At 48.4% G+C, this 56,136-nt stretch overlaps 2 protein-coding genes across 3 annotated transcripts; one reads left to right on the top strand and one right to left on the bottom strand.

Moving 5' to 3' along the window:
- Nucleotides 1-2,014: 2,014 nt before the first annotated feature.
- CCNI2 (cyclin I family member 2) lies at nt 2,015-11,447 on the top strand. The gene is made up of 7 exons (XM_050905644.1): nt 2,015-2,065; nt 3,284-3,433; nt 4,807-4,941; nt 5,703-5,777; nt 7,000-7,140; nt 8,178-8,408; nt 9,223-11,447. The coding sequence occupies exons 2-7, from the start codon at nt 3,320-3,322 to the stop codon at nt 9,628-9,630; spliced, it is 1,104 nt and encodes a 367-aa protein (XP_050761601.1). The 5' UTR covers nt 2,015-2,065; nt 3,284-3,319; the 3' UTR covers nt 9,631-11,447.
- Nucleotides 11,448-15,804: 4,357 nt separating this feature from the next.
- On the bottom strand, nt 15,805-55,744 carry SEPTIN8 (septin 8). 2 transcript variants are annotated; one of them, XM_050905642.1, is made up of 10 exons: nt 55,644-55,744; nt 38,218-38,332; nt 34,183-34,378; nt 33,304-33,490; nt 27,382-27,543; nt 25,819-25,915; nt 25,297-25,465; nt 24,907-25,039; nt 23,952-24,142; nt 15,805-15,963 (listed from the first exon to the last, which is right to left on the bottom strand). In XM_050905642.1, the coding sequence occupies exons 1-10, from the start codon at nt 55,671-55,673 to the stop codon at nt 15,909-15,911; spliced, it is 1,335 nt and encodes a 444-aa protein (XP_050761599.1). In that variant the 5' UTR covers nt 55,674-55,744; the 3' UTR covers nt 15,805-15,908. The 2 variants fall into 2 exon arrangements, with proteins under 2 accessions (XP_050761599.1, XP_050761600.1); XM_050905643.1 differs by lacking the exon at nt 15,805-15,963 and adding an exon at nt 17,988-20,995.
- Nucleotides 55,745-56,136: the final 392 nt, after the last annotated feature.

Here is a 56,136-nt window from a genome sequence, read left to right on the forward strand (position 1 = left end):
GGGGGCGGGCGGGGCGTCGCCATGGGAACGGCGGGGGCGGGCCGCCGCGGGTGTCACTGCGGCTTGATGGCGCCGCCCGGGGCGGGCGGCTTTGCCCGGTGGCCCCGGGTCCCGGGGCTCCGCGACAGGGCTCCGGGGGGCTCCGGTTCTAGGCCTGACGAGGGGCTGACAAGGCTCTAGGGGGCTGACAAGGCTGTGGGGATTCTGACAGGGCTCTGGGCCTGACGAGGCTCTGAGGGGACTGACAGGGCTCCGGTGGCTCTGACAGGGCTCCCGTGGCTCTGACAGGGCTCCAGAGAGTCTGACAGGGCTCTAGAGGGTTTGACAGGGCTCCAATGGCTCTGACAGGGCTCTGGTGGGTCTGACAGGGCTCCGGGGCTCTGACAGGGCTGCAGCCCCAGCCTGTTCTCCACATCAGCAGAAAATCCATCTCCTCCTTTTCCTGATCCCTGATCTGCCTCTCACTCCTCCCCCAGGTATTTCTGCACACCCAAATCCTTCTGTTGGCAGGGCGTTGTTCCAGTCCCACTCCTCCCCGCGCTGCCTTTGCTCTGGACACCGTAGGCCTGGGATCGCAGAGCAAAGCCAGGAATAACCAGCATCAAGCACGGAAACAAACTGAGGGCTGTAAGTCAGTTGCGCTGTGGTTTTGCCAGAGGGCTGCAGGCAGGAGCAGGAATGTGGACAGGATTGATCTGGGACTTCCAGAAGGGTTTCTGATCTCACCCACCAAACTCACTGGTGTATCGCAGGGCCGGGAACACGCCGGTAATGACAGGACGGGGCTGTTCCCTCACCGCCAGCTGAGCGTCACCAGGTGAGTCAGGAAGCTCGAGGACAAGGTGTTCAGCAAACACAGTCACTTTGCTATTTATCCATTGCCACGGTGTTACTCAGAGCTGTGCTGTATGCAAAGATTTGTAGACTAATAGAGTAATTTAGCACCAAAAAAATGTATAACCCAAAGGGCTAGTGAAGAGAATAGGGAGTCGCGTGTGGGCAGACAAAGCTGAGGAACAGGAAAAGGTTTAACATAAAATTTTGGAACCAGCTCCCCACAGAAAATGCCGCGTGACAAAAGCAAAGGGAACCGGGAGCCAAGAAGAAAGCTGAGGAGAGCGGTCGCGAGAGGTGGAGAGACCCTGGTTGGAAGCAAACACGGGGTGAAACACGGCTGCTGGCAGAGCCACCCTGCCCTGAGAGGGGACAGGGGTGCATATGCTCCATGAAACACACAAAAAAAGGATCCTTCCCAGTGTCTGGAAGGAAAACAGCTCCTGGCAGGTGTTGGGGATGGTGTGGATGCAGCAAAAGGGTATTTTGGGCAGGGCCATGCCAAAGAGAAGGGGCAGTGCATTTGTCAAGGCCATAACCAATGCTGGGAAAGGGGGTAGGGGCGGATTTGGGGGCTACGCTGAAGGTTACCATGTTTTTCACCGTGGCAGAACTTCATCCTGATCCCGGGAAGGCGCGGCTTTGCCTGACACAATGATCTCCGTGCAGGTGAGACAACAACGTTCACCTGGGAAGTGCCAAGCGGTTCGGACCGGGAGAGCGGTGATCCGGTGATCCAGCGGAGCCATTCCCCGTCAGATCAAGGTGCCAGCGGGACAAGGCCACGCTTCCCCAGGACTAAGGCCGCTCGCCCCCGAGGAGGCTGGGGTCAGAGACCCACCGAAGGAGCTGTGCCGAAAAGGACGTCCTCACCCACCAGACAGCTGGGGTGTTGTTACCGCGGTGGCTTTATTACCCCAGAAGTTACCGGCTGAGAGGTTCAGCACCGCCTGTGGGCACTCAAGGGCGGCCGAAAACACCTCACGGATCCGCCGTGCGTCCCACCCCGCCTGCCCGTCACCCTCCGCCGGGCGGGCCGGGGCGGGCCCTGCAGCGCAGCCGCGGATGGCAGCGGGCGGTGCGGCCCGGCCCGTCCTGTCCCGCCCGCCCGAGCCCCGCCGCGCTGCTCTCCGGTGGCAGCGGGTCGCACCGAGCGCCCACCCGCCCGCCGCCTCCATGCCCGGCCGGACCCGGACCAGCACCCCCGGCGCGGCCCAGCCCAGCCGGGCGGGTAAGGACGGCGCCGTGGTTCTTCCCGGTGGGGCTCGGGGGGGGGGGGGGGTCTCCTCCCGGGGCCGGGGCTCCCCGCCGCCCCCGGTGGCTGTGCGGGACTGGAAGGGCAGTCCGGGAGCTGGTGGTGCGAGAACTGCTCGGTGTCGTTCTCAGGGACAGTCGCGTTCAAATTAGCCGGAGGGTGAGCTTTTAATTAATTCTTTTTTTTTTTTTTTTCACCTAGCTACAAAAGGATAAACTTTTCTGTGCAAACTTTTCTGTGCATCAGACTGATAAATCTTTTTCCAGCTCTCCCTCTGCTGAAATGGTCCAGGCAGTCAGGTTTAGATGCTCTGACATCCGGTGGCAGCAAAAGCCAACTGCTTTCAGTGAAACACACACCTCACAGAGTTTCAGCTTTAGAAATGTAGAACAGTTGCCAGAGGATTCATGTCACTCTGGGGTTTTTAATGGAGCTGTAGAGATAATGGTGTGAGCTTCCAGAAAACACTGATGAGGAAGCCCACACCCACCACTCTTTACAAAGGAAAGCAGAAATTTTATATCTAGTAACATCTTTTTTCTGCTGTTAAAGAGACACCAAAATGTAAGCACTGAAACACTGTTTCAGGCTGAGATGTTCTCACTGCTTGGTTCTTACGTGATATTATTCAGAGATGTTTATTCCATGTAAATACGTGCTTAGTCTGGAGAGTGGTATTTCCAAAGTGTTGCTGTTGTTGCATGCCTTCAACAGCAACAGAGAAAGATTAGACTGCTTTAAGGAAAACTGTTAACTGAGAATTAATAAACCTCCTAAGAACAGTCATCTTTGAGCTTTTGTACGGAAACAATAGACCTCTATTTGCCAGAAATTTGAAATCAGGTGATAACGGGTTGCAACTTAATAGCTCTGCAAATGGAGAGCTGAATGTGTGAAACGAGGTGAACGGAGTAATACATACTGCTCGACCCAAGGTTACTCAAGCAAAACTTTTCACAGCCCGGGAGGAAAAAAGCTCGGCTGCGCTGTTGTTTAGCCATCTGACATGTTTTCTTTCATCATGAGCTTCCCCTCAGGGAAAATGGATGACAGGATTGCTCCCTCTGCAAACAAACAAGTCATATGGCTGCTCCCGACTTAGTTCTCAGCATTGGAAAGGCATCACAAGAGGAAATCATACTTAGTACGAGGAGCTGGGATGTTGCTTCATAATTCTTTTCTTGGTTTTGACAGCGGCTCCCATCAGGGAAACTGGCTCAAAGAGTTGCCATGAAGTGCCCTGGACCTCCAGAGAGCGCAAGACTTGCCTTCTTCCTGGACAATGCCTTAGCCAGAGAGGCTAGGATTTGGAAAGTGCCAGTTTTCCAGAATCTCACCCTGAAGGTATTCTCCCCTGTCCTCTTCGGAGGTCCCTAAGGGGCTCTGCAGAAATGCAGTGCTGGTCCTGCCATCTAATCCACCTGAATGCAAAAGTCATCCCACATGGACTGAGCTTAAGGACTGGAGGGGGAGGACAGTCTGTATTTGTCCCATCTTACATCTTATTAATGCCCTATGTAAACCAGGTGCTTTGCATTTTGTTTTGACTCAAGCAGTTTTGAGAAATGTGGCGGAGCAGGTAAGAGCAGACAATCGATGGTAAAGCCATAAATATGTCACGTTAGAGTTAATTGTGCTCGACACCATCTTTGAGTCCCATCTATTCAGATGGGAGAAGAGGGAATTCACTGAGGCCTAACAGAAACTCAGCCCCATTCCCAGCTGCTAAAACGAGTCAGTCTGCTGCCTTAGGAAGCTACAACACTTAATGGCCTCTGTGTACAACGGAAACAGGTACGCTCGGCTGCTTCTGTAAAGTACATCAGATCCATGGAAGAATGCACACAAGTGCCCTGCCAGCCTTGTCTCTTTTTTGCAGTAGTGTAGAAATGCTATTTTTTACCAAGTATTTTTACTACCAAATAAAGCAAAATAGTGAAACAGATAATGTGATGAGTAACATTAAATGAATTGGTGGTAAATGTTGCCTGTTCTGTGTAGCTGCTCGGCCCTGTCAGTTCTCCTACAATAATGTTCAAATATGTGCCAAGGGTCATGTGTGGCATTGTAATGGCAGCCAGAGTAAAGTCCTCCTTCTCACCTGAACGCATCTTCAAATAAGATACAAGAAAGAAAAAACTGAGTACGTTTTGCCTTGTGCCTTGGGGGAGTCATAAACCTGGCTCCTATGGTCCCAACAGTAATCAAATTCAAGGGCTGTTAAAAAAAAAAAAAACATGTTGCAGAGTAAATCAAAACCTGCTCCTGACTCCGGTTTCTCTCTCCCTCCCTGTCGAGGCTGTCTGAATGAAACACTTGCTGCATCGGAGGCTTCAGTTTTCTCAGGAGGGGGAAATAATGAGCACACTCAGCACCTTGTTTGTAAGAGCTCAGTTCGGTGGTTTATACGCACTGTGCAAGGGGAGGGCTGGCTGCTTCCCCATTCAGTACTCCAGTACAATCCAGTACCAGGCCCTTGTAAGCACAGCTGGAGCCTGACTGGATGGGCAACACAAATGAGCGCTTTAAACTGCTCCGAAATTGGCCCTTGCCCTCGCTCTGTAGACACAGCCGACAATTTTCTTCATTTCAAGCCTCCAGACGTCTGAAATGTTAATTAGAGCACTTAGAATGATTTGAGTCTTCCTTTGGAGATATGTTAACAAAATCATCAAAGCACTAACTGTATTTTTCTTCTAACTTTTTCTTCCCCTCAGGGCACAGATATCTCTCTGTTGTGTTACAAGAAGGCGGTTCTCTGGATTGCAGAAATAAGCTCTCAGTTCCAGTTTCACCCTGAAACATTTGGCTTAGCTACCAGCATCTTTAACCGGTTATTGGCATCAGTAAAGGTAGAGAATCTCTGTCAGCTTCTTCCTGGCGAGATTACTGATTGGGGCTGTAAGGAGTATGTAATCAGTTTATACAGAAAGCAGGTACTATGTTTGGCAGCAGATTTAGGGAGCAGTCAGGGTCTTTGCTGGGGAAGGCTTTTAAGCATACATATATATGAACTCGAGTGTTTGATGAGGTTCCACTGATTTACAGTCCTCGGTAGAAGTGTTTGTGTGAAGTGTAGTCCAAATGCTGTGATAAGTACAAAGAACTCATTATCATCTGGTTGTCTCTGCTAAACAGAAAACATTTGCATTATCACTTTTAATATTTTAGTTTTGAAACCACTATTTTTAACCAAACCGTGGGGCCAACTTTTTCTGCCATTGAAGCAACAGCAAAGTTATGAGTTGAACTGAGCCTTGCAGCTTTTAATTCTATTTAGATCGATACTGGCATTTGACAAAAGCATATTAATTCATCTCTCAGCTGAGAAGAGGAGTAACATTGCATTGTAAATACAGTGGTATTGCATAGTCTAAAAATTGTGGGATACATGAATAAAAATTGCACCAAGAAGAGGAATTATTTTGTTTCACTTTGGATTTCCTTGCTCTGTTTCCAGTTTCAAATGAATCTTTCTGCAGCTAAACTAATTCAGAAGCAACTGTAACTTAAATGAAAGTTTGAAACTTGTGCATCTGTCATAGAATGACAATTATTTCCCCCAAGACTGTTATCTTCTTTACTCAGTGTTTTCTCCTTCTTCTCCCTTCAGGCCCAGTTAAAGTATCTTCAGTGCATAGCAATTTCCTGCCTTGTCCTTGCAGCAAAAACCAATGAAGAAGATGAGGTCTGTACGTTTAATTTTAAACACACTAAACTCATCTCTTGTGTTCGAGTTGTTCGTGTTTCCAGGTCGTTCAACAACTTGCGCATAATGAGGGAAGTGTTAACATGTTTACCCTAAGTAGTCCTTAAGGGGTGGCAGTAACACATTCAGTCCTGTTTCATCATTGTTTGGAAGAACTGTGACCTTTACGGATGAAGGACTTGTGTTTGCTTATGTAATGGACGTGTTTCCCTCCTCCTGCCCTCAAACCTCTCTCCTCTCTTCAGAATCCACGGCTTGCGGTAAAGCTTAGTCGGGGGGGGGGGGGCAGTCAAGATGCACACGTGCAGCTTTGCGCGCACAGCATCAGAGTGCTGTAATTGTGTTGCGATAGGTCCTGGGAGGGGAAGGTAGGCGAGACAGAGCAGAGGTTCTTCAGAGGAAGCTTAAAATAGATGAGTTTGCGTGGAGTCGAAACTGGTTTCTGAACCTGGTGAGGAAATGACTCAGGTCTGCACCTCAAGGTGAGCATGTAAAATGAGCAACTACCCACGTAAGTGTGAGATTACACAGGATAATCTCTCATGGCAGAAGTGCACTGATGGACTTCTTCAGACGTTTACAGACATGAGCCAAAAGCATTCCACATTGCATTTCTCCTCTTTCCTTCATTCCGTTTTGAAAAAGAACGGGAAACCTAGGAGCTGGAGTCAGACATGCATGTCTCTTCGAACCACCTCTGCTGTAGTGAAGTGCTCTTCACAGCCTTTCTTAGGATGTGTGACACTGAGGTTATTCTTCTTTTCCTCTCAGCTAAAAAGGAGAAGCTGAGTCAATGACCACAGGAAACAAGGCAACCACAGAAGGCCCTGTAAAACAGGCCCACAGGAAGCCTCCTCCTTGTCAGAGGAGCAAAACTAATGAGACTGGTAGCAGGGAACGTGCATCACCGATGCAGCGTTAAGGAGGCTCACAGTGACCCGGGAGGGGAACGGCATCGTTCTTGCCGCGGGCTGGGTTCGTAGCCAGCTGCCCTGGGGCGAGCATGGGCCAGTCTTCATTGAGGATGGGAGTTATCTAGGGAAGTGGTCTCCTGAACAAACATTCTGCTTAGCACTTTGGGATGTGTATAAACTTGTCAGATCCCTTCACAATACAGAGAAACACACACAGTGCTGTGTAGGACGTTGGCTTTATTGTTTTTAATTTTTTTTTTTTTAAATTTTTTTTTTTTTTTTTACAGGTAATACCATCGGTGAAGATGCTCGCAGTGCAGAGTGGTTGTAAACGCTCTCCAGCTGAGATCTTGAGAATGGAAAGAATTATACTAGATAAGCTTCATTGGGATCTTTACACAGCAACACCAATGGATTTCTTAAACATTGTAAGCACTAAGTTTTGCAGATTTTTTTTTTTCCTTAAAGAAACAGCTCTTTATCAAATAAGACTAGAAAACACAGATGCGCACACATACACACACCCACACATCCTTCCCAAGAGGCTTTGCAAACTACCTGTTCTTAGCTATCTGCAAGTCTTTTGAAGAATGTTACAGTGATTTTATTTATTTATTTATTTTTAAAATTTTCTACTATTTAAAACCTTCCATTTTGCTCAAAAAATTTACTCCCATCTTTAAAGGACAATTAAAATGGACGTTAAAAAGATTCTCATAATGCACAGCTATACACCATTTTTATTTTTTTAAATACACACTGCAAAAATATTTCTAACTATTTCCATTCTATTAATACTGTACATAGAAAGCTGTCAGAGTTTTGCTACATTTCACACACAGGTTTTTTTCTTAAACCATTTTCCTTTTCATCCCACTAATTATTCACCCTTGTTTTAGGCAATGAGACTACCCCAATCTGGCACTTAGTTCACACTGCAGTTACTAAACATTTGATAGAAACAATTAAACTTTGTCTTCGAGAAACGATCATGTGCTAGTAAGGCAAAAATCATGTGATACAAACACATCCTGGATCCCTTTTTTAAGGTTATGTGCAAATATTAAGCCATCTTAGGCTGCTGATTGTGAAAACTGCCTTTCTTAGGTGCTTGTTTCCTCAGTAAATTCAGAGTGCAGTCATTATTATTGGTTTTACTCTTATTCATATCTGCTGGCCTGAACTGAATCTCCTGGATAGCAATCTGGATAACGTAGAAACTTCAGAAATTGTTAGGAAACACAGACCTTGTACATTCATTATAAGCTCAAAAAAACAATTCAACGGTTGGCAAGTACAAACACAAAACACAAAAAAAAGGGGGGGGGGGAACCCTTTAGGTTTCCTGATAAGAGATGAAATTAGTCTGTACTTCTGGTTGATAACATAGGAAAACATACAAAGTTCACTGACCTCTGCTTTTTTTTTTTTTTTAATACATATATATACTTTATCTTCTCTCCAGTTCCATGCCATGGTGATGTCCAACTGGCCCCATCTACTACATGGGCTGCCTCAGATGAATCCTTCCCGCCACGTTGCATTCTTGACCAAACAGCTACAGCACTGTATGGCGTGCCACCAACTATTGCAGTTTAAGGGCTCCACATTGGCTTTGGTGATCATCACCTTAGAGCTGGAGAGGCTGACTCCTGACTGGTTTCCTGTTATTACTGATCTGCTAAAAAAAGCACAGGTAGGAATCAAAATGGCCTTTGGTCACGGATCTTGAGGCCAGGACACCGATACATTGCATGTATTTACAACTAACATTGCACTTTAGCAGCCTTCTGAGAAGCGCGTGTCCACGTTCTGCCTTTGCTGCAGACCTTGCTAGTGCCAACAAAAGAGGGAATAAAACTGCAGTTAAGGGCTGGGACTGGGGAGAGCGCCTTCCCTTGAGCAGGGAAGGGAGGTTTCCAAATTGCTTGGCCACAGATAACCCCCTGCCTCCTGAGCAAGGAGATCTTCTCCCACAGTGGGTGTCTGAGAGCACCTAAAAACCTCCCCGCTCTGTCCCCAGCCTCCCAGTGAACGCTGCGAAAAATCTAAGTACAGTTACATTGCTTTTAAAATATAATCAGCTTGGCTTCTAATGAAACACATTAAAGGCAAGATCTATTTTTTTTTTTAAAGCTTTTCTCCAGTTTCATAAAACGCACGACTTCTAAGAGAATATGCCTAGAAGGCTGAAGACCCAGGCTGTCAGCTTACCGTCGACCCATTTTGTGGTCTTGAATTTGTCTGAAATAACCTAGCCTCCTGCTGTCCTGACTGTTGGCGCCTCCTAAAAAGAGAGAGCGCTTGCCCACCTTTTGTGTAGTGGTTCAGGAGCTCCTGGTTAAGTGTTTTGCATCAGGGCCAACATGCATATTGCCGATACGCATCTATTGAGGCATCTAGTACAGCCTGTCCCTGCCCTCCCCCTAATTACAGACTTACAGCAGCAGTGGCCAGAAGAGAGAGTAATCTATCATGAACTTACAAAAAATCTGCATCTTTCCTTACAGGTTAACAGCGCTGAATTCATCCACTGCAAAGAGCTCGTGGATCAAGAGCTAATGCGCTTGCAGCCATCCAACGCTGTTTATATTTTCTATCCCATCAGTCAAGCCATCCAAGGCCATCCCAAGGCCAGGCTACCCTACCACGACCCTTCTGGATTGAAGAATTCCCATCCGGTGAGGTCGAGGGTCGCTGTAAGCCAGCCAGTTTTAGCGCCTTTCACGCCTACTACGGCCCAAATTCCTGATGACACCATGGAGACAGATGAATACTACGATGGATTCAGACACCTGTACAGTGAGGATGGGGGAGCGAGTGGTGGGAGGGTGAACGCGGGTGGCTCGTGCCCTCAGCTGAGGCCTGGAGAAGGCAGCTCCCCGTGTCCTCCCCTACAGCCGCCTGAAAGGGACTAGTGGAGAGTTACTGCCTGGAAGCAGCACCTGCAGAACCAGTAGGTCCCAGTGAACAGAACAGGCGACACAACAGAGCAAAAGTGCTGCTGTGTTTTTCAGAAAGATTTTTGTCATTATCCTCTATTTTTTTTATGTCCTTCCTAAGCGGTGTGTGCTACCCCTCAGTTCTTAACATCACGTAAATACAGAAGGCTGGGGAGAGGAGGGACTTGGTCACAATCCTACAACTCAGGGATCAAGTTGGCAGAAAGCTACAAACTGCACCAGGGAGAAGCAAATGTCTCCGAGTTTGCTTTTAAAATAGCTGTGATGAAGTGTGACAGATTGAGCCTTTCATCCAGCTCACTCCATTGTTCTCTTATTAGAGCTAATCTGACTTGCCCCATGGGAGAGTGAACAGGAGCTGCTTTCAAGGAAGGGGGAGCTCCCACTGCTGGCTCCGTAAGCGTAGTTCTCAGATGGAACCAAGGTTTTGATTTAGTAGTGAGAAGGCTGAGAATCAAACCTCCAGTTTTTCTTAAGGCCTTACCCTGGAATGCAGGGGTCCGAGGTCTGTGCTCCTTCCTGGTTAAGCCATTAAAGACCCAGTCCCAGTTCCTACGAGCTGTGGGAAATCGCTTCTTGTCCACAGTCACCGTTGCCTTGGGCCCTCACCAACCAGCACGTGCCATTCAGGGTTTTTTTAATTTATTCTGTTTTACCAGACTGGACAATACAAAATGCCTTTAATTAATTTCCCCCCATCACCACCACTTTAGTTTTTATTAACTAACTGCTATTCTCCATAGCAAAGCACTTTTACGAACTACAAAGGTCAGTTTAAACCTCTGTTGCACTTTGAAAAAAACAGCCTTACACATTCTTTTAAAATAAGTGTTTTCTTAGGTTTTTTGGTTTTGTTTTAAACAATAGGCCCAGCATTTTCAGGTGATTGTTATCCTAGTTTGAAGGTACAATCCAGACGGTACTGGATGAATAACACCACCACGCCTGCAAGTCCTGTCACAGAACAGGAAAGGGTTTCACAGGGACGGGCCCAGGCTAAATGCTGAGCAAGTGTCTCACGTAACGACACAGGATAAAGAATGATAAAGGTGAGACAGGAGCGAGGAGACCCTCCTGCTGCGTAACAGCAGCACTCATCAGTGCCGGAAGAAAGTTTCTGGCCGCCTTCCCCTTGCTCATCATCTTACCTTGTAATAGAGGAATTCCTGAACGTCGAACTGTGCAGGACTGATGTCCTGAGCAGCTCTGTTAACAGATAACGCTTTCTAAAGCATTCCATTTGCCACAACTGGCACTGAGAACAGAGCGAGCTTTGTACGTGTGCAGGGAGAAAGCCGTGCTTTGCTTTTTAAACCACAAAGAAAGCGGTGCCTAAGTGTTCCAGAAAGAAACATTTAGTGTCAGAGACTTAGTGCAAATGGCACGTGGGAGCAGATGGGACTTGAACCAGCAGTGAAGCCGAAGGAGGTCCCATGAGGCAAGTCAAAGCTACCGCAACTGTGAATGCTGTGCTGCAGCGGGGAGGCTCTGCCTGGCCGGGGGATGCCGCAGGAGCAGGACTCAGCGCCCGGTTTTAGACCGGACGAGGTTTACGAGGTACCCACGCAGCCGGGGGCCAGGCAGCGGCATGCTTCACATACGTTATTTATTCATCCTGCCTACGTACCACAGGGAAGGTTTTAATTTTGTGGTAGGGCTCTTTCCTCCCCCCAGTACAGCACCTTCCTTTTCTATCACAAGCTGTGACTTGACTGCCTGACTTTTTGAAGGAGGCGAGTTGTCTTTTGTAGTTTTCATTAAATAAAATATAAGCTCGGTCTGCGCGTTCTCGGTGTGCTCCTTGAAGAGTCCAGCCAAAAGCTGATGCCCACGCAGGTCCTTGCAGGAAGCTGGGGTGCGTGTCTGGTTCTGCTTTCCTCCCATCCCTTTGCCCTATCTCAAGCATCTTCACCAGCTGCGTTAACCAGTGGAAATGCCAGCAGAAAAATTCTACACGCAGTAATTAACATGCTGTAACTTTATACCACGACAACCATCGCTCGTGTTTTCTCCCCCGGCTTTGAGCCTAGGTACATAGTTTCTTGCCCATAAGCTGGATGACACATTAAAAGCCATGAACGAACCTGCTTTTCAAAACCTCTGCAGATCTATATGATCAACATTCCAAAGCGTACATTAACAAGGAGGTTAATTCTAAAAGGTGAAGTCAGTGCTGCTGAAAGGCCCCTCAAGGTCCCGTGTTCCCAGTCAGGGTACAAGATGCCATACTGGGACGGGAACAGTACATCTGGAGCCTGCCTGCTCTCCCAGGATATGCTGCTGCTGCTGCTCTCTGGCAGCGCAGGCCCTTTCTGCACACCTATTCCAGTGCTGGAGTTACGAGAAAGGAACTAACCTGGCCTCGGCAGGTTAAATGTGCTGCTTACCTGTGCGTTCCCATCATCGCTGAGAACGGAGCTTCCTGCCCAAAAGAACAAGCTGCAAACTACAGAAGCAGCTGCTGTTGCAACGAGACCGTTCTTGTTACGGAAAGAGCATTTTCGCTGCTGAGCACTGCACAAATTCCCTTCTTACTGGCAGAACGGAGTCTGAGGCTGTCAATACCTTTCCCCTCGCTGCCTGGAGAAGCAGTGAGTAACAGGGCGAACACACCACACATCAGGTGACAGCAGCAACGGGAACAAGCATTTTGCCCCGCCGAGGTTCAGAGACGATGACTCTCTCATTTCTCTGCCTGCCTGTTTGGGTTGTGCATAGCATGCACGCTACAGGCACAGGTTTATTCCACCTGCAGCTAAACTCACCGCTGTGGATCCTGTAACCATTTTGCTACACACCAGTTACCAGCGAGAACGGATTCAGCTGGCAGAGCGAGTGCTGGCACAGGTTTGATGCGTTTAGGGCTAGTTTTGTGAGGACTGTTGTTTGGGGAATATTCAGTCCCTGTAAGACTCCAGAGAACACGTACAGAGTATTTTCAGAGAGCTCTTACGGTGCCTCATCTTGACCTGGTAAGGAAGGCTGCTTCCTCCCTCTCTCTGGGCCGGAGCACAGCACAGCTCCCCGTCCCGGGCTCCAGCCCTCGGCAGCACGTGCGGGTGGATTTGTGTCGGCAGTGGCAGGATCCCTTCCCCTGCAGGAGTCTCGGCCCAGGCGAGGCACACCTCTCAAACCCAGACTCCTTTTGCTGTTGGCCTGACTTCAGGCCAGATTTCCAGATGCCTGAAGCTAACCCCACCTTGTAAACAAAGCTGCAATTACATCTGAAATCCCCTACGGTAATTATCCACGGAATTGTTTTGTCCTTCAAGAAGTTTCCTGGCAGACACCGCTGCTGCGCGCGGATGGTCAGAGTCTGAATCGGAACCAAAACATAAACCAAACTAAATCACCTACAGAAACAGCGAAGCGATTCGGAGTCACCCCTGGCCGCCGCCACATCTCCCATTCGTAAACCACCACCAAAAGGAAACGTGTCACAGCTAAAGCAAGTCACCCAGGAACCGCTACATGTGAAGATGAAGCTGCTTTACTGCGGACCAGCATTCACCAGAGCGTTTCCGATAATAAACCTGACTCGGTATCGCTACTGACGGTGGGCAGGCGATGACCTAGAAGAAGAGTTCATTTACACAGTTGCACAAATAAAGAAACTTCTGTGGTCAGAGAATTGATCAAGATACAAGAAAACAGCAGAGGGAAGAGTAGTACAATAGTGGTTTTGCCGTATGACAGGTTTCTGACAAAATTTGCTGGTACGTCAAAGAAACGCCCAGAAGCAATGAACAGCAGCCAGCACCGGGATCACGGAAAGACCTTCCAGAGCACCCAGCAGGCTACCTCGAGACATCACCGAACCAAGTGCCTTCAGCCAGGTATAAAGCCTTTACAGCTCATTTGTGGGGTTCCCTCTATGCAGTTTTGGTTTGGTTTTTTTTCCTAATTGGCTTTAGTGTTTTAAATGCAATTGGAGCAGTACTTACAGTTCAATTCTTTAAGAACGCAGAAAAGTGCACTTGGATCAAGTGATGCATTAACTCCTGGCAGGTCTCAGCAGCTCCCTCTCGTTCTTCCTCAGCAAGGCGTGCAACTTGAATCCCACTGGTGACCAAACTATGGTCATGGCAAACAGAACTTAATCAAATCTTCTGAGCAATTTGTTTTTTAAAAAAAAAAAAAAAAAAAAGCTTTTATTCCCAATTCACCTATCCAGACGGGAATCTAACTTGACAATAGCTCCAAACCGGATTAAAGCTTTGCCAAAGGAATTACATTGGTTTGCCTCAAAAGAGAAGACAGGCAAGTTTAAAACAGTCATCAGAGAAGCGGCAAAGGGTGTTTCACTGCTCAGCTCAGCCTGATGGTCACACACGGCTTCAGCTTTCCTCCTGTTTGGTGCAGGGCACAACAGACGTGAAGACAGACAGAGCCGTCCTAAGTGGACTTCCAGCTCTGAATCCCCGGCCGCTGAGAGACAGCCTGGTCAGACCCCGGCTGCTTCTCACCCCGTCCCACTGCCACTCAAGCACGTGGCGCCTCGCCCCTGCCCGCTGCGGCAGCGGGCGCAGGCAGGGATGAGCACCGTGGGATGAACACGCTTGTCACGGGGCTTAGTCCCTGCTGCCTGCAAGTGGCAGGAGTCTCCAGAACCTCCCCGTGTGCCCAGTGTGGTTATTTTCAGGCCACGTACCTGTTACACGCTGAGATTTATTTCCGAGTTCTAACTTACGCCAAGGGCATCCAGAGGCTTCCGTGACTGTCACGTACAACGCAGCCTGGGGACAGGAGCTCAGGGCCTGCGGCAGTCAGCGCCTCTACACCATCCTCTCCGTCTCAACAAACTCTTGGGTGGTGATGGAGACCCAACCAGCTCAGCGGGAGCCTCCTCCGGCTCCTCTCACACACCCTGCTCTGCGCAGCCACAGCGGGTCCCGCTCCGGTCACACCGCCCAGCAACGAGGCAGGGGTACGGGGTGCGAGCTGCCTTCAAACCTCCTACCAAGGACTGGTTTTCTGCCGGTCCTACAGCCCCAGCCCCACAGCACTGGGGCAAGCAGCAGCTTGGAGAAGGGGAGGGAGGCTGCTGGCAGCAGCCGCCCCAGACGTACGGGGCTGCGCAGGGGACAGCACACTTTGAACACAGATATACGGGGTCACGGGGTTAACAGAGGGAAACTGGAATAACAGTGAGGGTTGTGAATTTGGACCCAGCACTTTGTTGTTCCAGTGACTATAACTAGGGTACAAAACATGTTTTTAACAGATGTTTGTTAAACAAGTCAGTTTTGTTTTTATTAAACCCAACTTTGGTACAAGCAGGTCATTCCTGAGATTCATTTACAAGGTTGTTTTAAAACGAAGATAAACTGGGGCCTCTCCCTGTTCCTGTGTGAAGTTAGACCGGGGCACAGACATCACACTTTTCTTTTTTTCCCTTTTTTTTTTTTTTTTTTTTTTTAAAACAACTATTTGTGTAAGGGGAAGTCAGTCTGTTACAAACACAGAACTCACAACCAGGAACGCAGAGTCTCCAGCTTCTAAACTGTTTCCCTTCCGTTAACATACAACATTTAGTTGCCCTTTAAAATGGTTCCCTTCTCACCCACCACGTCCTACTAGGATGTGCCGGAGTCCGGACTGGCCAGGCAGGGTTACCTGTCCCCGAAGCAGCGAGCAGGGAGGTGGGCAGGGAGCTCTGGGGAAGGGGTTAAGTTGTGAGGCACGTGTGTGCAGCCCTAGGAAAACTAAACGAATGAAGTTTGGTTATAAAACCTGCAAGTCTACAGAAAAAAAGCTCCACGGAAGAGTTATTGCTAAGAAACGTGAGAATCCAGCTGAAAGGTTAGGGACATTAGGAGGTTCTCCAGTTACAGCCCAAAACCAGACAGAGGAGAGGACGCGCGGAAACCCCATCACAGCGGCAGCTCAAGCAGCAAGCTGGAAGCTCCTCTCGCGCTAACCCAGCTTTGCCCCTCGTCTCTCTGGGAGTTCGGTCAGTGTTAGCTGCTTTGTGCGGGCTCTCGCCCAGAGATTAGCGTTTTGGTTTTAGTGCAAGCCATGCAGCAGCCTTAATTAGCAGTTTATCTTTTGGCAAGTATCTTAGATTTCCAACTTTATCAAGAAACCTGATCAAGCAAACTTTTCCCAATCAAAAGATACGGTGCATCTTAGTCCTTGCTATATAATCTCTTCTGTGCAATATATTGCAAGCTTAAAGGTGAAAGCACCAATTAATTTCTTCTGCATGAGATGTTTTGGCCTTAATAAATCTTCTAATTAACATGTCTTCCTGATGTTATGGAGCACGCACTGGGAAGACTAAAAAAGCTACAGAAAGAACAAAAGAGAATCAGTATTTAAGTTTCAGTTATTTACATTAAGTAAAGACAGCACGAAAGGTCAAAATACAAATCTAACGTAGGCCGCCTGGTAGCGTGTGGGGCTGGGTACAGACATTTGAATTTAAACCATCGCAACTTGGAGAAGCTCTCACGGCTGCCGAGATCTTGTTTGGCACTGGTAATCAGAGGACTGATTATAAATTTTAATGAGGAAAGACTGCTGACAGGGAACATGTGAGAAGTCACGTGCTACGGAGACGCGGGATGGGGAGAGGTGCGGAGCCGACTCCAGCCCGGCCAGGACCGCGGGCGCCACCGACCAGCGCACACAGCCCGAGCCGGCTCTCCCAGCCGGCAGAGCCGGTGGCTTCGCCCTCTCCTTGCCTGGCAGGTCACCTCCCTCGCAGCTGCGCAGCTCTCCCTGCCGAGCAGCCCAGGACGAGGAGACAAGGTCGGGTTTGGGTTGGCTGCTGAACGGAAAGCATCAACGTGTCCTAGGGCCTCGGTCAGCGGGCTTCAGCTCTGGAACTGCAACCCACGGACAGTACCTACCTCACTGCTGAACCGCTTTTGTAACACCGCTTTGCACTTCTCATTCTCTTGGCAAGCATCTCCAGGAGCTTTGCACAAATACTAGGGAATGATCTTAACATTGCTCCTGTGGAAAAATACATGCCAATGCACGTCATCCTGAATCATCAGGTGGCCCATCTTTAAAATGGCCAGCTACTCTACCACCTTAGTTTCCCAAGTAATTCTTATGTACCTGAATGCACTTTCTCTTCTCTGGCCTCCTAGAAGATTTGGCTTTAAAAAGTATTGGGATGGAAAAGGTTGTAAAATGTTTCATACAAATGACGTGGTATCAACTGCTAAGTCCCCGCTAAGGCTTATCCTTCAAAAATTTAACAGGCTCAAGCGACAACTCTAACCCAGGGCAGGCTCAGACTTCCCCCTGCACTTTGTCGGTGATCGCTACAGGCAACATCACACCAGCTCCAACCACCGCTTCTGGTCAGCTCTCTGCGGGTGGATGTACGGTCTCCATACAGCACGGTACCGCAGCGGGGGTAACCATCCCGGCCTTGTAAGAAGGTGGGATGCAAACAGGCAGCACGTAAGGTGACCAGAACTGCCCTCTGCCTTTTAAGCAAGCTGCGTATTAAATGCAAAAAGCAGAGGTCTCGCACGCAAGCCAACTCCTGCAGCAATAGCACAGTCCATCTGCGCATTTCTAAAAAGATTTCAGAAGCAGCCAGGATCACCGACTTGGTTTTGTTCTTGAAACCGGGGCTGCAGAGAAGGCTCCCATCAGAAGCACCGCTTCAGCAAACGCTGTGCGCCAGCCAAACTCCACTTGTTGGTTTTGTCTTAAGTGCAGCATTGACCTCGGTCCAATACCAAATAAAATGCAGAGAGAACCCTAACGTAACTGAATGTAACTTCATACGTAGCAACGGCCCACGGAACAGACACCGAGAGCAGGCCTTCAGGCAAAGCTTCAGCAGCAGGTCTCTCTGAAAAAAGAACCCCAAACTAACGCTGTGCTCTTTTTTTTGGCCTTGATCTAAGTGTATGATGTGCTTCTCCAGACAAAGCATACAGCTTTGGAAGTACCATCAGGAAACCCTCCATCTCTGCTCCCTTTTCATCCTTAACCCTTAAATCACCTCTTTGGGCATCATTACAACAGCAAAACTGCTGGTAAATCTACCTGCTCAGTCACCAGATCCCATGAAGGAGAAGTGCCAACAAGCTTAAAGGCAACTTTTACCCAAATAGGGATGGCATTTGAATTAATATCTTAGAATTTCTCCCCAGATTACAGATGAGGTGCTTTCCGGCATACCGTATGACGTAGAAATTAGCTAATTTTATTTTTGAATGTTCCCAGTAGTCATAAGACATCCTGCGACTGGTAAGCTTTCAATCATTACCCGTTATTATTTCAACAGAGATCCACTAGACAACACAGGAAATCCACCGCTAAATAAACGACACCACAAAAACTGAAAATACATGTGAGATTTAATAAAAGAAAAAAAAGTACAAAGTGAGTGGAAAGAAATGAAAGTCCAAAAAAAAGAAAACACCAAACCAAAAAAACCCCAACCAAACCAACACAAAGCACACCCCAGCACATCGGGAATGACAAAGGGAAGGGATGCAGCCCGTCCGAGAGGCTGCTCCCGCCCCGGGCAGGTCCCCAAGGCACCTCCACGTGCTCCGAGCCAACCGCCCCATCTCCACCCCTGGGGCACCCACCACAGCCAGACGGGAAGCCTACAGAGCTTAGAGCCCCGCAAAATACATTTTAAATTAGAAAGCAGACAACGTACATGATGGTAAATGTTTAAATGATAAAAAGAAAATGGATAGCTTTTCCCATTAATACCAACCTTTTACAGATAAATGTATAAAACAGGTGAAAGATGTGTAACTGAATAGTTTCAGTCATTTCTGAAGGGTTTTTCTTTCTCTTCTTCTAGCCTACAAGATGTAAATCTTCGGACTGGAGTGAGATTAGCATCACCACGTATTTGTAACTTGTTAAATAAAAATAAGATACAGAACTACCCTATATACCACATACTTAAATCTTGTCTCAGCCAAAAGGAAAAATCAAGTACTGGAGGAAAAAAAAAGACTGAGTCCCACTGGGGAGATTATGATGTTGACTGCTCTAAAGAACAAGTAACTACAAGGAAAAGGTATGTCTGTCACAACATAAAGTCAATGTAATATAATAATCATCATCATTAAAATATTGTTACATACATTCTGAACGTCTTCATCAGAAAAAGCTGGAAATTTCTCCACAATGCCCATGGATTTGAAGGTTTTTACTCTTTCATTGTTATCATCATTATTCTTAACTACCTGTTATTCTAGGAGAAAAAGAATTGATCTCTGATGAGCCAGGGCAGGTAGAAATCACTTGCATAGATCTTGCTGGCTGCAGCATGAGATCGGGAGAAAACTATCGACTGGAAAAGCGATGGCGAGGCAGCAGTTTGCATACCCACTATCATCAGTTCCTGTTTTATCCCAGCCTTCGTAGCATTGGCCTCGAGAAGCAAAACAATGAACCAAATCGGGCTGCTGACTCATGCAATTAGCGCACCAGAGTTTCTCTCATTAGCAAAAATCAAAATCCTGCCCCTTATTTGTTACACGATTGGACTGTAGGTGGTGGTGAGCTGGAATTGTCATCTTGCATGTAACAATAGGTTGGGTTTCTTGTACGTTTCTCTGAGAAACACACGTTAACCCTCCTAACATTTGACAGTTACTCTTTAAAATACATCTAACCTGGAGGCACAGCCTTAGAAATTAAACGTTCAGCTTTCAGCAGACTCCTAACAAGCGCGCGTAATTTTTACTCTTTGAAAAATGGCCTGTTCTAAAAGGTACCTGTGAGATCTTCGTGAGGTTCTTTCTTACACGGATCAAGTAACACTGACATGATTTTCAGTATATCCATATAAAAGGCCAATGTCCATATGAAAACAGTTTAACACCTGAGCACGTATTTAGAAAGAGAAGGGGAAAAAAACCCCAAAAGCTGCTTTAATGGGATATGCAAGTTGAAGAACCTCATCTGACAATCCAGCAGAATGTTACCCTCAAACAGACCTGTAACGGCACAGATGCAAGGCCGTGCATCTCCATCTGCAAGTCAAATAAGGAATTTGCTGACAGCTTAAAGACAAGTCTTTAAGAAAAAAAAAAATATCAGAAAAATCCTGTAACATTAATAACTAAATAACAATGCACACACTCACAACTAACACTTAGCCAGCCAGTGTTTTTATAAACTCTAAAGATACTACGTGGGGGTCAATATAAAATATTTGCTTTCTTTTATCCTGTTATCTGATGGATAGACGGAATTGCGTCCAACTATTTTTCCATGACAACATAGCTAGTAAGTCTCTAGTCAGTTATCGTCCTGCCTTATCACAAAATGGTTTGAGTGGAAAAAAATAATATTGATCCTAATTATTCCTCTAAGCTCAGTTGCCCAGGAAGACAAGGCTGTGGTTTCTAGGCATGAGGAGTGTTAAAGGAAGCACCTTCTAAGAGGAATAGAGCCTAGCAGCACAAATATGGTACACAGCTCAAGATCAGGGGATTCTCCTTATTAGGCACATAATAAGTTTAAGGTTAAAGAGTAAAAGTAAAGATGACCACTTAAATAGTTTTTCCACAACAGTAAAACACACTGGTAAATGACAACTGAGAAGTTACACAAATCCTGTAGTTCCACATTATACAACAGACTCTTATGAAAAAATCTTTCTATATAAATGTTCTACTTTAGCAGTAAAGAAAATTCAAAACATTGTCCCATGAATTTCATTAAGCACTCTCTCTCTCTTTTTATATATATATATTAGAAATGATGTAGAAAGTGTTTAGAGTAATTCAGGATTAAAATATATAATTACTGGAATGAGGGTTACTCTGACTAAGATTCCCAGGGCAGAAAGCCTAAGCATTGTGTTCTTCTACCCATGCTAAAAACTTATTCAAATCGAGAATTTTGTTAGAAAAATAAACCTTTCAGCATTCTTCATACCACTCCTCACATTTGTGCATGTACAGGGGAAGGCAGATGAGCCTCAAGCAGTCACCTCAGCCAATTAAAAAAAAAAATAAATCTAGAAAGCAATTATTTAGCTGGTGGGTAAGATGAGTTCAGACAAACAGTTATGGTCACTTTATACACGGCTGCTCAATCACTGGGTTTAGAACAAAAACATCTTACTTCAGGGATTAGTTGACTTTGTTTAACAAAATGTACATGGTAAGGTTACTTCCTTAAAACCTCCTGATAAATTCTGTACAGATAACAGCGAGTCGTTACACTGCAACCACCGAAGATGCTCATTTTCTCTTTCACTTTGGTCCACTCACACAATGTTATGAGAAGGGTCACAGGGTGGGAAACTCAAGCAACTTAACACATGAAAGCACCAAGTCCACTCTTGGCCTGAAAGTCTGTGTGTGATTAACTGAAAGAAACAAAACATAAAAAAAAGCATGAATTAAAGTTATGAAAATTAAACAAAAGCAAAAATGTAGCGAAATATGTTAAAAACAAAAAAGGAAGAGAAGGGCAAACACCGCTCGGGCATCTGAAGACTCGCAGACGAGAGCAACCCCCCGGCACGCTGAGCCCCACGCCAGAGCACAACCTGCTTGGCAGCTGCAAGCGCAAAAGCGAACCTCGGCATAAACACTTTTATTTCCCCTCGACACCTGCAATATTTCCATCTCCATTTTTCACTCATTAAAGCTACTAAAACCACTGTGTTGAAACAGGAGACAATAAAAGGTTCAACTAGCTCTCCTAAAAACTGAAACAAGAAAAAACACCCCCTCCCCAAGCTCACGCTATATTCCCGGTTCCTGCAAGGTCCCAACATCTTGCTCGTAAATCCAGGATACTCCTCCACTCGCATCCCCATCCCCTGGGGCTCTCCCAGCAGCGATGCTCCCCTGGCATCCTCTGGGTCCCGGTTCCTTCGTGCCGCCCCAGGTAAGCACTCGCCCCCGCGCAAGCGGAGCGCAAACCCCCAGCGAATATCACAGGCAGCTCTGTACAGCGCCAGCTCCTCGCTGACCAAAGCCCCGGGCACAGCCTGAACCGTGCACTCTGCCGGAGGGAAAGCTTTGCCGCCGGTCCCCGGGGAAGGACGCTGCCCACCACCAGCTCCCCAAATCCCAGCTGCTTTCCAGTCCGGTTCGGTTGAAAGATCTCGGTAAGAAAGCTGGCAAAGACATTCCTGCTGCTCGCCAGGGAATACACAGATCCTCTTAATGCCCGTGCGGTCTGTGGGGTCAGCATCAAACCGACCGCCCGGGATGCGGCAGTGGGATGGGTTAGGGCTGTGCTCTCTGACACACAGGGTTCACAAGCCCCTCGTCTCCTTTTGATGCCTCCCAGATGAAGAGGGGGTCTGGGAAGACAGGTCACTGGCAAGGCCAAGGGGAGGCACCTTCCTTGGAAATGTTTATTACAAATTTCGTTATCCTGCTTGAGTAGAAGCCCCCAAATACCACATTTTGAACTAGCTCACAGGTTTTGGGGGGGGGGCAGAAATCCCAAACCCCAAAACCCAATCCAAAACCACTTCCTCTCCCTAATTTATTAATTTTATTCCTGGTGAAAGAAAATAAAAATAAAATAAGTCTAGCCGTGCTCCAGAGCTGAAGAGAGCCCCCCTGCCCCAGCACCACGCAGGGATCCCCACCGCACAGAGCACACGCTGTGGGTGCCCCTTAGTCCTTCGTACGCCTCCCGAGCTGCCTTCTCCTGGCCCCGCTTCTGACCGCGGCCGGTTTCTAATCGCCACCCAGAAGAGGAATGGCATCCGGACTCACGTCTGCAGGTGGGCTAAAACCAGTAAAACGCAGGAAACCAGTTTCTATCGCAGACAGACGGAGCAGAGGGGAAGCTGCAGCATTTCCACCTGGCCAGCGCACACAGCACATCACCGCCGGAGCATCCCAGCGACCGGCATCGCTCACACAAGTTAACAGCGTGCGGCTCGGCATGCTCACCTTCTTCAAAGCAGACCTGGGCCTCAGGCTGCCCCGGTATTCAGCCCCTAATTCATGTGTGAGTTTAGCTGGGTTAAACCCTATTTTCAGCAAAATATTTTACAAAGTGTTTTGGACTCTGTGTGTGAGGTGGGACATGCCCAGAGCATGCTGAGAGGTCTGCACAAGAGAGTGCTTTGGTTTTGTTTTAACACCAACACATTTACATTCCAAGGAAATACGTTAAATAATATGCACTGTTATCTTCCATAGGAAGAAACAAATTGCTAGCATGTCAGTACGCAGAATGAGCTTCTCTAGTCCTGCAGTTCACAGCAGAGAAATGACAGAGCACAAGATCTCATCAGCAACATGAAGCCGAACATTGTGCTGTCAAGAACAAACTCGGTTGTTGCTACGCTTGATGGTCTTTTTTTTCTTTTCATCATTAAAAGGCTGAGAAAGCATTGCCACCAGCCTGTTCTGGATCTGACAGAATGCAGTTCAGACTCTTAAGCTCCTTCACACAAGGGGAAGTAACAAAAAACGCTGGAATAACAGAATTACCGGCTTGCATGATGACGCTTCTCATTTTGCTCCCTAGCCAGTATTCCTTGAAGACTAGCTTAAATGGAAGCAGGATTCCACCCCCACCCCCTTTTCTTTTTAAACCTGTTTGCCCCATTCCTGCTCTATCGTTACACAAACAGGCAGCTGAAAGAGCATTATTTACATGCCCTCGCTCCACACTCTTGCTGGCTTCAGCAATGTCAATTAACTTGCAGCAAGCTAAGAATTCTGCCTTTAGGGGAAAAAAGCTTTCTCGTAAGCAGAACTGTGTCTTGGAGCCCTATTTCACATGGAGCCCTAATGAATTTCCAATGCATCTTCACTCTAAGCTGCTGTTTCCTTCTTTACAGCTCTGCCTCTAAAAATAAAGAGCACTCTGCAAAGAGGGCCCCAAGCCTACAGATCAGAGTGAGGTAGCGCATGAGGGGGGACCTCATCTGTAAGACATTACAACTGTGTCAAGCTTGTCCCCACTCCCCTCTGCTGGGGCGAAGATGCAGTTTATTTCTAGTCACCTTCCTGGCTGTCTCCAGGAGCAGACGGCTGGCAGGATCGCTGGAGCTGGCTGCCACAGAGGCCAGGGCAAATCCCGCGGGACACTCAGCCTTTAGAGAATGGCCCCAAATTGCAAATCCCTCCCACCTGCAGTCACCAGGGCTTCCCCAGGGCAGTGCCCGGGCACAGCAGGACCCCGTCTCTCCTCCACTTTAAGCAAAGAGTCAGAAGGGTAGGAATTAGGATTCCAAAATCCCCTTTTCCATTTGCTGTCTAAGCAATTGACCAAACATTAAAGCATCTGAGCAGACACCCAGCTTCCCAGCGGCAGGGGAGAAAGACTCAAGTTCAGTCACTTACTTTTTCTTGTCTTTGTCCTTCTTCAGCGGCTGCTGTGAGGTAGCCTGCAAGGATTGGGACTGCAAGGTTTCCACCGCTACTTTCCGCCTGTTGAAGGCATTCATCTCGTCCTCCAGCTCCCTCCTCTTCTCCTCCACCTTCCTTTTCTCTTCCTGGTGTATCCTTTTTAAGTGCTCAAATTTCTCGTGCAGCTGGTAGGAGACAGACCCTCTGAGCATCGCAGCCAGCACGACCGTCAGGCTGCGCTCCCCCTGCCCCGCTCCCCTGGGAGCCGCAGTCACACCTCCCCGCACGAATCCCCACCACCCGCTGCCCCTGCACCGTGCGAGCCCCTCGGCAGAGCTGACCTCGGGGCAATCACAGCCTCTTCACCAAAAGCAGTGAGGACACAATAAATTCAGCTCTGCCTGACACCACGTATCAAACCAGGAGAAAGCGCGAGCCCTGGGTAAGCGCACCGAGGACCTCAGCTCAGCCTGCAGCCCTCCGAGGGGGCTGCGGACATTGTGAGCTCTTCTGTTCCTCACGAGTTTCGCAGATGGTCCGTCTGTTTCCTCCCCAGTCACGGCAGCTGCCCGTAGCCTCACACCACTGACCCAGGGGACTCCAGCCCAGCTGCCCCCTTTACTCTGCTGTCCAGGGGTGAAGTCTACCTGACGCAGATGCTCACCAAAACGTCCTGCGTTGCCCTTCACTCACCAAGCAGCAGCCAAGTCTCCTACACACTGCACAGGACGGGGAAGACTGTTGTTTCTGAGGCACCTAAACCAGTGATGCTGTTTTGAAATCATTACCCCTTTGAGTGGGGGAAGCGGTGTGTGTGTCTGTTTGTGCTTTGCCTGGTGAGGTCTGCTCAAGAGCTGCATGTGCTTTCCAGGATTCATATGTTGCCCAGACCCAGATCCTATGCTGGCTGTATTTTGGGCTCCTCTCACAGGTTTTTTGGCACACTCACCTCTCTCTCCTTCTCTTTCAGCTCTGCCTCCGTCTCCTTGACTTTGTTAACAAACATTTGTCTCATTTCTTCCTCTTTCTTCTGGAGCTCGCCCAAGAACTCTTTCCTTTTGGTCTCATATGTTTCTTGGAGGCTGGGGAAGAAAGCAAACGAAATCCAGACTCTTTGGACACCAATGAGTTAGGGATGGGGAAATACACGCCTGTCTGCGTTGCTTAAAGACAGACAGGCAGGGAAGGGAATGCCACCAAAGTCAGCTGCAAAGTTCAAACCCAGTGCTACTATTTTCCAGCCCAGCATTGTGGATACCACCTACAAACCTCCCATTTTTTTGGAGTGTCAGTACCAAACTATTGCTCTAAATTGATGCTAGACCTGAAGGCCGCTCACCTGAAGGGCTGGCTGTCTGGATCCGTGTCCTTGAAGCCCATCTCTTCCAGTTTGCACCTCCGGTACAGCTCATAGTGGCGGGTGTGAGTCTGCTCCCGAAGATCCTCCATGTTGACTCGAATCAGCATTTCCCGCAGTTTCACAAAGTCACAGTGACTTTCATTCTCCACTGATGGAAGCAAAGTCAGCAAACCGCACACATGGTGAGGGGAGCACAAATGCACATACAGATTAACTCCAGAGACTCCCCTCCCAAGGACCTCTACCTGTTGTCCCCCACAGGGCACAACACAGCCCCTTCGATGCAGGGATTCCCGTTGACCATTACCACCTGCTGGTAGGAATGGGAATTCAAAGGAAAGACTGGCCAACCCACAACAGGCTGCGCAGGACATTTCTGCACCGTTTAGCACAGGGCACCTTCACGCACACATGCTGGCGGGAGGGCAGAGCTGGAGAGGGTGCCAGCACGTGCACGGGCAAGGGAGGTTTGCAGCGGGTGCCCGGCTCGCAGCACCTTACCTTGCACCACTCCCCACGGGTACTGCCGAGCTCTCACCAGCTTGTTCCCAACCTTCACCTCCTCCGTGCTGCCGACCACAGCGAAGGGCAGATGAGCCTGAAACAGAGGCAAGGTCAGGGACTCAGCGCGTGGGCTAACCCCTCAGAGATCCGCCTGACCATTAGATCCCCCTCACCCAGGCACAGGGTTTACTTCAAAAAGTCCTTCCTCTGAAGCTATCAATCTCCAATACTCAGAGCAGTCTCTACGAGGAACTGGGATATTACGACAAGAGAGCAGCGTAGGGCTATAGCACAGCTTACTAGCAATGCTGGCTGGACTGAGCGAGATGGGGAAATATTGTAGGAACGCCATGATGATTACTGGTCTCCCTCTATCCATTTGTCAGGTTGTTCTCTGTAGTCTTTCCACACGCCAAGAGCGGGGCGCTCCCTGCCTTGCAGAAAGCACAAGCAAAGACATCCGTAAACAGGCCTTGGCACAGCAGTTTGTGTGTGGGCACTGGAAGGGACATGTGCAGGATACAACATGTGCTCATTGCTCTCCAAGCCTGCAAAGCATCAAGCGCAGTAAGGAAACAGGGCACCGTCCTCAAGCATTGCAGGAAAGGAGCCACGGAGCGGGCGCTTCACTAGGATGAGGTTGGCAAAAATCCTTCACATTTAAGGAGAAATGGATCCAGAAGTGTGGAGCTGGTAGAGAGTGGCCAAAAGTATTTGTGGGGTGGGGGGGGAAACAACCAAGCAAGCATGACTCCCGGTTTTCTCCCCAATGCACACAGCTTGCAATTACTTTAAAAATCCTCCAAATTTTTCATGAATTCAGAAAAAAAGAACTATTATAGTGAAAACACATATCTAGTTGACCCAGAAATCAATTGGCTATTAAAATAAAAAAGATTTAAAAAAAAAAGGAGGGGGGTGAAAAAAGACAAAGCATTTAATCCAAAACAACTACACAGGGAAATGTTCGTTTTGATGAAAAAGCTACTTTTTATTTAAAAAATTAACATGGAAACATTTTAGCTGTTTCTACTGCAATAGCTACACTCTGATTTGGGAGACAGGAAATTTGAAGGTGTTTTGCACATGCTTCAGCCAGGTCTGAATTTGATCTTTGAACTTCAAAAAAAGACAAAATAGAGTCTAAGAAGTTTTCTTCTTTATTTTAAATTGGGTTTTCTCTGCTTAGCCTCCTTAAGTCAGAAGGCTAATGTAAATCTTAACTGTAAAATTTTTATTCAAAGTTTCTCCCTCCTCAAATGAAAAGCAGCCTAAAAGCAGACAGAATGAATTTTGAAGAAAGTATTTTTAAAAAACTCAATAAAACAGATTTTAGAGCTGAGCTGAGTTTCTCCAGAGAGCCCACAGATTAAATAAGAGCCACATTTTAATTAAATCTGTATGCAACAGCCTTAGGCGACTGTCAGATCCACAGGTCAACTTTCAAACAGATTTAGTGTCTAGACAATCCCAACGAAACTTGCCCTTCAAATGCATTTCTGTGCAGCAGTTGAATTTGTCACAACTTGTGGTGTCAACGCGACTGGCAGCGTTACTCACGTTCATCACAGAGTTGATCTCAGCGACTGCTTCGTCGTCTGTGGGGAACTGATAGATCTGCACACCATTGCTGACCAGCTCGCTCATTATCTTTATCTTGAACTTGTGCAACTCGCTTTTGGAGATGGTGTCTGCTTTGGCAATAATCGGGATGATGTTCACCTACAGCAGAAGGAAAGAAGGAGAAATAACCAGGTGAGCAGCAGTCGGGCAAGCAGCTCTGTCGGGAGCGTGGGTGCCCGCGGGGTGACCCGGGTCCTACCCCGGGGGCTGCTTTACATTTCATAAAACCACAAAGGTGCTATGTTTTGCATGCGAGCTGCAGCACAAGCCCAGCTGAACACTAGAGGGAAGAGTTTTCCAGGACTAATTTGGCTACAAGACTTCCAGATAAACCAGAGACAAACACCCTGCAATAAATACACAAGCAGATCAAAGCCTCTGCTCTTGCCTATGTATTTTGTTACACACTTAGAGGGAGGCAGAGACAGCGTAACTGTCACATCTCGAGCTATCATCTATCCACTTCTGGCTGTGCTGACAAGCCGTTTTAGAAGACAAGCACAACGATGAAACGCTGCAACAAGCTGATGTGAAGCCTTCCCATGCTTAAGCAGAAAGAGCAGGGACTCCTCAGACGCTTTCACAGTGGCTGCGGATCCTTTCCGAGGATTCCCTGAGCCTCTCCGTGAGGATCACAACTCAGGCATGCTGTGCGGATTACACAGACCACCTGGGAAAGGTGCAGGGTGCCACACAGCAGACAGGAGATCTGTATTCATGCTGTTGTCGCTCAGTTTTGGTTTCGCATCAGCAGTCACCAAGCACAATACCTCGCGCAGCTTCATCAACCCAGGTTTCAAAGCCACTCACAAGCTGCAGGGTGGGGAGGTCCCCCCGTGCCCAGAACCGACCAAGACCGAGAGCAAACGACAGCCACATCCCACATCCTTCAGGAGGGATGTGGCTCGCTACGGCCTCGTGCTTGGGAGAGCTACAGCGGGGCAGGATCTGCCACAGGAACCTCTATTAGATAATGCTGCTATGCCCAGAAAAGCCAAGTGCGATACTGCAAACCGCTGCTTAAACAAAACAACAACAAAACTCGTCTGTCTGAACAGCAGCCAAATTCACAGCAGTAAAACACAAGAATTCAGACAAATGAGGGGAAAGTCTGATTTGCCATCTAACATTTCCCAACAGCCAACGCTTTTTGTCCTACAGAGCAGAAATTCGTAACAGCCATTTGGTCTCCAATGGGTGCTCATTAAAATAAATGACCTTGCTTTCCCAGCTCAAGTTCTCTTTGTAGCTCAGTGTTTTTTCCATACTTCTTGTTTTTTCTCCCCCCTCAGGTTTAGCACTCACTAAATACAAGAGCATTTACTCACTCCAAAAGAAAATCGTCTTAATTTGCTCATTGCAAATGTATCTGAGAGGATAAATCCCTTATTTTTCTCAGCCACTGATCTGGCCTCCTTTACCAAGGACCACAAACCCACACAGAACAAGGTCTGCTGCTCACTCCGCTCCTCAGCGGGTCGATGTCCTCATTACAAAGGTAAAAAGGGCCACGACCGCAGCTGGGTGCCTCGCTGACCTGCTAAGAGCCAAGGAGGCTTGGATCCACCATCTCGCACAGAAGAAAGGTCAGCTCAGGGCTCACGTGCCACCCGCTGAAGAGCAGTATCTGCAAGGGGAAAGGCACTGCCAGGGAGCTGCTGTGTGCAGGGCTTCATGCCCTCCAGCCAGCCAGGCACACGGACAGACCAGCACAAGAGGTGATTTTAGTCCATTTTCAGTTGGCCTAAGCAACTCCCTCCTCTTCTTCCAAACGGTACCAGCTCAGCCCTGCTTACAGCGAGGCAGGAGCGGCCGAGCCTGGAGCTTGGCATGGCTTTCCCTGCAGCAGGAGAAGGCAGGCTCTGTGGTCAGAGCTGCTGCCCCAGCAGTGCTCAAACAAGGTGGAAGCCGAGGTTGGTTCAAGTCCCCTCCAGCCAGGTTCCTTGTGCTTTGAAAAGGCAACTCAGGCAGCACCTGCTGGCACAGAGTTCAAAACCCAAAAGAGTTTTACAAGTCGTCCTATTTCCAGTAATCAATAGCCAACACCAATACTGTGGAGTCCTGGAAATGGCGTTCGGGTGTATCTCCCTCCTTCTCTCTTCTTCCCTTGTGAGTTCCTTAATCTTTTAAATTATTACTGTTTTTATTTTGATTTCATGCATGCCTTGGAAGCCCACAAACTGGAATCCCACCATTAACGAGTGATACCCAGGGCACCATACAATTATCTTGCTGGTTTCCTTTCTCTGATTTTGAGCATTGGCACCCAAAAGCTATCTAAGTCTAGAATGAGCTCTTCCCTTTACAATACAGAGAAAGGACGGAAAAGTTCGGAAAAAAGAAACAAACAAAATATGAAATGCTACTGAACTGTATGTCTAATCCTGCCCTCCTACAGCACCTTCCACACATCCACTTCTATGCAAAGGCCACAGCCTGTGGCACACCGCATTAGTGCCAAATAAAATGATGTACAACTAGCTAGAGAATAAAAGTCACCTCTCCTCTCCTCTACTCACCCAGTAAAAGGGAGTAATCATAGAATAGTTTGGATTGGGAGGGACCTTTAAAGGTCATCTAGTCCAACCCCCCCTGCAATGAGCAGGGACATCTTCAACTAGATCAGAACTGTGCAAGACTTTTACACAAATAATGTTTATGATGGGTTGCAGGCAAAATCCCAGAGCAACATTCTTATATCTCACGGTGGAAGAGCATTATCCTCCATTTAAAGAGGTTAACTACTGGAGTGTCATCCCGCTGAATGTGACAGGCGTGCAGCGTCCCCTTGACTGCCAGTCCACATGCTGGAAGTCTTTGCTGGAGCTGGAATTACAGCCAGAGGAATTCTGTCCTTCAGACAAGACAGTGAACTCACACAGACACATAAAACGCACCTCCTTCTCAAGTCATCCTGACCACAGAGTTATTTCTCATCTCCAAAAATAAAACTTAACAAGAATGTGCTGAAATAAGTCAGTTGGTAGAAAATAATTTTTCTAACATAAGGCGGCTACGTGCATTTTCACCCTGTGAAATACAGCTGGACTCTTCCCCATCTCCAAAATGTTCCTGAATGCAAGTCCCAGTGAAGCCAACAGGCAAACCCTACCTTGGAAACCAAGCAGCGGAGGCACAAACCAGCCTGCAGCATCCCCACCGGCCAGTGACCCGCCTAGGATGTGTCTGCTCACGAAGGGCAAGCAATTAGCCACAGCTCGTAAACAGCACACGCTGGCTGGAAGCCATCCAGGGACAGCAACCAGGGAGCCCCAGGATGCCCATGGCAGCACACAGCTGTGCCGTCACTTTCCAGGGTAGGGCTGTATTTTAAATCAATAAGTCACCTTCTCATCTGATACAGATGCAATTTTATTTATCTTAGTTATGTTATTGACTTATCTCCTCCTTCTCCCAGGTTAAACCCAACGGAAAGTCAACCCCTGCCAGGTCATACGCGCTTCCCACCTACCAACCAGGCAGCCACATTTCATCTAGAATCTAGAACCGGTTCTGAAGATGCTTCTAGCTCTCTGGCTGTAATTAAATACCCCGGACAACAGCTGGCCATGAGCTCAGCCAAACAAATACTGTACTACAGTACAATGGAAGATTTTGTTTCCAAAACAGCTTTACCCAGAAGGGATTTTGTAAATTTTACACTAAAAGCAAGATTCATTATTGAAATCGTCACACAGATTCAAAAGCCTGTGCAACACCTGACGCCATGCCACTGGTGTGCTAAAGCAAAGGCGTAACTGGGCCAGGTTCTTACAAAACCCTCGTTAAACTAGTCTCAGAGGCTGAGCCAGCAGAGCACGCAGCAAAGCATTGCCTCTGATACACCTTTTGCCTCCACGGGCTCCACTCTTCAACCGTAAAACAGTGGCCACCAGCCACGTAAAGCTTCCCAAGAGGAAAGCCAGGTTCAGGTGTGCTCACACGGCTGCAGACGTGAGTCAGTGCACGTCACCTCTCTGCTCAGCCACGGTAACCACTCGCTGTCGCCAGTCTGGAGCAGCTAGAAAGCTGCAGGGGTTTGCCGACACCCCACTTCACTCTGCACACACGCTGGCCCCCAGGCACAAATGGTTCACGTGGACTGGGAAAGGGACACAGCACTGTAACGCACAAATATTTAAGGAGTGCCTGGAAAGCACCTTGAAGTCCTGGGATGACAACGATGCAGAAATGCAACATAAACCCCCAAGACCCAGAAAAGATCAACGGTCTCTACTTGCTTATTCATTTCCATGTGCGTACTTGTGCGAGGCCACCACACCATGAAATCCAAGATGTTCTCACACTGTGGTAAGAAAGGAGATGAGAGCAAAGGGATAAAATGACTTCAGAGAGGACTATTTAAGTGGAAGTTTAGAAACATAAAAAGCTTGCGTGCACACAAAGTTCCCGTCTCTGCACAAGTACAAAGGATTTATTTTGGTACTACCTAAGGACCACATTAAAGGCAGCCACGGGGAGATGTGAAAAGTAGGGAATGCAGAAGGAAAGGAAGAGAAAAGCTTTGTGGGACCACCAGCACCAAGGCGAATCGTGCAAAAGCTTCCCTCCAAACATATTTCTGGGAACATGTAATGCTGGCACTGCGCCAAGAGACAAGAGTTTATTAAGGGAAAGTTTTCAGATTCCTGATGAAGTCAGTGTAACAGCCACCACGGTTACAAACAGCCCACTGCAATGGGAAGCCAGCGCCTGCTCTGGAGTGGGGCCAAGGAAAAGCAGGCCAACAGCCCCGGGTGGCGAGGGCAAACAGCAGGGACTCCACGAGGGGGAACTCTACCCGCCAGGAAAGTCCAATAGAGCTGCACGTGGACAACAGCCAGAGAAGAGAGCGTTCACTAAATGCAATCCAGGGGATCCCCAGTTACTGCAGGGTCCCAGCTGCCTTGCCTGCCCTCTCTGGGGACTGATCAGCATCTGCCATCTGAAAGGAACCACCTTGCTGCTAAAATACTGCTCTGAAAGACAGGAAATTCTTGCAAAGAAAAGAAGAGATGCTCCTGCCACTAGTGACCTTTGAAGCCTCCTGCAGCTCCCTTGTAGCCAGCTGGAACAACCAAAAGTGTGTCAGAAACCTCTGAGCTGCAGGAATATCAGCGGTAGCCAGTTAAGTAACCCACTGCCCCCTAAGGCAGAATAGCTTATGCACAAAGAAACAACCCCCAGCTAGACCCTCTCACGACCCACTTTTAGGATTCCTATGACCTTGAGAACTTCTCACCATATTTACATTTTCAGAAGATATTGTGATCTCCTATCCAGCTCATCTGGCACTACCAGCAGTGACAGTTCACACACTCCCTGTGCGCCAGCATGCACAGCCAACGCTTCTCTTCAGCCCTTGTCTCCTCTGTACTGACCACCACCTTAGGACGTCTACAGTTTTGGTTGCTCTCAGCTTCTCTGTCCCTGCTGACATGTCAGGACATCAGAGATGGCTCTGCACTTTCCACAGTTCAGCTGCAGGACCTGGAACACATCCTTACCTGCAGGCCTCCAAAGAAGAGCTAATAAAGATGCAGCTGATGGCTTTGATAAGCATGAACTAATCTGGGTAAGATTCTTACAGTGATGGACACTCTAGACTTCACACAGCTAGCTGGAAAAAAGGTTTTTCACCTGACAGTTTTCAGGAAAGCCAGTGAGAAAAAAAGCACAGGACTTCAGCAACCCACCAGGGCAGAAGAAATTTTACTAGAGTCCTAAAAACAGCTCAGCTAACATGCAGGAAGGAGTCCAGCACTTACATGGAAGGAACAGAGCCTTCCACATGACAATCAATATTAACAGAAGCATCACCACTTCCAGAACAAGGGACCATGGTCTCCAACCCCTTACCTTGCTATCCAGCTTCTTCATTGTCACCAGGTCCAAGGACTTGAGCGAGTGCCCGGTTGGGGTGATGAAGTACAGGCAGACGTGAATCCTCGTGTCATGATAGTTGAAGAGAGATCGGCGGATTTTCAGCTCTTCTTGCAAATAGTTTTCAAACTGCGTATCAATGTACTCAACTATCGGCCTGTAACTAAAACCATACCATTAGCAACCCAGATACTGGAGATCAAAATTAAACAGTCTGAAGGCTTAAGGAGTTCTCCTAGACATACCATGGTATCATTTAAAAAATAGTTATAAGACTCAAACAATTTAGCCTTTCAACAGGAAAAGCGTGGCATTTACACACAGACCTTAGAATCCAAAGGTTGCTGGAGTCTCCTGAGGCTGCACTGCAAAGTCTAAGGACAGTGGAGCATGGAAAGACGACTACTTCCACAGATCAAACTTTGCCCAGATCTCAGGGCTGAGCCATCTGGCTGTAGCAATGCAACATGACCAAGGAGAGACCTTGGAGTCCCAGAAAGCCTTTACCTGAGGCTTAAGCAAGATGTCTGTGTAATTAAATGAGACAGGTCCAGAGACACCGATCACTGCCAGAACAGATAATTCCCAACCCTGCACTGAGGACAGCTTGTTAACTGCTCACGCTCGTGGAGGACACCATTCTCTGCTGGAAAGACCTCCTACGACCTCTCTTTTTGGCTCCTCGCCCAACTCCCTCTACACTCAGTCCCCAGAACCAGAGCCACTGCAGGGAGCTACTCCGTTAACAGAAACACGGACACCTCCTCTGCAACACTGCAAGCAGGACTGCAGGCAGTTCACGTCTAAGCATCAGAGGCAAGCCCAGAAATACCAAGCAGATGGCACGAGACCTGCCTTTCATCTTTATTTATCTGATCCCCAAATCCAACCGCATCCACAATCGTTAGCTTCAGGTGGACGTTGCTCTCCTGCAGGTCGTAGGTCCGTGGCCGCAAGCGAACTGCGCTCTCATAGTGACTGGCTTCCTCCGTCTCAAATGTGGTATTGAAGAGGGTATTCATTAGTGTGGATTTCCCAATGCCGGTCTCACCTAGGAAGGAGAAATCATCAGCTCACTGCAGCATGCATTTGTCACAGGTACTTCAAAGAACAGTAATTACAGAGCAGAACTAAATTACACTGCAAAAGGTTACTACAAATCGCTTGTGGACAGACATATAATTGTCACAAAGATAACTGCATTCTTGAAGGCTACCCACGCTTAATGCAAAGCTAACACAGAGCACTTTGGTCTCATCTCCCCAGTGAGAATCATACAGCACAGCAAAACACACTATCTTGCCCTCCATGTACCCTGACTTTGCTTGGGATCCTGCACCAGAGAAGCTGGGGAGAGTAAAGTTTTAGTAGAGTCTTTTAAGTCTTCAGATGAGAAGGAATAAACCTCAGCTGCTCCTACTGACAAGGACTATCTGGGTCAGTTGTTGGCTGTCCCAAACACAGCGATAGCTGCAGGTAACACTGCAGGTCAGCACAAAGCGATGGGTGTTTGGTGTGCTGTGGAGGGGACGGGGAAGTCTGACAATGAGGTTTCCTCTCACTCCTTTCTGTGCGATTCCCGACTTTAACAGGCTTCTTTACCACTTTCTCTCTTTGCTTTATCTTGCCGCTAAAGTCTCTGGGGACCTGCCTTTTTTGAGAGTGGAGACCCCTGTGAGGAGGGAATCTGGGGGCCTATTTCAGCGCAGAGAAACAGGCAGACAGCTCTGGACGTGCTAGGACAACTTGCCATCAGACTGAAAACCTCGTTTCACAGCAGAAAAGATGCTGGATGAAGGTTTCATGATTTCACTGTGAAGCTGAACTTTGGTCTGCCTGGAAGCCTTAAAGCAGCTTGTCCATCTTCCACAGCCTCAACCTTGTAGTCCCACATGTCCCATTAATCACTGCCAAAGGACTAAAGCCCATTCTGCTGTAACCCTTTCCCCCCTCCGTCCACACAGCAGCTACACCAGAGTTGGCTCTGTGGCTCATTTGCTCTCCTGTCTGAAAAGCACAGCAAGCTCCGTGCAAGGCACTCAATGAGCTGCTGAGATCTGGCTCGGTATACGCAAACTGTCCAAGATGGTCCCATTCTGCACAGACACGTCACAGACAGCACATCTATGCTGGGAGATGATAGGGCCACTTGCGCAGCAAACAGAATTGGCCAAACTGGAGGAAATAAGCAACAAAGTCTTCCGTCACATCAGGCATGAGCTTCCACAGCATCCAAACCACCTCAGCAAGACAGCAGCTGTCTGACAGAGAGCAAGAGGTGCTGCTCTGCCCTGAAGAGCTCCAGCTGCACAGGGAGATCTTGCAACCCAGCCCAGATGATGGTGTTCGCAACGCAGCCAGTTTAATCTCATATTGCTCTTGATTTCTGGAGTCTCCCTTTAGTATTTCTGCTTCCTTCACGGCTGCCCTGTTCCCCCATGATTCTTCATGCCAGATCAGCCAAGGGGAGACAAGAATGCTGTTTAGGGGAAACCAAAGTGAAACCAATACCAAAATGCCATGTGACACAGAGGGCAAAGCATGACAATGTTTTCAGAGGCCACGTTCCACGGTGCATTTTTATTACAGACCTCAGCAAAGCCCTGTGCTGGAGCACTGAAGCACGGCCTTCCTGAGCCATTTTCATCTTTCCAGTAGTAGAAAAAATTATGCCAACTTGAACCTCTGAGATGTCCAGAGGGAAAGAACATGGAGTCAAGAGGGGATGGCAGAGAAATTTGGTAGGGAGAGAACAGTTCTTGGAGAACTAGTAGGGGCAAGATTAGGAGAAGTTTCCCATCTGTAGCCCCCCTGTTCCAACAGCCATTGAAGGACACCTGGGATGCATCACAAACCAAGCTCCATCCCAGAATATTTGGCTCACAGGCTGCCCGTGAGCCAGAAAGGCTTTGAACTGCTGCTCCCGGTAACTAAACGAGACTCTGATATTTTCCAGATTGGCCTACAAGGGGCCCCATTTAAACCCCTCATTCACTACACACAGCCGCATTGGCCAAGGGAGTGAAGAGAGGCAAAATCCAAGGCAAGAGCCTTCTACTCTACTTCTACTACAAGAGCCTTGTTTCCCAGGCAGTCCATCGTCCTACGCCTTCGGCATAGACAGCCACTGCTTCTACTGAGTGCAGCCCCTCTTGCTGAACGCAGCCACCTCCGAGGAGCACTGCAGCGGAGGCACCGATGGGAGAGCAGGAGAGTGAGCAAGTTTCTGTTTGAGGGAGATGTCATGCCTGCTGCCAAGGAGTCTGGGCTTTTTCCTTCTTGAAGCACAACCATAAATACCACATGGTACTCAGAACAGGGCAGGGGTACATACTGCTTTCTACCAGCTGTGGTTAAGAGTTGTGCAAGGAAAGAAAACCAGCCTGGTGCTCTAGATTAATCTGAAAGGAAAGTCATATGGAGAACTCACTACTGATGTAAGTCACATTCTGTTCAGTTTTGGGCACAGTTGAGAGCAGGAACTGGCAAACAGGGTACAGGGTTTTTTTTTTTTTCCTCTTGTCCAAAAAAAAAAAAAAAAAAAAAAAAGGCAGTTATTTTTTCCACTGTGTCACAAATGGTACGGCCAGATGAGAATGCAGGGGTATCCATTCTGGTGTCCCCAAGAACAACACTAATTAAAACCATATTGCCCTCTGCTGCAATTACCCTTCTGCTAAGGGACAAGCCTATGAAGTTCAACTGTGATTTCAGCTATGCTTTTGACTTGGGGTTTGGATATGCAAAAGTGGCTCAGGTATGGCACAAGCACCTTGTGAAAGCTGTCAGGATTTCACTGCACAGTCTATACAAAGCCATATTCTCTTTGGGCAGATTGAGGGCCGGGCAGGGAGCTGCTGTCTCTGGATGTATTTCTGCTGGTCTAGCAGGTTATAATACTTCAGATCTCATACACAATACAAGAACCAGCCAAAGTGAAAATAATGCTCATCTCATCACTGGAAGGAATTCATTTCTAGTACTCTAGCCAGCATCGCCTGCTAGATCACGTCAATACCAAAATTAAAAAACAAGAATATAATGAGGTTATTTTAAAGACAGCCTCTCGCACCTGCTCACAATCTTCAAGATAAATACTTTACAACCAGTAAAAACAGGAACACTCCCTCTCCTTTTCCTAGCACAGAGATGGTCATGCTTCAAGCCCTTTGACTCACCCTGGGAAAGCATCAACCAGGCACAGCACAGATACAAACCTCTTAGCCCTAGCTTTGAGGTGCAGGCTTACACTCAGAAACGACTGAGTTATCACCAGCAGCTCTCAGCTAACACATGGTGCATCTGACTGCACCTACCTGGACACCGTATTCACTGAGAAGCTGCTCATGCCAGCCACCCCATTTGTAAATGGAAATATTTAACTTGCCACATACAGTCTTCCCTTAATCCTTCCTATTGCAAAGCTATTGCAGCGGAGGAGATGAGCAACACCTCACTGATTACGGAAATTCTTCTGGTTTGACCCACAAGGCTCAGCCACTTGGACCTCCCTGCTGCTCTCTGCAGCTTCTGCACCTGCACTGGTAGCTCAGCTCAATGCAGAGCTGGACAGTCCCACACTCGTTTCCTCCCCACCCCATCCTCACCAAAGGCAGAAAGTTGACATATTAAAGCTTTTCCCAAAACTCTAATTTTAGGCAATGAGTCTCCAACAGTCACTTGTGAAAGTCACAGCTCAGAAGCATCAAGCTCCAGAGAGCTCAAGTTCACTGAAATTAAAACGTATTTTTTTAAAAGAGTTAGGCATTGCTGACTTGCTTAAAGTCACTGCCAAGGCCCGTGGTGCAGCAGGACACACAAGAAATCCCGGTCCCAACCTCACCGCGCCGCCAGCTCAGCCCACGTCTGTTTGCAGAGGACCGTGCTCACCCACACAGAGGATGTTGAAGCTGAAGCCTTGTGTGACAGACTTGCTGACCAGCTGATCAGGGAGACTGTCGAAGCCGACATGGCCCCCCAGGGAAAGGTTCCTCTTCTCTTCATTCTGGTAGGGAGAAGAAGCCAGATTAGCAGAACTGCACTGAGATGGCAAGTCAGAGACAGGAGAGGAACCACCAAGCCCAAGAAATAACCCCCCTCCCGGGCACTGCAGAGCCACCGACACAAACCCTAATGCTGCCCACAAGAGCTTGTGTTTTGGCACACCACAGCGCAAACCCTCCGACAGCCACCAACAACAGAAAAGAGAGGGAAAAATACTGATCTTAATGGGGAATTGGGAAAACTAAGCTCCCAGGCTACAAAGAAAAGAAAACACTAGCATGAGCTCCAACTATATGCAGCTGGGAGAGATTAGCAAAGGAGAATCCACCACTGTGTGTTTTAACACTCATTTCTCCTCGTCCTTTTTTATTTCATTTTCTTAAACCCTCCAGCACTGAATCCAGCTCGACAGACTCTGCATTTTCCCCTGAGTACTTGATCTTTTTTCCTTTGCTATTGCCATAAACAGCGTGGTTTTGTTCGCTCAGGCATTCAGGGGTGCTGGTCGCACAGGCAGGGCGAGGAACCCTCTTGCTTTACCATCTGTGACCACACAGTTTTCCACCGTTTCTCTGCTGTTCCTGTTCCTGTTCCTGCCTCCCCCGTATGCACTTTGTTCTTCCTTCTGCCTCCTCCCTCCCCCAGAGGAACACTATGCTGATCACCTGTAGGAAGCTTTGCTTAGAAACTAAGACAATAAATATCCGAGGAGACAACAGGTCTATGCCCTGTGTTATACAGAAAGGCAGCCCAGATCTGCCATAATTCCAGAAGAGAGGATTCGACAGAGGGGTCATTTCTGTTTCTAGTGGTTAAGAACAGTAGAGTTTGGATTTGCACAAATATTTCAGCAGATGTTGCCACCTCTCTACAGAACCAAGCAACGCTGCCTGAACCCAGGGACCAGACCACTGCCCCTACAGCCTCTCAAGCAGTCTCATCCTTCCATGGAGAAGCAAAGATACATGATTTCAGAGCATGATTCATTCACCCTCACAGTTTCTTCAGTAAATGAGTCTGTTTTTCTTAATCACCAGCACACAGTGGAAGATGGGGATGGAAAAAGTGTCTGCCCTTTGCCTGGCTCTGGTTCTTCTGTCTGTCCCTGACAATTCGGACTTACTAAGACTGCGAGACAAAAGCATACCCTGAGAAGAGCTTAAGCTGGCTGTCAAACTTTAAATTAACTCAAGAGGAAAATAAAAGAAATGACGTGATAAGCCTTGCGTATTGCTCTATGCCTGCAATAAGATTGCTAAACAAAACACGAACCTTTGTTCGCATCTCGAGTCAAAGCCCCCTTTAGTTCTGCCTTTGGTAGAACAAATGTTCTCAGCTTTGTAAAATAAACGATTTAAATCACAAGAACAACTTGTGAACAGCTGAAGCAGCTCCTATGTCTCACGTACAAACCTTCTGGCTGTCCTGGTTAGCATTTGTTACCAACTTTCAGGGTATTTTAGCCCAGCGCTCTCCAAAGGACTACCTGGACAGAAACACAACTGAATCGTAGCTGGGCTCCTGCGATCAATTCTGGTTTATCCCATTAGGATCGATCGCGCTCACTAACTAAGCAGAAATGGCAATCATTTAAAGTTTTCCTGTGGGAGAGACGGCATCAATTAAGGTTTTAAGGTGGCCAAGAGTTTAGGTGAATTTTTTAATTCACCCTAAGACACGGAAACCTCCAAGTTATACTTTCTTCTGTTCATCTGTCACCACACGGAGATGCTAAAGCTCAGACTAACACCTCTGCAGGGACAGACCCCAACTGCAGGACGAGTCCCCAGCACACAGGGAGAAAAGCGAGACCGTGCTGATCCAGGCAGCCCGACACTGAACCGCAGATCCGGCATGGGATGGTGCAACCGCACTGGGAAGGGGAACTTGGATGCGTGTGTGCTGGGAAAGGGCTCAGAGTTGTTTAGGTTTGTTTTTCCTCTTAAGGAGGAGACTGTCGCAAGGCACAGGAACCCACTGCATGCACCAGCAGAGCTCAAGGGCCTTCCTTGGGCTCTCAGCCCCATCCCCTCAGCCCCCACTTCTCCGCTCCCCCCGTGCCCCTCCGAGCCACCACCTTACAGAGTTGAAAATGCCCGTTCCCACCACCGCAATGCAGTGACAGCCAAGCAAGCCGTTCCCACAGAAAGTCACCGAGTCTGATGGTTACGCTTTGTGTCTTTTCACTTTAAATAACAAACACAAACAAGCAAACAAAAACACAAACCAGAAGTCTGGGATGACATTTTGGAAGGGAAATAAATAAAGGCTGCCGATGGCTATGATTAGGCTAAGAGTGCCCGAGGCTGGAAGGAGGTTTCCAGGCAACAGGCAGCACCACTGCTCGGGATTTTAAAATAGGCTCCAGCTAGGCAAGGCTGCATTGAGAACTCAGTCATGCTTCAGCCGGAGGAAACCCAAATGCGTTCGCACAGGGCTTTCTTTTTCTCTTCTTTTTTTGGCGTTTGGTTGCTGTTCGTTACGGGACAAGAATACACTTACTCAAAACTCCTCACCGTCTCTTAAAGCTGCTAAACCAACAAGCCAAACTTCAGTGAAATATTTTTGTTAGTGACCTTGAAATGCACAGTTTCTTTTTATTTCTGTAAGCAGTGATAATAATCTGGTTCAAGTCCAAGACGCTGCTGATACCAAAGCAGAAAACCATTTGCTGTGCTTGCAGTGCGTTCAGCTGTCATTCAGCCTCCAAAGGGATTTTGCTGTTGTTGCTGTGCTAGGACAAACAACGGCAACAACTGCTGGAAAGTAGTAAGACTAAGAAAAGAAAGAAAGAAAGAAAAAAAAAGAAAAAAGTTTTCTCTTTTTTATTCTTTCCCTCCAATCCATCAAGCTTACAAAACTTGACAGCCTTGCAAATACAACCAATTTTTCTGCTCACTTGTGTTGTTTGGTGCATTGACCTGCCCTGGAGAGGAACCTACCCACCACCCTGATGAGCAACCACCGGCACTTCTTCCTGCATCTACCTGCAACTGATTTGCGAGTCTCACCCCAAATGACTAACCCTTTTGGCCAGCTCCCGCTCGCCCTGGCTAGCTCAAGGACAGCTTGACACGGTTCACCTGCTAGTAAAGACAACAAGGTCACGCTCAAAATTGAATTCTTTCCAGCAGAAGCAGCCAGCCTGCCAGGCTGCAACGCTCATCATAAATAATCAATCCAGAATACAAATGCTGCAATAAACAAGGGCAGCAGTAATGCAGCAATGTGGGGGTTTTTTTTGTTGTTTTCGTTTTAAACAAAAGCTAAGAATTTCAGCAGGACTTTTTCCACGTTTGGTGCCAGCGATGCGACTGCCCTGCAGGACAGGAGGAGGCAGGTTACGTGGCAGAGCTGGATGGGATCAGCCACGGCGAGAGCCAGGCAGAAACACAGCCCTGCCCTTTCCAGTTGCACTGGTCTCTGCAACGCTCCCGCCCTCCACAACACCCGGTGAGAATCAGGTCCCTCAGCTCACAGCCCAGAGAGATGACTCTCCTGCTTCTTACCAGGCAAGACCCCATCCTGCAGCTGCAAATAACCATGAGGCAGCCAACCTGTCCCGAAGCCCATTTGATCATTTCGCAACATGATAATTAAGAGTTTGTAATGGCTCCGAGTACAAACTCCCACCATAAACAGCCACTGCACCCCTGAACATCACTTCTTGGGACGCTAATGGCATCCTATGACGGGCAGCTACCAGGGATTTACTTAGAGCCTTTGAACATGCTCTTTGAAGATCTTCCGTGCCTCGAGCTGATCTTCAGGGCTTGAAGCAGAGAGACAAGGGCATAATTTGTATTTTAAATCTGGAATTTCATTGGAAACAAAAGATTCATCAGAAGGTCAGAGCAGAATTTATTAATTTTCAAATCCAAAGTCCTTTAAACGTTTTCACAGATGCTCTGGCCAGGCCAAGAAGCAGAGTCCGTCAAGGCAACCGGCGCACAAATGGCATCTGGGGGCACGGCCACGGGAACAACAGCCATCCCGGAGGGAAATCGATCTTTGGCTCTAGTTTGACAGCTACGTCACAGGACCCTTCTCCTGGCATGCAGCGGAAAGCACATGGCAGGCCACGCGCCACAAGAACCGAAAAGAAACCTCCAAACATAGCGCTGCAAACCTGCTGTAAGGCACCAGCCACCCCAGCTCCCAGACATGCTCTGCTGGCGGCTGGGGATGCACTTGGGATGCACGACAGCACGGAGGCCCATTCCTGCGGCCACACCAGCACGAAGCTGCCCGGGGAACCGAAAACAGCCTTTCAAACCCACATCAGCTTCCTAAGCCCATCCACAGTGGGGTCCCACAAACCGTGCCGTGCAGTGGGACCACGGCGCTGGGAGGAAGCAGGGGGCAGCATCGCTGTGGGCAGCTGGCCACAAACCACATCCATAGAGGATGATATGTTATTTGGCTCTTTATTGCAAGCGAGACAAGAAAAGGCAGAGGAAACACAATCAGAGAGACCAGATCCAGATCCCTGTAAGAGGGTCAGCACAGTATTCACATATTAATTAGGCTCTTCCTAGTAGACAGAGGGATTAAAGAAAGCTGTGACGAGAAGTGGCACAGGCTACAGCATCAACCAGTGTGCCTACGATCCTTTAAAAAATAAAAATCTGATCACAGTTTCCCTTCTTCCAGTCTCTTCATGCCTCACCTCCAAATTAGCATCAGTTTCACTTTGCGTCATTACATTTTTCAGCAACATCTCGCAGGAAAAGTGGCTTTATCACTGCCTGCGCAACCCATGGGGGATGTCAGCAGCGAGAAGATCAGCTCCACATTCAGCTGCCCCTCAACTGCACAGTTTTCCTAGCTGGGGCTCCTGGTGCAGAGCAGAGCAGCTCACTCTGGTTTTAGATGTGCTGCCCCTGTTCTCCTTGCTTTCACACCAGGAGCAGTACGAACAGACTGCAACTTGGATATAAGAGACCATTCTGACATCAGTTGGTTGAAAAAGAAAAAAAGAAAAAAGATATTGAGCAGTATCACCTTTCAATTAATCCCAACAAGAAATGCTCTTCGGTGACATATGCTTGTGTTTTCTGCTTGAGACAACGCTCAGTTTTGTTTTCCTGAAGGAAGCAGGTGAAAGCATATGGGTAAACAAAAGCGTAATTGAATGTCACAATCATAAATGGTGATTTTTTTTTTTTTTTTTTTCTTTTTAAGGAACTTGGCAGGATGGGAGTTGTAATGTAAATCTTGGGCTCTGCTACAGCAGACTCATCAGCGTACAAGCAACTTGTGAATATGCCCTGTAAAACCAAGAGTGAAAACCAGAAATCACGTGGTTTAGCTCTTTATCAGCTAAACCATGACTTGAGTGAAGACTCCTGGTTTTATACCCTAAGGGACAGCACAGCACTTTTCTGTATCTAAGGTGCCTTTTCCCATTTCTATGGCCCAACAAAACACAAACGAGAAAGATGAACAGCTGACATTTTCCAAGGCAAAAGAGCAATGGCCTATAGGGTAAAAAGGAGGGGAAACTCAGTCCTTTCTTCTTTCTGCTAAATGAAAAGGGCTTACACTTGAGCAAAGAGCTTCAACCCAAAGGTACCTGCTGCTCCCAAATGCTCCCTCTGGTACCTCTGCAGGCTTCACACCGCTGACCCGGGGTCTCCCCGAGCTGTGGCAAGGCTGCAGCTCCCCAAATGCCAACCCCACACGCAGAGGAGAGGCACGGCTGTTCAGATGAGAGCTTTCTTGTTCCAAGAGCTCACAGGCAGCGGTATTTCAGGTCCCTCTCTTCCCTGGCTTTTTCCATTTATGTTTTCCACATGCACTTATAAAACAGCAAGAGGCAACAACACAACATCTGCACAGCGCTCTTCCATAGTGCTTCAATTCCCACTACCGAGGCACACTTTTGTTTATAAATTCCTCAATCCTGGATGACATCTTGACCTTAAATAACACCAAATCCTCCAGGACTTTGCAGCATGGGTCCCCCTCCAACCTGGGCACAGTCCGTTACCTTCACCCCAACGCCCGTCAGCAGCTCTATAGCACTGGACATACCCACGGGCGCATCGTTTCGCACTGCAGTAGCACACGCAGGCGTGGAAGTCACGGATCAGCGTGCCAGGCACCCTGCAAAGTGCAGAGCACAGACAGATCCTCTCCCTTCCAAATTACAATCAAATCAAAACAGAAAGATAAAACAGCACTAGCAGACAGATTGCAGCTCCCCTATCAGTGTGACTCGGAGACCAGCAAAAGGAAGAGCAGGGAAAGCTCCCGTGGGCCCCACTCCGCACGGCTGCGGCGCCTTTGGCAGTGCTCCCATGGTGGGATGGAGCGGTCATCGCTCTGCAGGGACCGGCTCGGCACCCAGCACAGCTGGGGACTGCTGTTAGTCACAAAGCAATGACTTCAACTTCTTTATCCCCCGTCCACAATCCACAACAATGCGTGCAACACAGAGATTAATACATATACCAGTGGGGTTGGTAGGATGCTATTCCCATGGCTCCTGAATGGAAATGCACAGAATCAGGAAATTATTTGGTCCTGATGCAGGGAGTCTCATTTGCAACTGATCAGAGAAAGGACTGAATGAGATCCGGCTGTTTATTAAATCCAAGTGGAGCAAGCTGGTCCCACGTACAGGCTCGTACAGGCTTATGCGTGCTGGCACCCCGAGCAGCCACACTGCCAGCCGCAGGCATTGCCTGGCCCCGCTCAGACCGGGCAGGGCAAGTCAAACTGCCCACAAACCCACGGAACAGAGAGCTCTGCTTCAGGGCCCAGCACACGCAGGGTCCCTACCCCAGCCCTGCAACTGTGTGGTGCTGAGCGGACCTCCTCCAAACACCCGTCCCTGCAAGATTCCTTACAGAGGCGCTGGTAGTTTTATCATCGTTTCACAAGTAAACTGAGTCATGGAGCAGCTGAGTACTCGCCTAGAGACCTTTGGGCAAACAGTGTCAGAAGCCAAATTCAGCTTCTTTGTCCAAGCAGGCACTCCCTGGGGCTTGGCCCAGTTTCTGGATCAATGTAGAAAAATCCGGCAAATCACCTCTCTCAGGAGATCCTACCCCATCTCTGAACACTGGCTCAAATGCCACCTGACATCTGCAAAGAAGCAGCAGCAAGTACAGACTGAAGTTTCCATGAAGAAAATGTTTCTTTTGCCAAGCTCAGCAGCTGAGGGGTAGTAACAGCAACACCACACCTGACGTTTGAAAAGCACCTCTATGGTGCTAGCAACATTCAAAACAGACACTATCACACATCAAAATACTATCTTTCTTGTACTCGCAGGCTAAGGACTATTAGATGTATTACAGCATCAGTGAATGAGCTTGCACTTTGCAGTCTACCAAGCAGAAAGAGATGGCCCAAGAGAGGTAATGAGACCAGATTTGAGGTTTTCTAACAACAGTCAGAGGACGCTGAGCATAGCAAGCCTTGACAGAGGGCTTAGGCGCAGTAAGCGTGACCTCACGGGTGCCTTTGGCACTGGAGATGAAAGGAAGCACGCTTTCAGCTGGGGCTGGCCAGTGGAGATCTCAGCACCTCTTAGGCTAAAATTGTTGCACCTAAATGCCACCTGATCACAAGCAGATTTGCAAAGCGCAAGCACATACGCAACTCTGAGGGTTTTCAGTTAATCTTAAGCATGTGCTCAAAATTCCAGATCCCCATTGTGGAGCACTTAATAACAGGCTGGGGGAAGAAGGAAGGAAGAAAAAAACCCAAACCCTACAGAGATAATTTTAGATGTGGGGTTTATGCTGATTTACCACTTGTCTTACAATAGCAACCTGCTGCGCTTCAGCTTCTCTGCTACCTCTCACTCCGGTCCACTCTGGTGCTGGTACGTGGCCAGCCAAACAGGACACATCTCAGATGGCGCAAGCAACTCTGCCTTCACTATGCCTGTGCAGGGAGGGCAGGAGTGTTTTCCCTGCTGTGGCAGCCCTAAAGAACTGTAAATGGTAACACTGCGATGCCTAACACTGCTCTTCCTTCTAGCAATGGCAGGGAAAAGCCCCAGTGGCCTTCACCTCCTTCTCCTTTCCAGCACACCGGAGCACAGCCACATCTGAACCATCTCTCCATCTCCACCACACCATTTCAGCCAGTCATCTCCAGTTGCTGCATGCTCACAACAACAAGCTCCCAGCCCACACTGCAGTCTCCCCCAATAAAAACCTCATGCTAAAAAAGCCACCCAAACAATTCCCAGCCCCCCTTTAAACCGCTCTCCTAAGAATGCCAAGAATTTTCCCAGACACTCGAGCCTTTATTCATATCCCTCCCGGCTCCCAGCTGCACTCCAGGCAGGCAAAAACATCACTGAAGAAACCAGATATGGAGTCACCACCAAGACCCGCCAAATAAAAATGAAAGCCACTTTACATTACAAAGGCAAGAAGACTCAAAAGCTGAGGTTCTCTCCTTTAGGGCTAACTAAAGGTTATGTTGCCTGAAGCGACGCCTTTCTTGAAAGCTTTTGGACTCATTTTTAAGAGCTATTCATAAACCCGGAGACCAGTGAGTGCATTGCAAAGAGCAATGCTCAACATCTTGGGAAAACAAAAATTTTAAAAAAATCACTGGTCCCGTATCAATGTTTCACAGTGTCCCACATACCCCAGGCTAGTCGCAGGGAAGAAAACGCTCTGCTGCACACCTGTAAAAATGTAAAAATCCAGCATGCTGGACACGCACTGTAGTCACCTATCCGTAAGAAGGTGGACACGGATTCAAGTGCGAAAGCAAGACTCCTTTTAAGGGAGGAACTCCTTAGGCAAACTCCTTAACTGCTTTCCTATATCCAAGCTACTGGTGCCAAAGCGGTGTTTTGATTCCTGCAGCACACCTTGTGCTGATATCCCAGCAATATGCCGGATGCTGAGCACTCCCAGCAGCAAGCCAGGAGCAGGGATCTGCACACTCGACATATTCCCCTTCTGCATCAGCCTGCTCACTTCAACATTTGTGAGCAAACAGCTGAACTGCAGGCACTGCCTTCAGCTTTGCTTCAGTCTCAGCTGCCTTTCCTCCTTTAAAAAAAAACCAAAAAACCCCCCCAAACCAACAACAAACCACAAAACATAAAATAAAAATCCTACACACATCTACAGAATCAAATGAATTGGCACAGGCTTGCTTAAAACATCAGTTTTTGCTGACTTTCAGAGCTAAGTTTGAAGGGAGAGTATAGCTTCTCATCTTTTCTTATACAACATACATCCAAGATGATACATTCACAACCTGTGAATGCAACATCAGTTTTAATTTTCTGCAAACAAACTGACTGTTTCTGGCTTAAATTCCTCTCTGACTTTTTACACTAAAAGCAAAATTCCCACATGCTCCCTTTTCTTAAGCAGTTATTTTGCAATCTTCCTATAACATTTATGAGGCCTAATTAATTAATTGTGAGGTCTTTGTTAATTAAGAAAGGATTAAACATGCATTTTGTCCCTATCACAAGCCCTGGATGAGAGTTTACAAAGGAGCAAAACAGGATTTGCCGGGCATTATGCACACAATGTTTTGCAAACATGAATGTTGCCTTTGAGAATAAGGAAAGTTGGTTAAAGCAAAGAAAACTATGGAACCAAAAATGAGAGACATTTCCTCCAAAATGACCTTAAAGGATGAGAAAGTTCAGCTTTTCGTCAGCCTGAGAATTCCATCCCCCATGAGCTATTCAAAACCAAGAAAGAAAAGTCCAAAACACAAACAGAACTTTTCCTTCAGTCTGTTTAAAAAGAACCCAAAATACAGACAAACAAGAACACGCCAGACTACCCCAGTTTGTTTCTTTTCAAAATTATTTATTCAGAAGGTGCTGAGGCTTTTAATTTAATGGAACTTCACAATTAACCCTGACAAGAGACTAATCTTATCACCTTATCTAGTAAGAGACTTTCCCAAGTTCACCCAAGGCAGCAGATGCATTCCCAGTTTGCACTCAACTGATCTGGCCAGCAGGATCTCTTCCCTTCCCCACCACCCTACCACGAGGAAGAGGAGGAGGCACTTGGCAAATACAAATGGCTGTGGGACAAAGCCAAGAGAGAAATTGAGTGCCTGCCCCTAAGGAGTGGCATGGAAAAGGTTTGGGGCAGTTTAAAAGAAATGTTGAAGAGGGAAAAAGGATCTGGATCCGCATCATGCCGAACAAGCCATGCTGGATATCAGCCACCAAGATTATTTGTTTTAGTTACCACTTAAAATAAACATAGCTAATTCCCACATACGTTTCCAGAATTTATTGCCTGATTACAACAAATACTATTATTCAGTATATTTTTAGGCAAGGGAACAAAGATATAATGGGAACCCAAGAGTTTTGGTCACCACCATATGCTTTTTCCCAGTTTGCCTTATGCAACTATCTCACAGCATCTCCACAAACAGCACTTCCAGCTCCTGGACAAGTCTCCTTGTGATACTGCCCGGAAGACACCAGAAAGAGAAGTTTTACATACCACGGCCACTCAGCTCGAAGACCTAAACGAGAGTCATCATGCTAATAAGCTGACTGCTATATATCCTATTAACACATGCCTCCAGAAAGCCTCAAAGTGTATTAGCACAGAATACGCTTAATCTGAAGACTCAAAGCAACAGAAAAAAAGAAAAGAAAACCTCTATCTGAAAAACACATATAGCAAAAAGATAAGCTGAAAGGACTATTCATTCCGTATGAAAATACAGAATAAATCTATATTCACGAATATGAGCTGGAAACACCTTTGCTGCAGAAGACAGGGGAAGGAGAGCATTCCTGGGAGGCCTGCTCTGGCAGCCCTTCCTCAGGCAGCCCTTTTACTGTGGCAGAGCAGAAAGCCAGGATCAACTTGGATTAGGATCCAAGGCCTGGAGCAGCCTGCTGTAAGCAGGGTCTGGACCAGAGACCCAGCGATGCCCCTCTGACCCGAGCTGCCCCGTGATCGCAGGGCTGTCCCGCACACACCGGGCACCTGCAGGAATATATACGCTATTTAACACAGCACGGTCGGTCTCCTCTCCCAGCAACCGACCTGAGCAACCCTGGCTGCTGCCGCGGGAAGGTTTGATTTTCCAGCGTGAACACCACGAGCTCTGGGAACATGCTTCACACCAGCCCAGAGTTGAAGGCATGCCTGTACAGTCCTTTGCAGGCAGACATGAACTCAGCCAAGCAGAAGCTGAGGGATGTGTCCTGCCTCTGTGTTGCAGCAAGAACCAGCCGAAACGCTCGTTGCCTGTGGAGGACTCTGGATGCATTCCCCGCATGTTTCCTTGCACACGTAATGCAGCGGTGGCACAGACTCATCACAGCACCTCATGCAGTGGCGAGGAGAGGACGCGAGCAGCCCCAAGTCCCTCGATGGAAATCCAGCCCAGGCTCGCTCGCTCCGCAGCTCCCTGCGACAATCTGGTTTTGAGGCTGTACGAGCCAGAGAGGGCAAGAACCCTGAGGCAGGGTGCTCCATGGGAACCTCTCTCTAGCTGTCTGACATCTCTGGAATTTCATGTGTGTGGGAGACAGACACTTTTTGGCTTCACAAAGGAATCCGAACATCTAAACAAAGTGGTGCCTCCACAACCCTGACCCCACAGGCCCTGCTCAGCCCGCAAGCCAAGAGCAGCAACTAGGGATGTATCCGAGAAGCCTGCGGTTATCACTGACACCATTCTCTCCCCAGCCCTCTGAAAATCTCCACCGTCACCCCATTTGGGAGGGTGCCGAATCCCTGTCTGGCTCCACCTTTTGCATCCAAATGTCACAAGTCGGAGGCAAGCACGGCCACTCACGCCAGAGAAGAGGCTCTGGAAGGAGAGCACATGGCTGGGACTGAGGAGAAGCAGCACCTTCAGGATTTTTTTTCCTCACTTGAGCTGCTCTGGGAGCAGAGATGGGCTCTCTTACCCATCTGACGCTTTTACGATACATGAATACAAATGCAAAGGTTCAGGTATAAACCCAGAGCTAGCTGCAGCTACACAGATGTGGGGAAGGGGAGAAACAAGCAGGCTGTGCATGAATGCACAGGCCCCACCTCATCAAAACACAAATACAGGACAGGACAAGATTATTTCTAAGGGTTGCAGCTAATCTGAAACAAGCAGGGCAGCTTCTCCCATCCACAGCCTGAAAGGTGCTCAGGACACGTTCTGAATAATCAAAGTTAATCACGTAAATGTGCCCCTACCCCACACAGGCAGGGTGGAAACAGCATGCCCACGCCCTGCACGTCTCCCTCAGTCCCATGGCCTCCCAAATGCCTCCTCTTAATTGCACAACCCAGGAAAAGCCAATTCAGCATCATGCCATTTCTTCCCCTCCCAACCTCCGAGCCAAAGGAGCATGAGAAGGAAAGGAGACGAGCATGACCATCGCTCCTGCAGACAGAAAAACAGCCCAGTCCCCAGAGCACTTCGTTTGCACGGTGGTGCCTTGAGATGACCGGACTGGGGGCACTCGGAGACAGGGCTGTGTCTCTCCCCACAGCTGGTGACAGCACTGGTATTCTGTTACAGAAGATAATATTTAGGGAGCTTTTGGCCTTCCAGCAACGCTGGAGACTGGCTGACAGCTGCCACCACAGCACTGACGATGAGCCCTGACACCATGCCGGCCTCCTGAAAGAGAGTTATTCTTCAGGCTTTCATTTGTTTTGCCGATGCAGAGGGCACACACGGCTTCAGCATTCGCCAGCTCACGTCCTTCCACCCACTGCCTCGGCACTCGCTGCGATTACGAGCAGTTAAGAGCAGCTCTGGAGCTCCCACGCAGAACAACATGTTGCATCTCTGCTGCAAGAGGAAGAGATGCTCCAGATTCAGCAACAGCACCACAGCGGGAAAGGAAAAAAAAAAAAAAAAAAAAAAATCTTTTTCTGGGCAACATTTGTTCCCAGCACATACATTCAAAATAAGTGTTTAACTGCAATGGACTGTGGTTGAGCTAATTGGTCCTGTGGTTGAAACAGTCAGAGCTGGCTTCCTGTATGAGCACAGGCGAGCCTCCCAGGGAGGGACTGCGGGGCTCGGAGAGGCAACCACCAATTTGTCTCCTCCAGTGGAAGACCATTTTCTCCATCCCTCCCTCCCAAAAAAGCATACGCTACAGGCAGAAGAGCTGGCCAGGGCAGGGAGGGAAAGAACTGCTCCCACTGGGCTCGCTTCCTGGTGCGTGTTACCAGCTTGGAGAAAAATCTGTCACTTCTGTTCCACACTGCATGGGGGATCACTTGAGTTTTTCCAGGCTAAAGGTAAAATAATTGAACGACAAAAACAGACGAGGAAATTTAACCCTGGAACTTCCAAATGGTGCCGCTGGCTGGGCAAAAACAGGGCAGGGGGAATAGCTGAATCCAAACCAACCCCAGTTTCCACTGGAACTGAGCCATGGAAACGTCTTCCTTCGGAGTTTGATTAAAAGAAAATGTAAGCTTATGCTTAAGACCTGCAGTGATAAGTCTTCTGGCAACTGCTCTGCCCTAGCCACGGTACACAGAGCTGTTCTCATCCCACTCCTCATGCCCAGCTTTCACAGACTAAGGTATAACACTGGCCCCTTCACACAGAGGAGCAGGTTTAGGCTGTGCAGTCAGTAAGAGACAACACGAGCTTACAGAAAACAGCAGCAGCAGAAATGCATGAAGTTTATCACAACCCAGGCAGTTATGGCGGGAACAGGCACTGTTCAAAGGTCCCTCTCCTCCCACAGAGCTGGGAGCAGGTCACAAGAAGGCAATGGTGTGTAAACAGGTAACGCTCACACAAAGCTGCCAAACTGGCCAGACCCCCCCGCCAGCTCAGCAGCTCGCTGCGACAAAAAAAAAATCCCATTATCTATCTCCAGTGAGGAAGATGTTGTTCAGCTTTCCTCTGTACAAAGCGGTGTTTTTTCTGGCAAGATCTTCTAAGGGGCATTAATTTATAGTAAAGCTACCAGTAAAAGCCTAGCTATCAATCACTAACATGAAGGGACATCTCAGGACCGCATGTAGACAGCCGCCCTGCAACTACCGCTCGCACGCAGCTGCGTGCATGCATCCAGTGCTCTCTTCACTGGGCGTCGATGGTCACTAATCCCTTGTCCGTGCACGCAGTCACAGGATGCACACAAAGCCATCAGCCATGACATTTCAAAACTTAGGGCATAACGTTAAATTCTTATCTCAGCCCAACCTTAAGGCTGAGGACACCTGCTCCTCCTCACATGCATGCATCTGAGAGCATGCAGCTGCTTAGTTTAGAGCCCAAGCAACTGCCTTTGCACCTCCAAGTCAGACAATGGGTTAATGCAGATCGTTAAGCGACAGCATTTCGGCCAATAGGTTTTATTTTAAAAGAGAGAAAGCAACAGATTTGGGGGTTTGAAAAAGCTTCTCAAAAGCAAAATGGTCTTACAGTCTCAGTCTCACATCTCATCCCATTTATTCTCCTACGCATCTCCAGTCGCTTCTCCATCACTTCTTCTCCTTCCAGCTTTTCTGGCTTCCTCCAGAGCTTCTGCATTTCCCTGCTGCATTTCACGCACTTTCTGGCTTCCGCTTGCACGTGGTGGCTGGGCTGTTTCCCGCTCGACATACCAACATCCTTGCTAATACTGCCAGTGTCTGCCCCAGCACACAGTCATCACGTGTGCTAGCTCAGCACTGGCCAGAACAGGCAATGGAGAAGCTCTGAGCTTTGACGACTAATTAAAGTATTTCATAATTGAACCAAACTTTATCAGCTTTCTTTCCACTCTGGTGGTAACTGTAATGAAGACAACTGGCCTCGGGTATCTAGAAGCGTTGCCAGCAGACCAAGCCCTGAACACGGCAGTGGTGAGCCACATTCTCAGGGCAGATCAGCAGAAAACTTCAGTCTCCAGGGGCTGAAGCCAAACTCTCTCACAAGCACTACATTCACAAAAACAAAGGCGGTCTTGAGCACCGCTGGTGTGATTCTGCTGCCTTAGAGGCAGCTTTCTATGGGCGAGCTTCCTTTCATTTGCTTTTGTTGGTCATTTCCAACAGCAGCACTTCAAGGGAACTTTATTGTGCTGGAGACAGAGGCATTCTGGAGGACTGTACAAGGGAAGCATGCATCTGGGGAGTTTTGAAAACACATTATCCAAAACTAAGGGTCACTACATTCCAGGATGTCAGTGTCAGCTGGACTCTTATAAATAGCTTCACCAATCTGAATAGCATGACCTATTGTATATCAAAAACCTCCTTCAGAGGCTTTTTCAACATTACTTCCCACTGCAGATACAAACAGCTGGTAAAAATAAATGAATTTATCATCACCTCTTCTTGGCAGTACCGAGCTATTCCCACCCAGGCTTCATGCTCAGGAAACTGAGGCACAGTGATGCAAAGTGGCACCAAGAAAGCTGTAAACCCTGCAGAAAGAACAACTCGGAACACCTTAATCATGAGGTTTCCATGACACTGCTGGAGGAACAGCATCAGAGCTGAGACATGCGCTGAGGATAAAGGAAAGAGCAGCTGGGATAGTCCTCTGCCCTACATCAAATGGAAACTCTCCCACCCGCTTCTGCCAGATCCGTGGTTCCAGGCGAAAGGTAAACTAGTCCAAAGGCAAAGATCAGCAGATCACCAGATCTGCTGGGCCTGATCTGCAGATCCCTACAAACTCACCCTAGCTCCCTGCACAAAGTAAGCAGATTTTCTCCTAATGGAGTTGGGCACTAAAGTCATGTTGGAGCCCAGCCATTTCACTTTGGTGCCCAAATGAGAGCCAAGCACCTTCGGGAACTTTTTTTTCCCCCCTCTTTCTTTTTTTAAATAAAAGTGACAGAGTATTGACGCAAGTACACCAAGCATTCAAGTACCCACACCAAAGAATACAAGATTAATTTTCTCCCGGGCTAGGCAATATTTTAGGTTCCCGTAACACCTATGAAAACCTGCACAGGCACCAGCAGGCACACCAAATTAACATTAGAAGTATTTACATATGATACAAATGCAGAAAGAATTGCAGTGAGACAGTTACAGTGTTTCCATTCCCTGCCACTGAGGCTTTACCTTAATCCCCTCTCCCCAGGGTCTAAAAGCATTTGCTTTCTTAAATAAGAGCCCACAATCAATTTTCCTTTATGCAAGTTTTCAGTAAGTTACAGTCTTGCAAATTCATTCTTGAGCTGGAAACTTTTGGGCCAGGATTCAAAGAAATGAAGCAGAGTTTGAGATTCTTGGCAAAAAGTAGTTTACAGAGAAAACAGTAGCAGGGACTTGTTTGTGCTCAAACGGCATGCCTATAATTCAGACAACCACCACTGCTGTTCCCATTTATTTAGCAATATCACACTAGACATTTTTGACTTTTGAGAGCTATGCTATTTAACGTGGTAAAAACGTTTTTAGCTCTGAAAGGCTGCAAGACGCATCACCGAGCTATTTAATCAGAGCAGCCTTCCAACAACAACAAAAAATTGAAGCCCTAGACAAAGAATAGTTTTAAGCCGACACAGATTTTAGCCAGATTGACTTCCGATAGCAGTTATACAACATGTGAGCTGCAGAGAGGCGGCGGTGCACAGGTCACGCTCCATATTTGCTGTACAGCATTCTTCATACATTGGCTCAGAGACCAGTTAGCCTCAAGGGTTTGCTTTACCCGTGTTTGAATCGGTGTGTCTCTCACAGTATTATATACACACCGTTAAGTTACTCACTGTTTCAGAGTGTTTGGATACCAGTGGTATGTAAACAATTCTTATTTAGGAAGGTCTGACCCCATTTCTTTCCGCCCCTCTTTGCGGGGTACTTTATGCCTGCGGACACACGCATAGCGGACACTCTTTGTGAGCATCTCGGACATCCAAGGAGGGGGTCACGAAAGGCTTTCGTTACCGGTTTCAGCATCAGACCAAGCACCGAGGCCTCGGAGCCTTCCAGCCCGCCGTACCCTCCAGCCCACGGCTCAGGGCAGGACCTTCCCGCAAGGACTCTCCCCGCACCCTGCCGACGCCGAGGACACCGGCTTCGCCCCCTCTCCAGAGACCCCCTCGCAGCCGAACCCCCCCCCCCCACACACACACACCCCCCCGCAGCCGCCGGCCTCCTCCCGGCTCTGCCGCCGCCGGGCACCCCACTCGCCGCGGACACGCAGGGGGCTGGCGGGGCAGCGGCCGCGCACACGGGGCCGGCGCCCGGCGCATCCCCCCCGGCTGCCCTGGCCCCACCATCGGCTGGATTTTTTTTTTAATCCCCCCCCACCACTCCCCCAAAGGAGAAAAAAAACCAAGTTATTTGCCCGAGGAGACGCGCGTACGGGAGCGGGGAGGGGGAGCGGGGCCGGGCCCCCCCCCCGCTGCTCACCGAGAAGCGCTCCAGGTCGGTGGCGGCCATGGCCGGGGCTGGCGCGGCTCCGGCGGCGGGAGCGCGGCTCTCCCCGCCGCGGGTGGATGCGGCTGAATGGATCCAATATGGCCACTTCCTGGAAACTCCCCTCCGCCCGCCACAGGCACCGCCCGCCCGACCGACCGGGGGGACCGGGGGGACGGGCACCGGCACCGGCCGGGGGCGGGAAGGGGCGGGAGCGGCCCCGCGGCAGCCCGACCCCCTCCCACGGCGGGGAAGGCAGGAGGGCCGGGCCGGGAGCGGGCTGGCTTCGGCCCGGCCCTCCCGTCTCCTGCCCGGCCCCCCGCCTCGCCGCGCAAGGGGAGGGGAGGCGGGGGAGAGGGGCTGGCGGACTGGCCGGGGCGCTGGGGAAGGCCCCGGTGGTCCCCGCACCTCCCTTGGGGGGGGGGGGGGGGGGTCAGCTGCAGGTAGGGGGTACGAGCGCGGCTGGGGGTTTGGGGGTGAGCACATC

The sequence above is a fragment of the Gymnogyps californianus genome, chromosome 14 (assembly GCF_018139145.2).
Source record: "Gymnogyps californianus isolate 813 chromosome 14, ASM1813914v2, whole genome shotgun sequence".
Classification (NCBI taxonomy): Eukaryota; Metazoa; Chordata; class Aves; order Accipitriformes; family Cathartidae; genus Gymnogyps; species Gymnogyps californianus.

Excerpts from the sequence above, each read along its gene's own strand:
- CCNI2 (XM_050905644.1), top strand. The coding sequence starts at position 3,320 with ATGAAGTGCCCTGGACCTCCAGAGAGCGCAAGACTTGCCTTCTTCCTG. Across the intron at positions 5,778-6,999 it reads AAACCAATGAAGAAGATGAG|GTAATACCATCGGTGAAGAT; the intron begins GTCTGTACGTTT and ends TTTTTTTTACAG. Across the intron at positions 7,141-8,177 it reads CAATGGATTTCTTAAACATT|TTCCATGCCATGGTGATGTC; the intron begins GTAAGCACTAAG and ends TCTTCTCTCCAG.
- SEPTIN8 (XM_050905642.1), bottom strand. The coding sequence starts at position 55,673 with ATGGCCGCCACCGACCTGGAGCGCTTCTCG. Across the intron at positions 38,333-55,643 it reads CCGACCTGGAGCGCTTCTCG|AATGAAGAGAAGAGGAACCT; the intron begins GTGAGCAGCGGG and ends TCTCCCTACCAG. Across the intron at positions 27,544-33,303 it reads TGAAGAAGCTGGATAGCAAG|GTGAACATCATCCCGATTAT; the intron begins GTAAGGGGTTGG and ends CTTCTGCTGTAG.